General features: G+C 36.8%; 4 protein-coding genes across 4 annotated transcripts; all 4 read left to right on the forward strand.

Moving 5' to 3' along the window:
* Positions 1-24,321: 24,321 nt before the first annotated feature.
* On the forward strand, positions 24,322-25,053 carry LOC147475798 (uncharacterized). The gene has a single exon (XM_086585538.1). The coding sequence runs from the start codon at positions 24,322-24,324 to the stop codon at positions 25,051-25,053; it is 732 nt and encodes a 243-aa protein (XP_086441664.1).
* A 6,820-nt stretch (positions 25,054-31,873) lies between these two features.
* LOC147475799 (protein FAR1-RELATED SEQUENCE 5-like) lies at positions 31,874-33,268 on the forward strand. The gene is made up of 2 exons (XM_086585539.1): positions 31,874-32,738; positions 33,042-33,268. Exons 1-2 carry the CDS (start codon positions 31,874-31,876, stop codon positions 33,266-33,268), a joined length of 1,092 nt encoding a protein of 363 aa, XP_086441665.1.
* Positions 33,269-33,356: 88 nt separating this feature from the next.
* On the forward strand, positions 33,357-33,869 carry LOC147475800 (protein FAR1-RELATED SEQUENCE 7-like). Its single transcript, XM_086585540.1, has one exon. The coding sequence runs from the start codon at positions 33,357-33,359 to the stop codon at positions 33,867-33,869; it is 513 nt and encodes a 170-aa protein (XP_086441666.1).
* Positions 33,870-42,433: 8,564 nt separating this feature from the next.
* On the forward strand, positions 42,434-43,212 carry LOC147475801 (uncharacterized). Its single transcript, XM_086585541.1, has 2 exons — positions 42,434-42,882; positions 43,029-43,212. The coding sequence occupies exons 1-2, from the start codon at positions 42,434-42,436 to the stop codon at positions 43,210-43,212; spliced, it is 633 nt and encodes a 210-aa protein (XP_086441667.1).
* Positions 43,213-72,089: the final 28,877 nt, after the last annotated feature.

Raw genomic sequence — 72,089 nt, forward strand, 5'->3', positions numbered from 1 at the left:
CTAATGGCTATCTCCCCTTTTAGTTGATGTCACTTAAGTGATTAACCAAATCAACAAATAATGAGACTATATTACAAACGACATAAAGAACTGAAAGATGTTGAGTCACTAAGACTTAGGTCCCTAATTTATTAAGGGTCGGATTTTTCGTAAGAACTCTCCAAAGAATGGGTATAAAGCTTAAGTCTCACGGGCTAAGTCTAAAATATCTACTTCCAGTTTACTAGGGATTAAATCTCTCTTCTAGCAAAAGTACACAAAACTGACCAAGTACTATGGTGGTGACTTGATAAAGAATTCTATCAATAAGAACTATGTCCGAGCATAATAAATAGTCTAAGTGGTAATGAAATCAATAATATCAACTATCTATCAAACTCAACACTAAGCAGTATAGAATATATATCCCAGACTCATCATTAAAATTCATTTTTCTCATCTTTCTACATTGCTGCAAAGACTCATAGAAACAAAAATATTTTTGTTTGTGAAAACTAATTTTCAAAATTCATTTCTCCAAGTACACCCTCCCCCAACTTAACATATGCATTGTCCTCAATGTATAGAAATTAAGTAAATGAAATGAATGAGAAAAAAAATCACAAGATGTTACCATTGATGCGAATTTTTAGGTCTTTTTACGCCGATCCTTGTGGGTCATCAAATACTCCTTCATATCTTTGGAAAGATTGTTGGTGAAGTTGCTTCTCTACCTTGAACTATTTCAGGTCTGATGATTATGTGATAGGCCTTGTGGTTCCTCTGTGTAGAAGATTGATGAAAATCTTTCTTTCTAACAGGATAATAATAGTATCCGATGTGTCCTTTACCACCACAACAAATAATGGTAATGATAATGGATGTCCGGGATTTTTGTAAGAACTCCAAGGGTGGGGTGGTGGACCTGTTTACATACTTCTCTTGTTCGACAATGATGGTGTAGAAGAAGCTTCAAATAATGGTAATTCTCCTTATCAATATGGTTCACTTTTGCTTTAGAAGACTCATTTCAGGTTTCTAGATTCTATTGTTTTTCCAAAATTTCTTTAAAAAAAGAAGATGTTACCATTGATTTTCTAGTAACCCCATTTTTTCAAGGCGATTGTTGGTGAAGTCCTATTTTCAGTTGTTCATCCTGAAATGTAGAGTTCATCTTCTCAAGATATGATACTCTCTCTGTCAATTTTCCATTCTGCTCACTTAAATTCTGAATTTTCTGCAGAGATTCCAAGAACATGGCTAGCAATGCCTCTGTGGTGGGGTTCTCAGGTTCATCACAGTTTTCTATAGATTGAGCACTCTCAATTGTATCTTCGAATGGGACAAATTCTTGTATCATGTTATCAAGGAAGTACACCTCTCCACCTTCAGTGTCATCATAATCTTTATGCAACAGGTGAAAGATATTTATGTCCATGGACATCTTACCAAAGTTTATCTTCATTTCACCGTTGTGACAATTTATCAAAGCTTTTGCGGTAGCGAGGAAAGGTCGGCCTAGAATAATTGGAATTTTATCAAAGGTTTCCTGGGTGTCTATCACAATGAAATCCACTGGATAGTAGAAATCGGTTACTTGAACAAGAACATCCTCAACTATGCCTCTGGGAATCTTGGTAGAGCGGTCAGCTAACTTCAATTTGACTTGTGTAGGCTTTAGGTTCTCCAGGCCCAATGCTTGGTACACATGATATGGAAAGAGATTAACACTAGCACCAAGGTCTAAGAGAGAATTACCCGTGAATTTTTCTCCTATCCTGCATGATATTGTAGGACTTCCTAGATCTTTGATCTTGACTGGAGCTTGCTGATGGATAATAGATGTTGTTTGTCCAGCTAGAAATGCTCACTTTGGAACATGAGTACTTCTCTTTATGTTGCATGCATCCTTCAAGAATTTGGCATATGATGGCAACTGCTTGATCGCTTTGAGAAAGGGTCTAAAAATTGCTTGTCCTTTTTGCTTTGAGCAAAAAACATAGGAAAAGGTGCCTTCGGTACAAACACATCAGCATGTGTTTGCTCTTTTTTCTCTTTGCCATTCTTGCATATCTTGTCTTGGTCATCTTAACAAATGGGAGTGGAAAGGATTTCCCCCACTTCCTTTTGAACTTTATTTGAAATCTTGACCGATTGCTCTGTAGCAATGTCATCATGAGAAGGTAAGTCAACCTTGTTGTCTATCTTCAATCCTGATCTGAGAGTAGTAACTAAGCTAACATGATCATGGAGGTGATCAATACTAGAAGTTGTCCCAATATGGCATACATCTTCACTCTTCGATATTGGTTCCAATAAGCTAGGTTGAGTGGCTTGTGTCTTTACGCATGAAAAGCAAAGAGTGAGTTAATTCGACCTTAGCCTCTAGAGACTCCATTCTAGACCATTGACTTGCCTGAGATTGCTGGAGATTGAGCTGAGACTGTGCAATAAGCTCTAGAACACTTTCAAACTTCTAATTTTTCTGTGATAGCAAAGTAATTGCATTCTCCAGGTTGGCAAGTGCGGCATAATTTCTCCTAGGATCAGGCAATAACTCTCCACTTGTATTGGAATTTTGTTGAGAGTATAATTGTTGTTGAGGGACCAACCGTGAAACTTGACTTGTCTGTGGAATATAACTTTGATCTTGAGAACCTGGGGTCCAACATTCTGTCTCCAATAATTACCTTGAAAGTTATTACCACCTTGGTTGGGCCTCTGAAATGAGTTAATATTGTACTCTCCAACTGATGCATGTTGATAGTAACCAGGACATTCTAGAGTTGCATGGGAAGTGTCCGAACAGACTTTGCAGTATTGGCTAGCTTGCATGACTGGGAGAGATTTAGCTTGAGACTTGTTGAACTTGGAGGGATTCATAGAGAACTGATTAAATTTCTTACTCAGAGTTTCAATGCTGGTGGCCAGGCTGGCCAATGTAGACTTCAGTTCTTGATCTGATTGTTCATGTGCTTGGTAACCAAATTGCTTTGGCTCCCCCTCCATGCTAGCGACATCCTCGTTTCTAGTAGTCCACTTTGTGTTTCTTCTTGACTAAATTCTCGAAAGTTGTAAGCTTCCTCTCCATCCATCGATGTAAACTTGCCTTTGTGCATTGATCAGATCATCATCGCTTGTTCATCATCGAGAGTCCTCGATAGAAAAAATGAGCAAGTGTGCTCTTATCGTATTCATGATGTGGACATGAGACTAGCATATTATTGAATTTCTCCCAGCTTTGATGATATTCTTCAATCACCTTCCCTTTGAAATTGTTGATGGCTTGTTGCATGGCATCTGTCTTCTGGGGTGGGTAGAACTTGTTCATAAACTTTGTTCTCAACTTCTCCCAGTTGTTTATTGAATTGATCGGCTGTGCAGTTAACCATTCAGATGCTTTACCTTCTAGTGAGAGCGGAAAAAGAATCAACTTGATACTCTCATCTTTGATATTCTGGTTCTTGAAAGTTCTGAGGACTGATAGAAATTTGTTCATGTGAACATATGGCTGAACATTGTCTGAACCATTGAACTTTGGAAGCATAGAGATTACTGATGCTCTAAGTTCAAACTGGTTAGCTTCTGTATCTGGAAAAACAATACTGCTGGGTGGGTCTCTAATGATTGGCGAATAGAAATCGCTCAACTTCTTCCTCTGTTGTGCTTGCATGGGTGGGATAGCTTCAGGATTATTGGTGTCTACAACACCTCCATCATTGCGTGCGGCCATTGTATCAATCTTGTCTAGTATTCTTGCTATGCGAAGATGATGAAAACTATCCTACTATGCTTGAATGCAATTAAACTAATATGCAACTATTCTAAATTATATTAATATGCAAAACTACTTTCCTTCAACTGGGTTGGGCTTTGCAGCTAGTATATCGCCCGTTGTCTAAAGCTGTCTCTTCTAGGGTTATGGTGAATCACTTGGATTGCTTAAGTACCACTTCCCACAGACGATAGTCTGTTTGTCAAGATTCAGACAAGAAACACTAGAGTTTGATTTTTCGCTGTGTTGGCTTACAACTTCAATTGTTGAAAAGATCCTAAATGCAATTATACTAGAAAACAATAAAACTAAACTATGATGCAACTAAACTAAGAAAGCAATAAAAAGAATGAAGATTCAACTAACCTGGATGGTAGATCTTGTCTTCAAGATGTCCTTCAAGCTTCTTTCTTTCTTAAAAGGATGGATGATGCAGCTAAAATTACCTCAAGATCCAAAATTCTAATCTTGAAAGAAAATGTTAAACATAAACAACTTAAAACGGCAGCGGCGCCATTTGGCACTGCCTCTTTTTGTGTGTGTAGATGAGATGATGATCGTTGAACAAATAGAAGCGTATCAAAACCTAATTATCCCTCAATAAGTAAAGGGTGAGTAGGATATCGTTCCACTTTTAAGTGTATGTTTATATGAAGGACAGGACTGGAAAGGGGGTTTGAAGGATTAAAAACTATAATTGTAAAGATTTTAGATTCTAATGCTAAACTAAACTAAACTAACTAAACTTATACTAAAGCTAAGAATTGGAAATAGGGAGAGAATATGAGAGAGATAGATTCAAGAGATTCAAATCCACTAATGCTTTTGATTCAATGACCTTCTGCTTCATGTTGTTCTCCAAGTAGACTACAATCGGGCAATCGAGCGAGTGCCGATGCCTTTTTGGGTGAAACATCATTAACAAATTAACTCTACTTAAGATTGTTCCTATGTTCATGTTACTAGTATCTTCTTTCCTTTTATGTGAGCTTGGGCTGCTATTCAATGAATCACCATCTAAGGCAAACACAAGGAATACTTCCCTTACTCTAAAACAAAGATTACAAATTAGAAAAAAAGTAGAAAATAATAGTATAATATTCAATTACAATAAATAAAACTCTATTCTAGCATTATATTCAATTGCAATAAATAAAAGCATGTTACTAGCAAATATTCAATTGCAATAAATAAAACCCTAAACTAGCATGATATTCAATTGTAATAAATAAAAACCTTAATCTATACTTCCATCCCCTGGTGTGGGCAATGGAACTAATAACTAAAAACATAAAGAACTAACCTGATTGAAGAACATCATAAACCAGAAGAATCATTAAACCTTAAGCACCGGCTTCATCTCCTCCCTTGAAGGAGAAGATTAGCCTTCCATATAGAAGGAAGAACACGAAGAACGAGAAGAAGAAGAGTCGAAGAACATAAGACTAGAAAGACTAATTTATTAAGACTCAGCTAGTTAAAACCGATATTTTATTATTAATCTCTCTCTGCCTCAAGTTCTGGAGACAAGAATATAAGTGAATTGGCAAATTACATGAGGCACTTAGGTCCTCTATTTATAGGGGTTACAATGAGCTCTAGAAGCATTCCAAACCGTCATTTGTTTCCTAATACAAATAGACTTCTTCCAGAGTCCGACTTCGTCTTCAAAACTGAGAAGAAATTGGCTACAGTGTCGATTCATGCGTCTGGACGCATTATTCATGCGTCCCAGACTTAATCAATGCGTCTGGATGCTGGTATGCATCTCTATCTCAATTTCTTTAAACCTATTACTGCTTCAATTCTTTTTTCGAGTTGATTGGGGTGCCATCTTGTATTTTGATCTGGTGTTCTCATTATTTGATGTCATTGATCAGATGATTATTTTTATGACATTCTTGACTGAATCAAATAAAGAAACGAGAATATAGCCTCCTCTAATCCTTCTGGTTTATATCTACTTGCACAAACTTCGCTTGCCTCTCCTTCAGAAGCGATTAAAGGTGCCCCATTTTCCCCAAATATATAGTTTAACTACTCTTGTCGTTGAATTTACACTGATTTTTGTAATTCAGTTCAATGATTTTTAGGTAGTTTTAATTTGGGGGTGAAAGAGAGGAATAGTTTTGTTCAGTAACAAATTTCATTGTTTCTATGAGAGTATGGCATTTGTCAAGATTTTTGGAAAAATGAAATTATTGTATCTATTTATTAATTATTTGATTATTTTTCAGTTTACTTGTTGATGCTTTTGCAATTCTAGTATACTATTTTGTTTCTTATGTATACGACGAACCAGTTTGTGACACCAACTCTAATCTCTGATTTGTTTCTATCGATGGTATCGGATTTTTCGGGGTTTCTTTTGTGTATGTGTTGTTGAATTTCAATTGTATGATAGTTATCAATTGAAGCCGGTATGTTATCAACTTAGGTTAGATATTCATGGGGAAGTGTTAACCTTGTGAATGACTTGGGAAAAGCTAAAACATGGGAAGGGTAATTGCCTAACTGGGGAGGGATAGGGAAGCTTTGTACTAAGGTGTTCATAAATCATTTGGATATAGTTATCTATTTTGCAGATATTTCGCTTTACAAATTTTAGGAACTAGTCCAAATCATGGGACTAGAGGACCAATTATAGTAAACATTTATTCAATTATCCCTGATATTAGGCCATTTGTATCTATGGGTGGTGTAAAAACTTTGGAGCAAATTCAATATTTTTATGCCACAGTTTCTGAGTGATGTGTGGGAAAGCCCAGGATAGACTCTTGATCTGGTGCGTTATATATACGTATTACTTTAATGAGTTGAACTAGATTCACTATTGAAAGTTTGTTTGATGTTCGTTTTTATTGTTTGTTTTTCAGAATGAGAAATGGTGGTGACTTCAGGAAAATTACATTATAGTACGTGTTATCATCAATGTTCAAGATGTGAAGGCCTTGCCAGTTGTACAGCCGGTCTTTGAGCAAGACATGTTCATTTTGAATATCATCATATTATGAGGATGTATGTTGCTCCTTTAGATCTATTGCTTGAATTTGATGTAGAATCATAAAGGTTGCTTATGAAATGATGAAAATAGCTTGGCGGCGGGTTTAATTTGTTGGTGTTGATGTGATTGAAGGGTTGATAAATTATTGTTGTAGGTGGTTTTGGCACTGGTCTTATGGCGATTATGTAGTAGGCATGTGCTGATTCCTTGGTGAGCGTTTGTTAGATGTTAACAAATCTTTATATGTTTTTTGAATGTATATTTTTCTTCTAGAAAAAAATTCTAGTACTTACTATTATATTAATTGGCATATGTTCTCATGTTGGTAGATTTTTTTTCTCTAGCACTTGCTTATTAGCAGGGATTCATTTCTGGGTACCTCTTGCTATTTTTCATATTTTCTCTTGGCACTCTATTCTTTTCTTTTTCATTCCGACGTGTCATTCATTGAAGCAGAACATGCATGAAGAAAAATATTTCACTAGATAGAGTTGATCGGAGAAATAAACGTCATGTTACTGACTCCAACATTTATGTCAAGACATGATCAAGGTGATTTTATACTTTTTCAGTATAAATTTATATGTTGGTAGTAATAGTGGTGTTTTCTTGTAGCCGCTGCAACTCATTTGAAGACTTCCATATTACTAGAGGAACTATGATTATTTAATAATCAGGTGTATGCATGGTGTTGTTCATAGACTTCTAATGGGGAGTAGGGCAAATATATGGATTCAAGCTCAAACTTTCTTTGATGAAGCGAAATGCATGGGTGCTTCAACATCATCTGCATTTTACAATGCGGTAACTAACGTGCTATGGTATTTTGGTTAGGTAAGCTACCTCTCTTGCATGTTCAAGCGATTGACTTAAAATTGCACAAAATACCATATCACTTGGTCTCCAACTCGTTACAAAGTGTCCGACATAAAGGTCCTTGTCTTATGACCAGTAGCTAGGTTTATACATTTGAGTGGATTTATTAGTTAGTTGCCTACTTGTTGCCCCATAAGGTGATCCAGGTAATGGTTGGAAATACTTTTTAGCACCCTAGTCTTATTGTTGCAATTGTTTAGCAATTCCATTGAGTTAGTGTTACCGTCTTGTCAAAAGTAACATTTTTTTTTCCTTTCGTTGTTTTATTCGAATGATAGACTCTTATTATTTTCTTTTTGGATTTCGATCTTTTGTAGGTGAAGTTTAGACAAAGTTCAATGAATGAAACTCAAACCACGCAAACCGTGTCTTTTTTTTAGACATTTTGTGGATATTTTTTATTAAATGTATGTAAAATTTTGAAATGGTGGAATGTAATGGATTCTATTTTGTGAATAGATCACGAATTGGCTAGTTCATTACATTCATGACTATGTTAAGTTGTTTGCAGTGGAGTTTGATTGTATGCTATATGATTTAATTTATTCAATTTTTTGAGTATAAAATATTTTTTAATAAATTTTTTTTTTCCAAAAAATGTATATTTTTATGACGTCTTTGCCAAAACCATCACAAATTGAACAAGTTTTTTGACATTTTTTGCTAAAATTTATGACAGTTGTACTAAAATTAATGACGGTTACTGTGGAACACTCTATTTCATTGCCTATTATGACAGTTTTAGCCCTATTTTTTACATAAAATCTTTGAAGTACATAACGATTTTTGTAAAACCGTCATAAATTTAATGACAGTTTTGGTAAACTTTTATGACGGGCCTTATAATGACGGCTGTTTTTTTAATGAAAATACGTTATTATAAGTCTTTTTTTTAGTAGTGATTACAGTTTTGGGTGCTTATCAGTGATGACACAAAGGAGAAGTATAATTTGAACAAAGAAATCACACATCTACTTGCTTGATCACCATACCATATCATAAGCGAGAATTTAGGCCCTCTTTAATCGATATAGCTAAAAATTCATACATATAAGTAATTATCCGCTAGTCACCCCACTTAACCTTTTTCATTAGCCTTTTCACAACCAAAAATTATTTACTCATTTTTAAAACCAATAAAAAAAAATAAATAAGCCTACCCATCTTGAATGAGTATCAGAAATAGGATGAGTAAGGAAAATAAGGAGAAAGATCTGTGGAAAACCAAAATTAGTTAGTGCTTCAAAAAAGAAAAAGACAATAAGTTTCCATCCAAAGAAAAGAAAAATAAAATAAAAAGTTAGAACTCCAAAAAAATAGAATAAATGGAGTCAAAAAGCCAAAATAAAAAGGCTACGGATGGAAGCTAAGTATAAAAACAAAGTAAGAACACGGTTTTCTCTAGTAAAATGTAATTGAAGATACTATTATCTCAGACTTGTTTATTTGAATATCCATTCCGTTTCTTCTTAAACCATCACCTCAGCCCCGTATCACCTAATAAAGACATCTAGCTCAATTAGGATTAATTTGGTGTGATAGTAAGTGGCAAATGTGATTGATCGACCTTGGTGCCTTTGGACATCATTGAGATTGTGAGGAAACGTGCGCCCACTGCACACTGTAGTGAGCAAAACTTGAGTGGAAAAATTAGAGTATTTTTGTCTTGACAAATTTTGAGGACCTACTTAATGACGCTATTCCAAAAGTTTCAGAAACAGATCTGCCATTGCATTTTATAACATAGTTCATAGCATGCATGTCTATCTTTAGATGATTTTGATTATTATGCGTGTATTAGCTTAGGTTTCAAAAGAATTGTTCTTATGATATTGTATAGAGATGTATAGATATCTGAGATTACTTAGGAAATATTACCTTTATCTCTTAGTTGTTGTAGTATAAATGAAGTTTGTGAGTACCTTCTCTGGAAAACTCTCACGAGACTATAACTAGTCCACTAGGAAATTCATAATGGTTTAAGGCCTTATTGCATATGGTCACTGCAATCCCACTCTACGAAATGAGATTAGTTAGGACCACATTTTTGTCACTTATCTGTTTTTATTTCTCATCTTTGCTTGATGACAAACAAAATGTTATTTGGGGGTGGTGTGATAAGCACTCAAAAGTATAGTTTAAACCCCTTAATAGTACTCTACTTATGCCAATTATGTTTATAATAAATAAGAGTTAGTACTGTTTACGTGTTTAAGGTTAGAATAGTTTCATAATTGTAACCTCCATTAAACCTTCTTCAATAAAAGCTTTAGTATTAATTTCAATTCTTGTTTTTATTATTATGTCTCTATTTCAATGTTAAACCTCCACTAGAGGAGGTTTATGAAGCCACTTAAGGATGATTAGCCATTAGTTTATTTATTGTTATGCATAAAGAACTTCAAGTTCTTCATTGTGAGTATCTAGAGATAGAGCTCATAACGGAGAACTAGAGTTTAGAGCCACCACCAAAGAGATTTGTGGGGGAGCTAAACTCTCAAACTAGTGAAGCCTTGATCTGAGACGACTTGGTGTTCACTAGGGATCAAACAAGCGATTCAATAACTAACTAATAGTCAATCAAATCGCGTGGCAGATTAACCTTCTCTATATCTTCTCTCATCATATAAAACATTGTTTAGCATCTCAAATTTACTGTTTTTACTCTCACTAGTAAAACATTTATCTAATCTAGACTTGCATTCAAGTAACATACGACTAGAGTGGACCGAACACGACTACTCCTCATTTTTTCTATGATATTGAGAGTATTTTAATTACTATTTTTCCATCATAAATTCACTGTTCACGCATCTATAATCTATTGTTCATCAACTATCACTAACCATAACCAATTCTCCATATATTTTATTAGTTACTATAAAAGGAAACATATAAATATCTTTTTGTTCCACGCCAATCTTTCCACAACAGTAATAATATAACAAAAGTATAAACACTGATCATATAATGCCATTATGCCAACACCCAAATTAAACACCTAACCATATCCATTATAAATTTTAGGTAATACTAACAACCTTGTTAATATGTGCCTCGACTGATAACCTACCATTGAATTTCTCTGAAACTCTAACATGTCAGACTTCCTAGTGTAATAAAGTTACAGATAAAAGTTTAGGTCAATCCAATAGGTCAACCTCCATCTAATCATATGTAAAAGACTACACACTGCAGTTTTCTGGTGTAATTTCTACTACGACCAATCCCACAAATGGAAGCCTCAACAAAAACTTAACCGTTGGATAGATCTAAACATCGAATATGTCATACTACAATATTTCAGGAAACTATGGAGTTAATTTGAGAGACATCCGAGTACGTGAGGATTGCCATTTAAGCAGAAACAAAAAACTCCGCAAAAATAGTTTTATGAGTAGTATTTTCTGTCTAATATACGTCTTATTCACATACAACACCTATAGTTCATTAATGTCTTCCTACATCCAATCTACATTCAAAATTCTACTATCATCGTCAATTTCTCATTTTGACAATATACTTCAATAGTAATTTGTACCAAGATAAACTATACATAAATCCATACTATCTGATTCATTATGACAATAGAACTTTCATGAGAATATTAATTTAGTATATTATATCATGCATGTTCCATAATAGTAAAATCAATGCTAAGGGGTGTATAACACGATAAACATTCAATTCATCCCAAAAATCAACTATAAAGCTCATACAATAAATTCTCATAATCAATACCACAATACAATACACTATTATGCAAAAATTAATATAACTTTCTAATCATATATCCAAACATAACAAAATATATACCAAAACGATTGTATTGAAAATACCTACGTTCGGTCATAAGGAACTTTTTTGATATTTCTGACGGGTTTTGTAGAAAACCTCAACAACTGACCCTACACTAATTAATTACAACATTAGCCGATAAATTTTATAAGCACACAAGTGAACAACCTTCTGAAACGGACTCCAAAAATTATGAAATTAATACTATAGTCAGTAGAAACTTCCAAGAACATACGTACTCACAAAAATCTAGAATTTTCTGACGACATATATAATTCCTAAAAATTGTACAAAACAGATATTTAGCAAAAATCATCTAAAAACAGTGAATCATATGCCTAAACACATCTACTCAAAAAGATTATCTACAGAAATTGGAATCAATTGATTATAACTTGTAATACAACGGGAAAACGCGTTTTAAGAAAACAATTTATATAATTATAGGAATTTACCTAGAATTATCAAAATGTGAAATTTAATGACCAATGAACAATTTATAGAGCACAACCATTCAAATATGAAAATTACTATATAGAGAACTTTTAACAACAATATATAATTCTTTACAACTCTACAAAAATTAAATTCTTACTCACTTTATTCAAGTCCACCTAGTAGCTTTTTCTTTTCAAGAAATTGGTCCCAAAGCCCAATTTTGGGGAAAATGAAGTCTAGAGGACACGGTTTTTTGTGAGTAACTCACAAGGATAAATTTTGGGGAAAAGTAACTCACGAACCCACTATTTCAAAATTAGTAACCCTCAAGGACAAAATAAGTTGACCCCACCTTTTTATATTTTTTAAAATGCCAGTTATACCCTTCTGTGAAAATAACCCTCAAGGACAAATGACCCGGATTTAAAATAAATATTTTCCGATTTTACCTTTTCTATCATTTTACTATGAACAATGAGTGTTCATACCTTTTGCTGGTGTATGAACAATGATTGTTCATATCCAAATAGGTGAATGTACCTTATACAATATATTGATGTATGAACATTGAATGTTCATACCTATGAACATTCAATGTTCATACCCAAAGACTATGAACATTGAATGTTCATACCCAAATGACCAAGGACTATGAACATCAAATGTTCATACCCAAAGGACTATAAACATTGAATGTTCACTATGAACATTGAATGTTCATACCCAATCAATGTTCATACCCAAGGACTATGAACATTCAATGTTCATACTAAATACACGGGTCATTTCATCTAGGCCGGGACGTTAATTATTTTGCGTCAGGGGTATACTTGACATTTCATCTACTCGATCCATTTTTTATTTCGCGTCAAGGGTATACTTGACCTTTCATCTACCCGGTCCTTATGAGTTACAAAAATAAAAAGGTGTCCTTGAGAGTTACTTTTTCAGCATTTTTGTCCTTGAGAGTCACTCCCTGTTTTCCTTTATTCTCCTTTTTGGGGGCTAGGGTTTCAACTTTTTGAAAAAATAATAATAATAACTATTAAAATCCTAAAATACAAAAACACTTTTTAAGTTGAGATGGGCTTCTAATGTATTCCAAAAGATCCTAGGTCCATACACAAATACACGGGCCGGTTTTCTCTTCTATAATGAACCTTAATATGGACTGTAAAACCCAAGAATCAAAAACAAAAAAAATAACCAAATTTGAAAATGAAATAAATATAAAATAAAATAAAAAAAAGGTCGGGTGTTACAATTTCTATCACCGTTATCCTTTTCAGGGCAAACACTTACATCACCAAGAAAAACCAACCACTTATCAGGAGTACCAATTGGCCCAACATAGGCTCAGATTGGCCTTATATATATATATATATATATCTACAGATGCATTTGGATTGGGTGAACAATTACACCGAAGCAAGCCTTGGCTTTGCTTTATAGAACTTTGATGGTGTATGAATTTTTGGTGCAGGGCATGATAGAGTTAGATCTAGGGACACAGAAGAGGCTAAAGCCAGAGCTATCCTTGAAGGATTGAAGTTAGCACTACAATTGCAAATCAATAAAGTGACAATATTATCAGACTGTACCCTTGTTGTTGTTTTGGAGCGGAGATGAACAATGCTTTCTTGGGGAGCAGCGTCTATAACTTATGATATATACTATTTATTTTCTAAATTAGTTGAGTGTAAACTTTATTATGTTAGTAGGACCATAAACTTTGTCGCCCATAGTTTAGCTTTCAGAGGTAGATGGGCCCCTTCGTACTTTTGTCTAGAGTACTCTGTTTCAGCACGGTCCTTAGTTGAGTTGTCATCAAGTCTATAATCTTATAATATTAGGGAGTCTAGAGTCAGCCCTAGGGGGCTAACTCTCTTTCGCTAAAAAAAAACCTGAAATTTCAAGGGTTCCAAATTGAAATTTAGGACGAAATTTTGATATGGTCTAAAATTTGAAATTTACATTATTTTACTCTACAAATTTAACGTATTTATATCCAATACAAATTAATTTCCAGTGGAACCCTTTATACATAGTGCATTGAATCGGGTCGGGTATTTGAATTTCGAATTGGGATTTCGGGTTCAGTTTAATTAATTTTACAAACAGGATTGGGTTCGGGTTCAAATAGATAATTTAAACCTACGGACTCGAATATATTGCATAATTACCTTTTTGTCCATTTATTATTATTTTTTATATTTTTTTGTAGAAATTAAAAAATACTGGTATACACGTAAACTTTGTGAGTATGAACGCTCACAGTCCAATTCACGCTCATCGTGCACAGATGGTTAGTCATAGATAAGGGTGTGTGCAAGGGTGTAACTTATGTGGGCTAAATCCGTGTCTTGGGTGTCGTTTGGTATTTTATTTTCATGTCTTGGGATCTGTGTGTGTGTGTGTTTTTTTCCATAACTAGGGGTTAAGGAGACCCCAACCTTTTATTACTGGCAAACTCTCAAGTACAACTTTCCTTCTTTATCCCCCTTGATCAAAGCACTAAGTTTTTGATCCATGGGGGGGGGGAGGAAGTACATGCATTGATTACTACATTCTATACTATGAGTACTACAATTACTACTAACTCTTGACAGGTAATCCGCAACTTGATGTCCTTCTCTGAACACATGTTGGAATTTAACCTCTGCAAATCTTGCTTTTACACACCCAATCTGACCCACCAGGTTCTTACAATACCAAGGTGGAGCTTCCCTCTTCTCGATATCTCATCACTCTCGGTGAGTCGGTGCACTACCACCTCTCTTATGTTCAGTTTTTCCACTCCTTCAATGCCTTTTTGGACCCCAAGCAGCTCGATATAAGGTCGACTGTTTTGTGGAGTTTCCGCGAAAAGCCATGAGAACCTCTCCATATCGATCCCTTAAAACCCCTCCATAGCCTGCTTTTTCCCTCTGTGTAAAGATCCATCCGTGTTAAGGACAAGAATGTCGAGTCGGGTTTCGTCCATTTGACCCATCGTCCTCCCTTCGGCGTGTCATGCGCAACACCAATCCCGAGCCTAGTCAAAACGGTTAAGCCTGCGACATCATCCTTCACGCTTCCGGCGATTTCCCTAGATACAATTTCATACTATTCCACGGCCTTCATGCTCACTGAATCGAAGATCGAGAAACCGCTACCTCTTGAGCCTCCAATTCCTCTCATTCCATATAGCTTGCACGCTGCGGCACATGTTAGCGCTCTCAACACTTCGGAGGCTATGGATTGCGGTTTACAAATCGCATGATGTAATACCATTCTACATGGGAATTCGAACTCGCTTGGTAACCCCATCGCCTCCTTAAAACTGCTCCACACCAGTTTTGAATAGGATCAATCAAACAACAAGTCGCCCGAACTTTCCTCATATAAATCCGCCGAGGCGGCCCGGCCGAATGCCCAATCACCTTTTTCGCCATGAGTCTATTCTGGTAGGTAGCGATCCGAGAGAACAAATTGCCATCGGTGAATGAATGCTTTGGCACCGGCGGCTTTCCCCATACAATCTTGTACCATTTTAATTTACTTCTAACGTTCTTCAAGACCGCGATAGGCGGAGGACCGCGAAAACAGCCCACGAACTTCGATGGTGTCCAAACTACTTGGTCCTCCAAGGTGTACGAGTTAATCTCGGTGTTCATGATCGACCTCTTCACCTCACATTCAGGTTGGTCGATGATAGTCCTTGCCCACTCTCCATTAAGAATCACCCGATCGACCGGCCGGACATCCATTGGAACGACTTCACCCGGAAGGGCCCTTGCATCGGGGGTCCAAGATGAGTGGGCCTGCACACTAAGGGTCATGCCAAAAGCTCGTCCCATTACCATTCGCTATGTTGTATCTAACAAACTTCCAGGCAGTCTCTCTGTTCTTTAGGATCCCTCGCCACACCCATGAGCAGTCCTGCGAAACTTTCATGGTCCAAAAATGCTTCTTCTTTATGTGGTTCTCCCAAGCCCACTTAACCCATACACAATCAATTTTTTGAGCTAATTTCACCACTAATCCACAATATGCAGTTTGATTCCAAACCCGTGGATCCACCAAACCAAGTCCGCCTTGCTCCTTGTCAAGTCTGAGGGTAGCGTGGCTCGCATGGTGCATTTTTTTTGCCATACTCGGTCCTACCCAGATGAATCTGCATTTACCGCTTTTAGCTACTTTATCCAAAGATAGCTTTTCGGAGAACAAAATTTGTGGCCCAATAATTACGGAAGGATGAAAGCACCGACTTCACAAGTCGCACTCTGCCGCCTGTTCAACTCCTTGTTTTTCCAGTTTGAGATTCTTCCGGCAATCTTCTCTATGAGCGGCAAACATTCTTTTACCCCTAATCTTGTAGCCGTGGAGTGGCAGCCCCAAATAAGTGGCCGGGTGGGGTTACAAGAGAGATGTTCATGGCTTACGCTAATGCTAGCCCTTCCGCTTCAGTCATACTTCCAGTTAGAAGAGTTGTCTTTGCATTACTGAGCTTTAGTCTTGTAGCTTCAGAGAAAGAATGTAAGATACCCTTAACAGCCATAATTGAGTCCATATTACCTTTGCAAAACAGGAGCACATCATCAGCAAAACATAAATGAGATATCTCAAGTTTTTTGCACTTTGAATGGGCTGAAATTTTCCGAGACTGCAGCCCTTGACGGAGTAGCGAACTCAGAATCTCCATGACTAGCATGAACAGATAAGGAGACACAGGGTCTCCCTGTCTTAAGCCTCGCTTCCCTTGAAAATAACCTTCAGGAGACCCATTTACCATCACCGAGAAATACGGCAAAGTATAGCACATCTGGAGCCATTCTATGAACAAAGGTGGGAACTTGAACTTGTGTAGAATTGCTTCAATTGCTACCCAAGAGACAGAGTCATAAGCTTTCTGAATGTCCAGCTTTATTGCACATCTCTTCTGCCCATTCTTCCTTGAATACCCACGCAACAGTTCATGGTCCATCAAAAGATTATCCTGAATCGATCGTCCCGGAATAAAAGCAGATTGGGGACTTGATATCAAAGATGACATGCAATCTTTCATTCTGTTAGTTAACACTTTTGATACACATTTTTACACGATGTTGCAACATGCTATAAGTCAAAAAGAAGCAATATGCGAGGCATTTTTCATCTTCGGGATAAGACACAGAAAAGTAGAGTTTATACCACCTGGTATCTGCTTGTGGCTGAAAATATGCTGAATAGCTCTAATGAAATCATCTCCAATAATATCCCAGCTGTTTTTGAAAAAACAAGCGTTGAAGCCATCCGGGCCTGGTGCCTTGTTGTCTCCCATCGCAAACAGTGCATCTTTAATCTCCATGTCACTAATTGGGGAAACTAACATCTAGTGAGTGCCAAGTTCTACCTCAGTAATATGCACCCCATTCAGAAAATCGGTGTCACAACAAGCTGCTGACGACACCCCAAGTAGCTCTTTATAGTACTACAGAAATGCTTCAGCCACTGGTTCTTTACCTTCCCTTATAGTTCCTTGTGCATCTGTAATACTCCACACCCTATTTATGATTTGTTTCTCCTTCAAACCATTGAAGAAAACCACATTGCATTTATCCCCGAAGCTCAGCTAATCTATATCAGTTTTATAGTACCACTCAGCTTCCTCCAGCTTGAGAAGGTGGCATAGCTTCTCCCTCACAGCAAACTCTTGTGCACTAAGAGTAAGGTCAAGCGGCTTACCGTTCAGTTTTTCTTGAATCGCTTCCAGTTCACTTCTTGTTTTAGCCACCCTTTTCTAAGTATCATTCCTGACCGATCGTGCCCACCCTTTCAACACACCTTTTAAACTTTTGAGTTTCCTTGTTAGCATGAATGGCGGACTCCCATGGTCCTCGATTTCCCAACAAGCTCTAACAGTAGGCATAAAATCCTGGCTCATTGTCCACACATTGCTGAATTGAAAAGGAGTGTTACTTCGAAAAGATTCCAAAAAACTCAGAATCAATGGGCAATGATTAGAGAGTCCTTGGGTTAAAATCTCCACCTTTGTTGCTACTGGAATTGACGTCCAAGGCGCATTGATGAGATACCGATCAATCTTCGACCACTTCCTTATTTTATCCCCACCGCTGTTCCATGTGTAAAAGCATCTAGATTCTACGTGATCAAATAGCCCTGCCGTATTTAGACAATTCGCAAAAGGGAGAGTCTCTCTGGGATGAACAGCCCTATCTCCCACTCTTTTAGATGCGAAAACAAAGACATTATGTTAAAGTCTCCCATCACACACCACGCACCTTGGGTTCTGGCACTTATCATTTTCAGCTCATCCCACAAGATGAGCCTCTCATGACTCCTATTACTAGCATAAACAATGGTAAGGAAAAAGGAGAACCCATCTTTGTAGGCTCACGAACCTTGCGATTAAGAACCGGCCCCTTCCACCTCTCTATGTACATCCAAACTGCTCGTATCCCATGCAATCCATATGCTTCCATGTTCATCACTCGCATAATTATGTATACATTCCCACGAGGGGCAAACGAAATCGGCAATAGAGAGGTGTTTTTCCCTCTTCACTTTTGTTTCCAACAAGCCCATGCAACTAATCTTCCTCTCTACAATAAACTTATTTAAATTTTTCGCTTTCATGTGGTCGTTCAATCCTCTTATATTCCAACTACACACCCTAATCATTGATGAGGAATAGGTTTAGTGACCCCGCCTCTTCCCACGCCCTTTCGGCCGTCCTTTTCCACGCTTCTCCCGCATCTGCTCTGATACGAGTTGCGTTTTTTGGGCTCTTGTTTGGGCCGGACTATTCTCTCGTTCTACTCACGGGACGAGTGGATTATGAGTCAACGAACAAACGGCTCGGGTTCTCGCATCCGAGGTCGTCCTCCTCCAAGTCCGCAAGTTCCTCAAAGATGTTTCGCTCAGCAGCAAACACTCCAGACTCAGGATGTATAAGTCTGCCTTGTTGAAGGGGGGGTTGCACAACCGTCAACATAAACTCATCAGCGCCATCCCCTTGCCCTTGAAAAGTACATTCAACTCGACCTGGCGATACTAGTTGAATGCTGTTCTGAGTACCTTGTTGGCCTTCTGCACTAGGGCTCTGATAGCTTAACCCACACTGTTCCTGTTCGCCACTGCTCAAACTCCGCGCATCCGATCCCCTCTCAACATTTCCAACAACCACAAGGGCATGAGAAGATTCTCCTTCTACCAGCTGCTCACCCCGACATAAACTCTCTTGTTCCCTATAAGCATCCCTCTCTGTTGCCATCTAACGACTTTCTTCTCTGTGTTCATTCTGCCTCGTACCCACACTCTACTTGTCCCTCCACCAACATACGGCTGCCCATCTCGTCGTGACCCCGACCTCGTTGCCCGACTTCCACATAGCTGAGTAGTGTGCCCAAAGCGACAACACTTCTCACAGGACTGAGGCTTCCATGGATACTCCAAAGGAATATCAATTTCGCGATCCCCAACTTTTATCTTTATGTTATCCTTATACTCGTGGTTTACCAGAAATTTAATACAAAATCGAGCAAACGTCAACCGTTTCCGCTTGGCAGTAGCATCGTCCATAAACTTTGGTGTTCCACCAACCAAACTTGCCAAAAAGGACAATCCATCCAAAGTCCACATCTCCTTTGGTACGTCCATCAGCTTCACCCATAACGGTATTGTATTCTTCCTTATTTATGTAGCTGTTGACGTCAATTGTCCAAGGCTTTATCACAAACACTCTCCCCGCAATAAATACTGGTCCTTCATCTAAAATCATTTGCCGATCTTCTGAACAGGTAAAGTTCATATAGAACAACTCCTTATCAGTCGTAATATCAAACTCTCCCTTGAGCTTCCACTTCTTTCCCAGGAAGTCTTTGACCATAGGGAACGACAACCGCTTATCCAAAAAGTATCCAACCAAGTACTCATCCCATTGTTTTATCCCCTGCTCAACCAGTTCCTCTGGTACTTGAGCAACGCCATCTATAATACTAGGAGAATACGATGTGAATGCTACTGTAGATTCCTCGGTTTCCATTCCGTCCAAACAGAGCACTCCACCTAGAGCCACCACCGTTATTTTGTACCGTATCTGTGTTTTAGTTGGGCTTAAGTTGGAGAAATTAAACAACCAAAATTTGACTTAGCAAATCTCCCCCCTTGTTTTTTTTTGGTAAAGAAAAATAAATCAAAAAAAAAAAAAAATCCCTCCTCCTCCTCCTGCTAGATCAGTAGATCATAGGCTTAAATTGTAAAAATGTTTGGGCTTCATCAATAAAGTTTAACTTATAAAAAAAAAAAATTGTAAAAATGTTAACGAAACGCAACCTTGACACAAATTTTATCTAGTAGTTTAGTAGCAAGCTATAAAAATGTTAATGATCGATCCAGACTCTTGAATTTGGACTACTTCTTAATGGTGAAGTGTTTGAGGGATCTCTGTCTTTGCATTCAAAGTGTTGTATTATTATTCCACAACAATTTCTTGGTCCAATGTTACAGATGGGGCCATGGGGGGATGTTTGACAATTGATCCAATCCACTCCACGAGTTCATTGGTCAGTGAAGAACAAAATCATGACTTAACAAATTTGATTTCACACCGTTATCGTTAGAAGTAATTTGTTCGTGGTAGATTACTCCATCATTTCGCATGAGTAGTACGCAGTATGCACACTATTAGTCCCCGCCTTTTCCAAAGTGTGTCCAAAAGGAGTACGTACATACATGTATCATCTTCATTTCGTTTTGGTTAAATTAGAGGTGACCAACGCACCAAACTAGCCACTTTTTGTTTGACTTAACAAGATCGTCCTTATACTTATTGGTGTGGATGAATTTGTCATGAATACTTGAGATACATGAGGAAATTGAAAATTAAAGTGTAATTTGGACTTGTTATCAAAATTGGGTGAGGAATAAAAACTGGGTCGAAATCAACCAGTGGGTTATGATGACAAATGTTAAGTGTCAAGAATCCGATTATAATCGACAAACATTATTGCCCCCACAACAAGGGTTGCCCCAGACAGGTATCTACTATTACAATAATTAGTATCCTTAACATTACACATTACATATATGCACAAATGGGTGACTAACGATTCTGACATTGTCCCCTCCCTTAATGTAGATTTATGGAGGTAAAATTAGTCTAGTTACAAACAACGTTCGAGAAACATTGGCTACACAAATTATTTTTGAGCCGGCTGGGATATCTCATAGCGACGCGCAAGTAGTACAGAATTACAGATTGTCTCAAATCTAAACTGATCCAGCACAATAAATAAATAGGAGAAGAAAAGTGGAAATTTTCACAAGGAAAAGCCGCTCTGATGGTCTTAGTTCTATTCCAAGTAACAAGAAAGGCCACATAATTAGGGTGTGTTTGTTATGATGGAAACGCTATGGAAAGGAAAGGAAAATAAGAGTGGTCCACCTTTTCTATAGTTTTTAAGGCGGTTGTTTACCCATGGAAAGGAAATGGGCTTTTCCATATGGAAACAAAATCATAGAAATGGAAAAGGTTTTGTGTCCTTAGCTAACCCCTAAAAATTTTGTGGAAAGGAAAGGAAAGGAAATAGATAGATAGGGCTTACTACTAATACACCCATGACCCAACAATACAATTATTCCTTTCCATAGCTTTTGCAAACAAACATGATTATTCTTTTCCCCAGTTTTTACTTTCATTTCCCCAGTTTACCAAACACATACTATTTAAAATTATTTCCTTTCCATTCCATTCCATAGTGGACCACCCATTTTATTTCCTTTCCTTTCCATGAGTTAAAATTTAACAAACACACACTTAAGCAACAATAAAAATCCTTACCCTCAAAATGTTTCACATAGAGCCTCTACGCCTGGTTCACTCTTTTCAAGCATAAGGGCTTTACCCGCTAAACCATCTTCGCTTTTCCCATCATGCCATGGAGTAAGTAACTAGCTCGGCTAACCACTAAGTCACTCATGCACAAATTCTCACTAAAAGGAGAGCCGCAAAGGGTGGAGATGAATCTATATCTGTCAATCACAAAGCCAAGACATCCCCAAACGTAGATTGTAACTGTGTTAACCCAATACACACATTTCAGTCTTCCGTGCCTCCACTCCATTGTTTCATCTCGAAGAAGAACTGAATCTCCTCCTTTCCATCACCAACCCATCTAGGTTTCATCTCCGGGGAATCCAAATTGTCCGTAGTTCTCCCCACTTTGTCTCCTCTCTCTCCTCTCCTCTTCACTACCGCCTCTCTCCTTCATGTAGGTCAAAGTCCTTGGGCCTTTTATATATGGGCCCATCTCTTGGGCCCAATACTATATGAAGCCCACTTGTAATTTTTGGGCCTGTCTCTTGAGCCCAATACTATCCGAGACCTACTTGTTTCTTTGGGCCCATCTCTTGGGCCCAATACCATCCGAGGCCCACTTGTCTCTCTATCGCTTCTCTTACATGTGATGTCCGTAGTCATGAATCTGGCCTACACTGTAACAACCAATGAATTTCTTTTCTATTCCAATCTGGTCTAACCAATTATCGAGGTTTAATTGCCATAGGATTTGCAGCTGTTAAGATATCTACACGTGTTTACTCCAAGAATCAAGGAACTACTTGATAAGATTTGGAGTTTATCCTTCTATTAGTTACACCAATGTAATCTTTGTTTAGTGATAAGAGCCCAAAACTGTAGTTTTAACCCCTAATAATCATCTTGTTAGATTATGTGAATAATAAGTAAGGTTAATCATGCATTTTGGGGCTTCAAAGTCCATTATGTCTTGGGCCCAGAACTTCCGAATGGCATATCTTTGGACTCGGACCTCCGATTGGGCCTACCTTATGTCAAAACGACCGGCTCGGAAAGAGCTTTGCAATGGTCCAAGCCTTGACCCAATCAGAGGAGCAGAAGTGGACGAAAAGTCTGTGGAAGCCAACTGCAGCTGAAGAGGCCTTTTTGATTTGAAAAGAATTGGGTTTTGGGCACGATTCTGCATCCAAACCATGGCCCAAGCCCATGCACGAATTTTGGATCTGGATGTATAAAACAAAAGCTTAGCTCTTTGTTAATGGTAGATAGTTAGGTTAGAAAATAAATTAGGTTAGAATAAGAAAAGTAGCCATTAAACCTTATAGATCTAGTTTTAGATTAATTAATTAGTTTTTATTCTTGCCTTAAATTCAGTATTAAATTATTGTTATTGATTTCATTAGATAAATAAATTAGTGTTCTTGATAATCTTGTTCAATTTCTTTACTTATTAGCTTAAATCCTTAGATTCATTTACTTGTCATTATTAGTTTAATTCAATTATCGCATGAGTAGTTTAATTGAGTTTAAACAAGTAAAGTTCAAATCTTTATATTATGTCTTGTTTAGATTTCATGAGAAATGATAGTTTAATGACTCTAGGCTAACCCTCCATTAGAGGGGTTGAGGAAGCCTGATGAAGACTTGATTTTGTTAGCGTTAGAATTATTCCTCATAATCTATTCAATTCTAGAAGTAATTAGTTCACCATGAGAATGGGTTTAATACTTCACATGCTAGTTATTACTTGGTAGAGATTGCCATGAATAGTTAGGGATTAGATTTACCAATTGTTATCGCGATAACATTTCAATTTGGAGTCGCGGCAGTTCTTTGTTAGTAGATTAAGTAGAGTTAAAGGATTCAATCCCCTTTATCATAGAGTCTAGTTAGTATTTCTGTAGTTTAATTATTATATCTTGTTAGTATAAATTGAATCCGTAGTATAATCATAGAATAGATATTTCATATAACTCTCCTCTCACCATTGTTCCTTGTGTTTGATAAATTGAATTCTATTTAAGTCTTGAAGGTTTAAGAGTGGAACTAATTCCTTACTCATTATATTGCATGATGATGTTTTGAGAGTAAGAGAAATTGATTTAAACGTAAGAACGGTAGGATTACGTATTAGTGTTCTTGTAGCATTAATATTTAGGATTCTACTGTTTTTTCGGGTTATCATTTAGTTAGATAGGCAGAGTGAATCTCTCCATACTGTTGTAATCTCTCCTTTAAATACAGGTTAATCAATAGAACAAAACATTTATGCAAATCAATATAGAGTGTTTCTTTTCTCATGGTATCGGAGTAACACTTCTAATCAAGTCAAAACACTCAATTTATTTTTCAATCTTTCTCTTTATTTTCTCTATTCAATGGTTGTACCACCAGAGTCTACTGAAACTCAAACCTTTTTCTTTGTTCATCACTCAAACAATCCATCCACTGTGTTGGTTGCTCCTTCTTTATCAGGTGACAACTATAGCACATGGATTCGTGCCATGACTATGGCCTTTCGAGCGAAGAACAAATTTGGTTTTGTTAATGGCATGATTAAGAAACCAATTGATGCTGCTAAAATTCTTCAATGGTAGATATGTAATGATCTTGTTTCATGTTGGCTCCTCAATTCTGTGAATCCTGAAATTCATGGAAGCATTACGTACTCTGGATCTGCAAGGGAAATATGGAAGGAAGGACCTTGCGGAATGCTTCTCTCAACCAAATGCTCCATTAGGTTTTCAACTCAAGGAATCCATTAAAGATACAAAGCAGGGCGACATGTCTATCTCTGCTTATTTTACCAAGCTCAAGTCCTTGTGGAATGAACTTGATTCTCCCACTATCACTCAGCCACGGACTTGTGGATATGGTAAGCTTCTTGCTGATCAAATTCTTGACGATCAAGCAATGAAATTTCTTCAAGGTCTCCATGATAGGTATAAACCAATACGCAGTCAAATACTTCCCATTACCAAGATTTACTCACTTGTCCATCAAGAAGAAAAGCAACAAGAGATCCATTCATTCTTATCTCCTGTTCTAGAAGCAGCAGCATTTGCTGCGAAGTTCGAGCCTCGTGGAAACATTCTCAACCGTGGCAATCAAAAACCATGTTTTCATTGCGATCATTGTGGTAGAGACAATCATACCATAGATCGTTGTTTTAAACTCCATGGCTTCCCTCCTAAGAAATATGTTGAACCACAAAAAGCAACAAAGAACAAAGAACATGAAATGTTCGCACCTCCTAACGTCACTAAGGAACAATACAACAAATTACTTGGCATGCTTTCTTCAGGTAGTGCAGATTATAGTGCAAACCTAGCAGGTATTGCTCTCACTGTTCCCACAAATTCGGTATGGATTATTGATACATGAGCATCCAATCATATGTGTTATAGCTTATCTTTGTTTTCTTCATATAAACCATGTCCCAATCCTTTTAGTGTTGGTCTTCCTGATGGTTCAAATGCTTTTGTAACTCATATTGGTACTGTTCAGTTGTCTCCCAATATTAAACTTGAAAATGTTTTCTTCATTTCCTCTTTCAAGTTTAACCTTTTATCTGTTAGTCAACTTACCAATTCAAATGATTGTGCTATAACAATTTTTCCTTGTGAATGTGTTTTTCAGGACCAATCAACGAAGAGGACGATTGGGAAGGGTAACATTCATGAAGGGTTATACTATTTTCAAACGGCTTCAACCATGGCCGTTATCAAACCACCTTCTATCGACTTATGGCATTGGCGCCTTGGTCACATTTCTTATCGCTCTTTAACTCATCTAGTTAAAGACGTTTCAATTATTTCTTGTTCAAAAAAATAAAGCTTGCAATAATTGCCCTCAAGCAAAACAACCTCGTTTATCATTTCCTTCAAGTTCTATTAATACTATTAGACATTTTCATTTAATTCATTGAGATATATGGGGGTCCTTTTTCTCAACCATCATTAAATGGTTCTCGTTATTTTTTAACTATTGTAGATGATTTTAGTCATTGCACTTGACTCTATCTCATGCATTTTAAATTAGAAACAAAAAAATTTTGCAATCCTTTTTTGCCATGGTTCACACACAATTTCAATATCACATACATCGTGTTTACTCTAACAATGGTACTGAGATTTTCCCATCTATTCAACTTGTTCATTCCGATAATGGAACTGAGTTTTTATCTAAAGATATGCAAAAGTTTTTTTTTTTTTTTTTTTTTTTTTTTTTTTCCTGACAATGGTGTTATTCACCAACAAAGTTGTGTTGGAACTCCCCAGCAAAACGGGGTTGTAGAGCGTAAACACCGCCATCTTCTTGAAGTAGCTCGTGCTTTTCGATTCCAGGCACATCTCTCTTTAAAATTTTGGGGTGAATGCGTTCTCACAGCTACTTACCTAATTAACAAAATGCCAACTCCTATTTTGTCACATAGAAGTCCGCATGAAATTTTGTTTGGCTCAAAACCTGATTATTCTCGCTTACGAATTTTTGAAAGTTTATGCTTTGTTCATAACAGCAACATTCAACATAAATTTGATCAACGGTCTAAACCTAGGGTGTTTATTGGCTATCCTCATGCACAAAAAAGTTACCGTGTTTTTTATATTGCAACTAAAACTATAATGACTTCTCGTAATATTACATTTTCTGAAGGTATCTTTCCTTTTCATGACATATCCTCACTACCATTATCACCACCAACACACTCTCTTGATCTAGTTCTACCATTGTCCTTGAGTGAAAATTCAATCTTGTTATGACAATACACTTACTACTGCATCTTCACTTCCTAATACCTCCACTACCGTACCTCCTTCATCCAATGCCCATATTACTGAAAATTCAAACACAACATGTCCATCTTTGACTGCCCAACCAACCACTAGTACACCTACTACTACTACATCTATTTCTAAATCTATAGGTGCATCTCCTCCTGCTACATTAGAACCAACAGAACGCAATCGATGACCTCCACCTTATTTGGATGCCTATGTATGTTTCGCATCTGTTCATGAATGTTTACCTTCTTTATCTATCTCCAAGTTGAAAGGTACCATATCTTCTTCACCATTATACTTCTATATCTAACTTTTCCGCTGCACACAAGTCTTTTGTTTCCACCATTTGTTCTATAGATGACCCCAAAACCTTCTCCCAAGCTGTTAAATTACCTCAATGGAGGATTGCAATGCAGAAGGAAATAGAAGCACTAGAAAGAAATAATACATGGACTCTGACATATCTGCCTTCAAACAAAAAATCCATTGCTTACAAATGGGTATTCAAAACTAAGTACCGATCTGACGGTGCTATCGAGCGTCTCAAAGCTCGATTAGTTGCCAAAGGTTTTACTCAAATTGAAGGGCTAGATTACCATGATACTTTCACACTGGTTGATAAATTGGTCACTGTACGTGTTTTACTACCTATGGCAACTGTTAAACATTGGTTTTTGCACCAACCTGATGCTAACAATGCCTTCTTACAAGGTGATCTTAACGAAGAGGTTTACATGGCACTTCCACCCGGTTTTACTCGACAGGGGGGCATGTTTCAACTCCCACCTACGTGGCAAACATTCATTGGTAAGGGTCTCCACTCTATTCGTTTAATCGACAAGACTAAGGCCCAATTTGTAATACCATGGATTGATGTATAGTCCCATTAACTCATGTGTCTAGGGTTGAACCCTAGCCACATGGCTTGCCACTTACGTATATTAATTTATGTCCAGATTCATTTATTATCAAAAAGATAATTATCAATTAAGAGCTATATTCAATTACAATTACTTGAGCTATAAAAAGTCTCTACTCTACAAATATAAATACCAAACTATTTTTCATACAAAACTACGTTCTTGAGACTTGATCCTATTCATAATTTAGGTACGTAGGTAACCAAAAGGTACAGTCTCATCATTCTCTCGATCACCATAACTTTTCTCACTACTTTTCTATAGATTTCATCTCTTTTGTCACCACTTAGTGTTTTGATTATATTTGGTCGAAACAGGATACTCGGGTTTGTAAGCTTAACAAATCCATTATGGGTTGAAACAAGCATCTCGCCAATGGTTTACAAAGCTCTCTTCTACACTCCTTGGTGCAAGTTTTTCCCAATCTAAGGCTGATTACTCTTAATTCATTTATCATAAAGGTAATTCTTCGATATTTGTTCTCATTTATGTGGACGATATTATTATTACCGGCAATGATGAACATGCTATTCAGTGCTTCAAGCGGTTTCTTGAAGCCAAATTTTTCATCAAAGACTTGGGAAAATTGAAATATTTCCTTGCTATTGAGGTTGTTCACTCACATAAGGGCATTTTTATCTCCCAAAGGAAACACGCTCTGGTCATTCTCAAGGATACCGGTTTTATTGGTGGACATATTACTGATTTTCCTATGGAGCAGAAACTTTGATTATCTAGTGGGTCGCTTAATTTATATGATGGTGACACGACCATATATTACTTATTCTGTTAACATTCTAAGCCATTTTATGCAATCTCCTCGCACTACGCATCTTGATGCAACTCATTAAGTGGTTCACTATTTGAAAGGCTCTCTTGATACAAGGATCTTTTTCTCATCTTCTAGCAGTCTTCATTTACAAGGTTACTATGACTCTGATTGGGCAGGATGCCCAGATACTCGATGCTCAACAACTGGTTATTGCACTTTTTTGGGATCTAATCTTGTTTCATGGAAAACTAAGAAACAAGTGACAATTTCCCGTTCTTCTGCCGAAGCCGAGTATAGGGCTATGGCTACGCTCACTTGTGAATTACAGTGGTTAAAATACCTACTCAGTGATTTTGGATTGTCTCATCCATCTCCTATCTCCATGTTCTGTGATAACAAAGCTACTCTACATATTGCTAACAACCCTGTATTTCACGAGCGCACTAAACACATAGAACTTGATTGTCACTTCATTAGAGAGAAGATTCAATCCAAGCTTTCAGCCCCACGGTATATCTCTTCTAGTGCTCAGCTTGCAGACATTTTCACTAAACCATTGGGCAAAGATCAGTTTTCCAATTTGCTTGGCAAGCTAGGCGTTCACTCCTTGCACACTCCAATTTGAGGGGGACTATTAAGATATCTACACGTGTTTATTCCAAGAATCAAGGAACTACACCAATGTAATCTTTGTTTAGTTAGATAGATAGAGTGAATCTCTCCATACGGTTGTAATCTCTCCTTTAAATACATGTTAATCAATAGAACAAAACACTTGTGAAATCAATATAGAGTGTTTCTTTTCTCAGCAGCTTAAATTAAAGCCATGAAACAATCTTTTACTTGGAAAACGAGTGTAACTAGTAGGAAATATAGCAACGAATAAACTTCAATATTTAGTGACATGGGAGAGGGGCATACGTAAGATTGAAAATGCTCTTGCTTCAATCACGTGCTCGTTTTAAGCCTCATGAATGATCTACAAGTCAGTGACTTGTGCCCTCCTGGCACCGCGTCTATTATGAGTATTAGCGGACGTAGTTGATTCATCCGGATGCGTCTGCACTATGAAATAGCCGGTTATCAATGTAGTTCACCACTTATAGTCTGCCAGTAGGTTCTTTTTTTTCATCTGGCCTAAGAACTTAGATCGCCGAAAGAATCGTCCTTAGGGATAGCAACATGAGAATCGGTTTCAGTGGGTGACAATCTAATCTATCCGACTACGCTATTAGGAAGTGGCTGATAATTGACAATCGAAGCTAATGAGCCTCCGACCCTTACTATCTATGTCTATTAGTATTTCTGGAATAACAAGGGAATAAGACACGATTTATGATTACATAAATATGCATAAATTCAGATGTTGCTTGGTCAACTGAATAAAAACTCAGTTTTGGTAGACAGGTAGTGTAACTTCAACAAATTCAGATTCAACTTGGAATCTAATCCCCCCCCCCCCCTTTTCTCCTTTTTTCCTGGTCAGTTTTTCACTTATTTGTTGTATGTTGGATCTGTTTAGATTTGGAACAATCTAACGGTCCTAATTGTGAGGATATCCCTGGATAGTAGGGCTCATTATTTTAAAGATTTATTATGGTACCAAGAGACAAGATAGTGGATCATAAGAGTTTATAACTATTTATTACCGCGAACTTAATTATTTTTTTTCTAAATGGTACCTCTATTTTTTTTCTCCTATTAGTATCACATACTCTCAATTTTTCAATTTAGTACTTCAGTCTATTTGTCATCTCAATCCGTCTAATTTCCATAACGGTGAGCTCATCACGTGATTAAGAGTTTTTAACTATTTTGTACCACGAACTTTTCCATTTTTTCCTAAATGGTATACAAACTTTTTTTCCCACCTATTAGTACCACACTACCACGTACTCTTAATTTGCTTATGATTTGGTACCTTAGTACATTTATATGACCAAAATATCCTTAAGTCTTTAATTTCTAAATTGAAACTCCCTCACTTAAGTTATTAAATCATCTAACACGGCCCAATTCAATACAATAAATCTGAAGGTGATTATATATCTTTGACTTTTTTTTAGATAAAAAAAGTTTTGTTTAGTGGCGGCGAGAGTAGAGGTGGCGAGGTGAATGAAGAATATACACTTAATTGCATATTAGAGAAAATAAAATGAAATATGGGGGGACATTTTGGTCAGATAAATATCTAAATGTATCAAATTGTAAATAATTGAAAGTTCATGGTACCGATAAGCGAGAAAAAAAGTTCGTGATACTAAATAGTTAAAAACTCTAGCTACTCGCCGTTATGGAAATCATACGGATTGAGATGGCAAACAAACTGAGGTACTAAATATAATGAGTGGGTGTGGTTTATAATATATTTGGTATAATACTTTTTATAATAGATCAGGACCGAACACAACTAAAAATCTAGTAGTTTTAAATTTGTGTGAGCTGACACTCATTTAGCGTGAAAGAAGTGTGTAGGAACGGCTCCAGCCAAGCCGAGAAGAAAAAAAAACCCACGTAGTTTTTTTACTCTTCTTGTTGGGGTTAATACCAATACCAATTGATTCCCACTACACAGATAACTTGTAATATGAAACACTTCTACTCTAGACAAATTCTAAATATCCAATACAACCTAGCTAGCATGCCCAACTCTCTAAACAACTATCAACAACAAATAATAATGTAAAGAGAAGAACAAGCATACCACAACACAAAGATGTACTGTGGTTCAGCCAATGATGTCTACTTCCACAAGAGCTAGTCTTTTTATAAAGTGGGAAAGAAGATTACAATCACTCCTTTCAGTCTCTCACCTTACTAGATCACTTCTCTCTCTTTACAGGTTTTTCTCTCTGCAAAGGTTTTATCTCAACCTTGATTGCTCTCAAAATTGGGTTTCAATTGTGTTACTTTCTTGCCTTAGGTTTTCCAAAACCTTGTTTTTGGTTTATATACCAAAAAACAAAATTCGCGGTTACTGTAGCGAATTAGAAACCATAATTATAGGTATGGGCGCGGGCGCGCTCTCGGCAAGACCAATGTCGAGCGCGCACCCTCAACAACCTGTTCGTGACTTCTAGTACCAAGGGCGCGGGCGTGCCTTGGGTTTAGCCCAATCTGAGCGCGCGCGCGCTCAGACCTTTTCACGCAGAACTGATTTCTCTTCTTCCTCATTCTCATGTGAGGGATAACTCCAACACTTCTTCCTTTCTATTTTTGGCCTTTAGAAACCTTACACTTCACTTTCCTGAGAAATAATATTACCATTGCAACTCTCTCTTTATCTCTTTCTCCATATATTGACACCACTGTCGGGGTAAAGCGCCTGTTATGACCATCAATAACGCTACTCGACATTGACGACAAAAAGAAATTAAACGAGTAACATATAAAAGGTATACTTCTCTCAACCCAATTCTATTATACTAAGAAAAAACATTACTTTGGGTGATGTTATTGTTCAACTAGTTATAAAGTTAAATTTTCTGCGTTTTTTTGTCTAGTTCTTGGGTGATGTCGGTGTTCATGTTTTTGGGATGAAAACAAGATATTTAGTTTCTATGGGAAACTAATTGATGTCAACGTTATTTGACAATGTCGCTCATGCATTACAAACAATAATATGATAACATATGAATTGAAGTCTTACATTTTTTTTTAGAAATCATTTTTTTTTTCTTTGTATTAATTTTTTGTTGATCTTTTTTTTTTCATAGCTGCTACAAAAAATGGAAGAGTCTCATGACCAAGAATCTGAGCTTATGGGGAACTTCAGTGGAGTCCCAGACTGTGGAACATCTTATGTCCAAGTGGAAAAGAACAGAGTTGGATCTCCTACAAAGGATTTCGACGATGCCATAAAGACACCCTATGTAGGGATGACTTTTAAATCAATTGAAGAAGCAAAAAAATATTATGAACGATATGGTGTAAGCAAAGGATTCTCAATTGTTACAAGATCTTCTAACAAATCTTGGCTGCATTGTGACATGGTGACAAATATCGGTTTTGCGTACTCACATTTTGGTTCTCACAAGAAGAAGTTAAATGAAAATGTTGAGAGACCACGTTTGAATACATCAACAGAAAAAGGGGATTGCAAAGCGTATATGTACGTTAAGCTTAGGCAAACCACACTGAAGTGGGAGATTAGACAATTTTGTGAACATAATCACACATTTGTCTCACCGTCTAAAAAGATATTCCTTAAACAAAACCGAATGATGCCAACTGCGGCGAAAGGCATGGTGGAACTTTTTCAGAGGCAAAATATGCAAATAAACAAAGTTACAGTGATCTTTGGAGGTGATGTCATTGGTTTCACAAATCATAATTGTTGGAATCATCTTCGTGACGTAAGGCAAAAACTTGATGTTGGGGATGCTCGGTGGGTATTTAACCATTTCCAAAGAAGGCAAATTGAGAATCCACAATTTTTCTATGCTATTCAGTATGATGGAGAAAAGAGAGCAGTTAATATCTTTTGGGTTGATGCTAAGCCTCACATGTCGTATGAACGGTTTGGAGATGTAGTGTCATTTGATACTACATACAAGACTAATAAGTACAAGCTGCCGTTTGGACCATTCACCGGTGTGAATCATCACTTTCAAACTATCCAGTTTAGATGTGGGTTACTACAAGCCTAGACAGAGGAAAGTTTCATATGACTATTTACAACTTGGAAAGAAGCAATGGGGGGAAAAGCACCTATTTCCATTATTACTAACTCGGACCTGACCATGAAAGCTGATGTACCTAAAGTGTTCCCTAGCACACGTCATAGGCTATGCTATTTGCATATTAAAAAATGTTTGGTGAGAAGTTGGGACATTTGTACCATAAAGGCTTAGATTTTAAAGTAGATGTTAATAAATGCTTAAAATGGACATTTAGGATTGAAGATTTTGAGAGATGACATCATTGGAATATTTGAAGATCATGAGGCATGGGTTCCTATGTACAATCAAACTACTTTCTTTGCTGGTATGAACACTACTGGTCGTAGTGAGGGAATCAACTGGTTTTTCAAAAATCATATCAAAGGCACCACTAATTTAATGGAATTTGTTCAAAAATATGAACAAGCTTTGAAGACTATGGAATTGAATGAGAGAACATAATATTATGAGTCAGAACAAAAGAATCGTATTGTCACTGGGAGATCAAAGTTATATTTTGAAGCATGCGGCCAAGATATATACACGAAGGATGTTCGAAAAGTTTAGGACCCAATTTCTGAATGCTGAGTTATACAAAGCTGACATTGTTACTACTGAACCACTTACATATGTTGTGAAGTACATTAAAAGCAAGACTAATAGTGAGAGTGAGCATTGGGTTGTGCGATGGAATCCCCAAACATGTGAAGGTATTTGTGAATGTAATCATTATGAGTTTGTTGGAATACCATGTGCCCACATACTAAAGGTGTTATCAAAACTTGATGTCTACGAAATTCCTAAAAGTCTCATTAATAAAATATGGTTGAAAGGGGCTAATAGATTTTGGAGAGGTGGGAAGGAAGGGTCTCTTTGTCAAGAACAAGTTGATGCCATGAACCTTGGTTATTTGTGTCAAGAAGCAACTAAGTTTGCGTGTATTGCATCTCGAACTCCAGCAAACTATAAAATATTTTTGGACGGTCTAAGAGAACTCGGTAAACAAATGTTGAAAATTATACCCGATAAAGATGTTGATGAAGAAGATGTTCCAGAAGAATAAGATGTTCCATGTTCTTCAAGGGAGGACCCTTGTCTAGTTTAACCTCTAGTACTTTTAGATCCCAATGTTTCACAAACGAAAGGTAGGGGCAAACAAAAAGATGATGGGCAAACAGGAAAACATGGCAAAAATTTGCATCCTATTGAAGTAGCAGCAAACAAAAACAAAAGGAAGTGTCGTTCTTGCAATACTTATGCTAACCATGACAGTCGTAGTTGTCCTCAAAATGCAACATCAAAAAGAGCAAAGTCGGTTCCTCAGAATGATCCTGGAGCTGCTACAAAATGATTTTTATGACTAGTTGCTAGTGGTGGCATAACTTAGTATCGAGAAGCTTTTGTTTTTTGGAATTTGCATGCCATTTTATTTGCTAGATTTTGAGTAAGTGATTGTAATTGATACTGTCAAGTAATTGGATTTTTCTCAGGCAATTGCTTGTAATTGCTACTGTTAAGTAATTTGAATTTTCCTCAAGTAATTTCTTGTAATTTCTACTATCAAGTAAATGGTTTTTTTATTTTAGTATAGTAGCCGTGTATTTGGAGCAATCTCCTTCATGGTATCATAGCAAAATATAGGTAGTGACGAAGTGTGCAAGTTCTTGGTTCTTGAAATTTCTCAAGTTGACTATTTGTATAAAGAAAGTGTGCCTTTATAACAAAGCCACAAAGGTGTGTATAATGAACAAGCAGGAAATCATATCCATTTAATTAGATGCGTGAAAGCAACATCTAATCAACATTCCCATGGCTACTGAAAGTGTACTCCAATCAACATTCCCATGGCTACTAAAAGTGTATTCCAATCCTTTATGTTCATTACTTTGTAAAATCGACTGTTGGAAATTAAAGCTAAATATAATTCCACAATGATTCAGCTGGAAAAAATCACACACCCATTTACCATATTAATCCTTAATGAAATTTCGTCAAATACTTTGTGCACGGACAAAAGAAATCTTCATAATAAAAAATTATACATAATAGTAGCCCCAAACTACAGAACTTGAAGATAAAAAAATGATTAACAACATTGGAACCCATTATTCCAAAGAAATAGTCGGAACTTAAAAATGATAAATCCTTCAACCCATCGTCCACCTTAATATTTCAATCGATATTTAAGCCCATTCCTTGATTCCTGCTGCGATGGTATTTAAACCCATCTTGCGCAATAAGCAGTTTCACATAATCACATCCTTCATTCCTGTTGCAATGGTAGTTTTCAATGAAAAGAAAAGGACAAAGCTAAAAGATAAACGAAAAACGAATGAGAGAGAGAAAGTGAATTGGGTTGAGAGAAGTATACCTTTTATACGTTACTCGTTTAATCTCTTTTTGTCTTCAATGTCGAGTAACGTTGTTGCTGGTCATAACAGGTGCTTTACCTCGACAGTGGTGTCAATATATAAAGAGAGAGAGCTGTGATGATGATATTATTTCTCAAGAAGGTGAAGTGTAAGGTTTCTAAAGGCCAAAAACAGAAAGGAAGAAGAGTAAAAAACTACGTGGGGTTTTTTTTTTCTTCTCGGCTTGGCTAGAGCCGTTCCCACACACTTCTTTCACGCTAAATGAGTGCCAGCTCACACAAATTTAAAACGGCTAGATTTTTAGTTGTGTTCGGTCCTGATCTATTGTAAGAAGTATTGTACCAAATCTATTGTAAACCGAACCCTCTCGGTGAGAAGAGAGAATATGCACGAGCTATATATATATAGTATTGATCTTAGAAGTACATACTTATTTTAAGTTAAAAATAAGTACGTAAGTAACATTTTACCTAGACAATGAATTCAGACGTAATTTTTTGAGGATATGATATATTCACCATAAAGAACATTTCTACAAAATTTCAGCTCATTTGAAAACGTCTAACCTAGAAATCTAACTGAACCGTTAGATTTCTTCTTAAAGATGACATCAATTTTTATCTAGGTTAGAGGTTTTCAAATGTGCTAAAATTTTGTGGAGATGATCTTTATGGTGAATATATCATATCCACAAAATATTACGTTTGAATTCATTGTCTAAGTGCAGTTTTACTTAAGTACTTATTTTAACTTAAAATAAGTATGTACTTCTAAGATTGCCCCTATATATATATAGCTCATGCATATTCTCTCTCCTCACCATATGGCTCTATTTTTTCAAACCAAACAATATTATAGGCTCTTAAAAAAAAAGGAGGTGTTAATAATTAGAAACACCTCCCTACATTTGTTTAATTCTCCTTTGTCTATTCCCAAATTATAATCACTTCCCCATCACATGGAAATTTCGCCCAATTTTGAAACTATCATACCAAAAACACCGAAATTTTCAGGAAAAACAAAAAACCCTACTTTTCTTATTAGCTAAAAAACTTTGAAAACCCCAAACCACCAAAAAAGAAAAAGAAAAAGAAAAAACATAATAGCCCGTCTACGAGTAACAAGATCACAAGCAAACTCATAAGTAAAAAAAAATAGAAAACAATGAGGAGAGAAAAGAGAATTGTTGCACCACGAAAAACTGAAATTGTAGTAGCACCACCAAGGAGAAAGGGAAGAGGAGACTGTGGTGGCAATAGTGAGGACAATGATTACCAAGAGTCATCATCAGTGTCCTTAGGCGACTTGCTTAAAAAGAAGGGAGCTAAAAGAGAGAAGGCGTTGGAAACAATAGATGAGCTACTAACCAACAGTGTGCAAGAAACGTTCGTGAAGAAGTGGTCTTTAGTACTACTCTTGCGTTGCCTCGATTCAATCCAGTCGAAATATGTTAAAGAGATAAGTTTAGCTTATCGAGTTATTGGATTGGTCTATCAGCGTTGGTTCTGGGGATAGAACACGTGAAATACTAGAATACTTCATTCCCAGAATTTCCCAAGTTTTAAAACCAGATTTGGATTCGTCCAGTGTATCGTCTGTACTGGAATCATTAGCTATAGTTACGCTTCTTGGAGGAGATGGGCCAGAAGAGACTGAAAAGTCTATGAAGATTATATGGGATTTTCTTGAAGCAACAAGAAGTAAAGGTAATACTGAAATCTTAATTGCTGCGTTATCTGCATGGTCCTTTTTACTTGCTAGCATGAACAGTTGGAGTATTAGACCAAATATCTGGAAAGAGTCCATTCCATATCTATTTAGTTTTATCCCTCCCTACTTATGGTAGCTGGTGAATCACTAGCACTTATTCTTGAAATAGGTGTTATTGATAAGTTCACTAATTATGAAGGGCATACGTGCGTGGAAAGATTTAAGGAATTTTTTTTAAAGCAGGTGAAGAATATTATGTCAGAAACAGATTATCATAAAGGTTCAATGGACAAAAATCTTATTAAAAGCCCAAATTTTCTTATACTTCACGTATGGTCTTCTCCTTTTCATTTTTATGTTTTTGATTTTTGTGATTCTTTTACCAATTTCTTTTCAGTTTTATATCTTTTCTTTTCAACAGTCTGTGTATCTGATTTCAATGGGAATGAATTGAATAAAAAACTAAAGCTTTAAACCCCCAATCACAACGAAGAAGAAGACACCAATGTCGTTCCAGGGAGTTCAATCAAGTAAGCATTTTTTTAGTCTTCAATTTGGACAGGGTTATTTTCAATTTCCCCAACCCAAAAGCTCTATCTTCAATTAATTGGATTCAACTTTCTAAATCAAAGGTAACCATTCCAAAGTGTTGATATTTGTGACTTTCAATTTTTTGAAGTTGCCCTCGGTTCTTGGTGGTGCTGACGATTCTATTTTAATTGCTGGATGGAGTGGGTATTGGAATTATAGACATCAGGTAATGCCCATGTTTTTAATTACCTTGAATTTCCATGTTATATATATACTGTAACATTGTTGAGGACATTTTCAAATTTGCAACTGTGTAAATGTTGATATAATTTTTTTTAATTATTGGTAATGTTTGATAATAAAAGTATGAATTAGTATGTATCAAAAATCTTATTTTCAAAATATATTGAAACTCAGTAGCAACGCCAATAATTGATGAGGCTAAAATGCTCTATTTTTGTATTAATGGGCCTTAGAGTGTATTATTATTAAGATGTCTATTTTTTTTTATCATAGATATTAAACCCATCAGGCATAGCCATCTACTCCATCATACTACCACCAATCAGTTCATAACTACTATCATTGTAAGCGATAGTTTTCAATTGGATATAACCTGTACATGCAAGTATTTTTTCTCAACAATTTATGTGATATGGTGACACTTTAAATATTGATAAATATGTTATGCACACTGTTTGTTGAGTTTGTAGTAAAATTAATTGTAGATGGATGACTTAATTGAAATACAGTTTCGATTATGTGTGTATTGAATTGTATAGATGGACAAGGACCATTTTCGCTATGGGGTCTACCAATGGACACTTCACATGGTTTGTAGCTATTTTGTTACCTCTACCGTACTTTTAGAGGTCTAATAACTGTCAGGTAAGGTTCCTTCTATTTTTCTCCACATCTCAAGAGAACTTTGTACATTGCCATTTTTATGTAGGCTTATATAACTTTTGCAGTGGTTGACAATGGCCATGCATGGATTAATTGTCTATTTGCATGGAGTTGGAATTAGGAAAATGTGTTTCTTGAAGTTAATTATTTCGGCTTTTTTGAAGGAGCCGAAATAAAATAGCATACTCATTTTGTGACATTACGTAGTTACTTAATTATTATCAACTCCATGATGTACGTAGTCACTTAATTAGAACTACAATTTCTTAGTTTTTAAGTGACAATGATCAGAACCTCGGCCCTGACTATTTTCAGATGTATCTCAAAGTGTGAACAAGAATGAAAGTTAGGATTTATGTTGAAATATGGCCAAAGGAGGGTTTCGGGGATTCATGAAGAGCTCTAAGAGGGGAAATTGATTGTGCAGAAATAAAGAATTGGAAGTTGGAGAAATATTTTTCCAGACTTTTCAACATGATTTATTGGATTATGTAGGTATGTTTACTATTGTTTTAAAACTGAATAGTTTTGATTGGGTATGTTAATTCGATTGGATAATGCTCATAACTTAAATTTTTTATTTTTCTTTCATATTGTTAACAATAGTGCAACGAAAGTTTAGATATTCAGGGACACCAATAGTGTATCGATTATTGCTTGAGATGAGCTTGACACACCACTATACATAGAAAAGTAATAGATCACATCTTTCTATTGTGTTAAATTATCTCTCATTGTGACAATTAAAGTTTTACAATTGCTCCCTCCACCTCTTTTTTTACTAGATTTACATCATAAGAATAGAAATGATGCCTTAAAAGACAATATTTAGCTACAAGGCTAGATGTGTAAGCATGTTATTTACTTGGATAATCTAAGTTTTAACATGAAATGGGGTTTGAATCAGATTTTGTCATTCTATATGTATAGCCTATGGCATGGCACATGCTGATTTCTATTACATGTCAGAGATGAGCCAAAACACACAAAACACAGCCTCATGTTTGCTTCAGTTGGTTGAGGAAGTACAAAGAGTAGACTAACAAAAAAGAACCTAACAAAAGAGAATATAAAGCACTGCAAAAAGGTAAAACTTTGTGAATAAGAAAATTCAATCATTATTCACACCAGGCCACCGCATCTATGAGCAACCTAGGTACCATATACGTCCACCAGTCCATTACATCTAGCATTTGTCTTTGGGTTTTTTAGACTTTGGTCTTAACCATAGTTGGTTTATTAGGGTTTAGTCCAGAAAAGTTTGAATATTAGGGTTAGTCCTAGTTCTGGTTTTTGACCGCCAGTCAACTGAGTTGACTGTGGTCAATCAGCTTGTATTTTCAAAATTGCAATAATACCCCTCACGTGCAATATCACGTGCTTCTATTTTATCAAAAGTTTTTTGACACATGTCGACATTTGACTTCGACTTTCGATGTGGCCGTCAGATCTTAAATTTGTGCATCTCGAGAATACAGGTGATTATTTTTTTTTGATAATAAAATACATGTGAAAATGTGAAATAAGGAGCTCGAGAATATAGGTGAAATAAGGAAGGAAATGATCACTCACTCTCTCTCTCAACTTCTCTCACAAAAACCCTAGCTCTCATTTGTGAAAACACTAAGTTTAACACTCACATACAAACCCAAACACCGAAACCAGCCCCTCTTCTTCTCTAACCACGAAATATGAAGAACTTCCATTGGAGCTAGTGATCGTGTTTTTTTTATATGATTTTCATGAAGTGTACCTGTTGTTCGTCGGTTTTCTGGTTTTGAAGTTGTTGTGAGGCCATAATCGTTGATTTGAGGTCATCATCATCTGTTGTCGTCATAAAATTGAAGGTTGTTGCATACATGTTAGTTTTTTATGTTCATCTTAGTAAAAATATAATTTTTATATAAAGTTGTATGATAAACATGAAAGTGTTAGCTTGATCTGTTGGAAAAATGGTGGCTCTCTCGTATGCTTCTTATACCGTTATTGTTATTTTTCAGTGAAGCGTGAATTAAAATGGTGGTTTGTTGTATTGCATGGTGCATGGCTTAGTCTGTTGCTGTACACTTTAGAAAACATGGACTAAAAACTAATTTTTAACTATTCAGTGGGACTATGATTATATTTGGAAGTAATAACATGCACGTAACTCTATATGTGGACATGTGCAATTTGGGGTCTTTTCTTTTGTTGTCTGAGACTCTGATCCTTTGCTAGGAAGTAATAACATTTGGGATATGTTGTAAATGTTTGAAATTATATGCATTTGAATGATCTATGACTTATATTTGTCTTGCATTAAATTGATTGAATGTAATTGTGAGAAGGGTCCCCTTATTTGAATTGTTTCTTATTAACTGATTTATCCTATATGTTGTTTGTTTGTATGTTTGTGGACAGAGGAAGAATGGCCAATCCTTTGCTAGGTGTAAAGGAATTTGTGATACATTATGGTGGTAAATGGGAGAGAACTATTCCTGGGAAGATAAAAGCTAGTCAATACAAGGGTGGTAAGAGAAAGTGTGTGAAACATGATGGGGATGAGATATTTCTGCTAGATTTGCAAAAGGATTTGCAGAAACTGGTTGGTGAAGGAGTTAAGTTTGAGATTGCAAGTTTGATTGAAAGGAAGTTATGTAGCATAACAGAAAACAAATATCTAATGGATATATGGGGTAAGCTTACACTTAAACAATACCACCTATTTGTCCTCCCACCTCCACCAACTACTCATAACTCTCCCCCACCACTTGACTCCAACATCACTACTCATAACTCTCCCCTACCACTTGACTCCACCCCAACACAACTGCCCACAATACCCAAGAAACCTTTACAAGTCACTAAAAGTGCTAGAAGATCACCTACATTTAGTATTATTAATCCAGTTCCCATTGAAGTTCCGACTCAAAAACCTAAACCAGTTCCCACTCAAAAACCTAATACAGTTCCCACTCAAAAACCTAAACCAATGACACCTATAAGAAAGTACAGCAGGCTTAACATACTGAAAACTAAACCACTTGTAGGTCCCAATGGAGAGCCATTGGTCTTTGACATTTCTGATGATGAAGAAACTGATGAGCCACAAATAAGAGAGGAGGTGACTAAGAATGTGGTTAAGGGGCACAATGGTGTTCAGACATCTGGGAATGATGTGCACTTGTTTCAATTAGATCCTGTTGATGATGGTTTCTGTACTCATAATATTAATGAGTTTCTGGATGAATTGAATGAACCTGATGGTACTCATGTTGAAGTTATTGATGTGTTAGAGGATTTGAATCCTAATGGTAGTCATGGTGAAGTTGTTGATATGTTAAAGGATTTGAATCATAATGGTACTCATGTTGAAAGTGTTGATGTGTTAGAGGATTTGAATCATGATAAAAGGGATACTGAAGAGCCTTTGTATCAGTATAGTCAAACTTTTAGGCCAGTTTTTGGTACTTGGCTGGATGCAGGGTATTATAGCACTGAAGAAGATAGTGATGAAGAGTATTGTACTACGTGTAGTGATTACTCTGAGAATGAGTTAGATAATGATATTGATCCAATGATGGTTGATGAAGAAGTCCACAATTTAGAAGAAGAATTACAAGGCACTGTTTTGGGAAATTGGTCCATGGGAACAACAAATGTTTTCGAGATTAAGGAGATGGCTAAGGTTTTTGACCCTGTTGAAGCTTCTAAAAAGTTTGGCACATGTGAGTTGAAGCCTAAAATGACATGGGCAACTGTAGAGCATTGTAGAGAGTTCTTCTAGACAATGGCAATTAAGCATAAGTTTAGTACACAACAAGTGAGAAATGATAGAGAGAGATACATTTTGGCATGCAAAGATCCTAGCTGTGAGTGGACTATAACTGCTACTCTTACCAGAAAAGACATGCACACTTTTGTTCTTATAAACTATAATGATGAACATACATGTGAAGCTAGTGTGAAGAACAAGTTTACATAGGCTAGAGCACCATGGGTGGCTCAACCACTTGAAAATAAGATGAGAGATCATCTAGATTACAGACCTAGGGATATACAAGCAAAGATGTTTTTTTAGTTTGGAGTTAGCATATCCTATTGGATTGGTTGGAATGCTAGGACATTGATGCTTGAAGTGATCAATGGCAATTATGAGGAGGGTTATAGACTAGTCCCAAAGATGTATAGGCAGATTATAAAGTCTAACCTAGGTAGCTTTGCCAAGCATTTTGTGAATGAAAAGAATCAAAGTTTCATTGGTGTTGTTGTTGCATTCAAGTCATCACTTGATGGATGGTTGAATGGGTGTAGACCAATTGTTGGTCTGGATGGTTGTTTTCTCAAAGGCAAGTATGGTGGGTGTTGTTTAAAGGCTATTGGACTGGATGCCATGAATGGGATAGTCCCTCTTGGTTTTTACATATGCAAAGGGGAGAATAGGGATACATGGAGGCAGTTCTTATGTGAGATGAAGCCATTTCTTGACATGCATAAAGACAAGCTTACCTTCATCAGTGACAAACAAAAAGGACTAATAAGTGCTGTTGATGAGTACTTTCCAGATTCACATCACAGGTAATGCCTAATAAGTGATGTTGTTTTTTGTATATGTATATGTTGTTTTTGTATATGTATATGTTGTATATGCCTAATAAGCCATTTTTTTTTATATGTTGTTTATTTAAGTCATAATGATAATATGTATATGTTTTTTGTTCCAGGTATTGCTTCAGACATATGTATAAAAACTTCAAAAAGAATTTTGGTGGTGAATTATGGGAGAATCTAGCTTGGGGTTCAGCTAAGGCATACAAGCAACAAGAACTGATAAAGATATTATGTGTTATCAACAAAATAGATAGTAAAGCTTTGGATTGGTTAGACACTGAGCCAAGGAGTTGTTGAGCTAAGGCACACTTTGATTGGACATCAAAGTGTGATGAGTAAACCAATAATTTCAGTAAAAGCTAAAATTCCTGGATATTGCGCATCAAAGATAAACCATTGGTCCATTTTATGGATAAGTACAACCTAAATTTGCTGCAAATGGTTTATGATAGAAGGGAATTATCATTGTCATTGATGCCTGGTGAAGTTGTACCAAATGTGTTGTTCATGATAAAAAAGAGGGAGTTAAGATACAATTGGTATGAGATAAAGGGTGTATCAGATGTTGAATACTTAGCAATCAATACTAAGACTGGGACTAAGTACAATGTTGATATTGGCAAACTTCAATGCTCTTGCATTGAGTGGTAAATGTCAGGAGTGCCTTGTGTACATGTTGTTGCAGTCCTTAGACCAAGGAGGTCCCATGGGCAAGGTAATTAAGTAATTTACTTCATTGCATATTGTTTTAATTTGTTTTGTTTTTGTTATTAATTAAGTCCATTTTTTTATAGGTATTGCAGTCCATATTTTAGTGTGGAAGCATTCAGAACAACTTATGCAAATTATCTTTATCCACTTGATAATATTGAGGATTGGCTAGAAATAGTAAGTCCATACTAGTAAGGAACTTTAATAATTTTCTAATTTGTTCCTAACTTGTTTCTTAAGCCCTAACTTAATAACTTATTGGGGACCCTAACTTATTTCTTACTCTATACATGAAAGCCCATCAGAGTTGGTTCTGCCTCCTGAACACACTAGAAAGGCTAGAAGGCCAAAAAAACAGAGAATTAAGAGTGAAGATGAACCACTTAAGACTTACAGAAAATGCGCAAAGTGTGGAACACCTGGTCACAATACCTTGACTTGTGATGCAAGAAAGAAAGGGGTTCATGGCAAGAGAGGGAAGGGTAAAGCCCAAGGTAACTTTTCATAGTTAACAAATGAGTAATTAAAGTTAGTAATGGTAGTTAACTAATGAATAATGATTTAGTTAAAGGTGGACAAGACCATAATGAAGCAGCATCTCGACAACAACCATTTGAACAACAACCACCAGAGCAACATGCTCCACCTGAAGAAGCCAATAGGAGAGGGAGGAAAAGAAAGAGTGTTCCACTGCAACAAGAACAACAAGTGGAACATGAAGCACCACAAGTAGCTAAAAGAGGAGGTGGAAGAAGGCCAAGAGGAGGAAGAGCACCAAAAGTAGAAGTTGAACATGAAGCAGCAGCACCACCACCACCAGAAAGAGGAGTTAGAGGAAGGAGCACAAGGCCAAGAGGAGGAAGAGCACCAGTAGCAGAAGTTAAACATGAAGCAGCAGCACCACCAGAAGGAAGAGTAAGAGCAAGGAGCACAAGGTCAAGAGGAGGAAGAGCAGCAGCAGTAGAAGTTGAACATGAAGCAGCAGCACCACCAGAAGGAGGAGTTAGAGCAAGGAGCACAAGGCCAAGAGGAGGAAGAGCAGCAGCAGCAGAAGTTTAACATGAAGCAACAATAGCAGCAACACCACCACAAAATGAAGAATCCAGAGGAGGAAGTAGAAGGCCAAGAGGACCAACACCAGGCATAAGAGTGCGGACAAGGGGTTTATATAGGCTGATGTTTGGAGATGTCAATGTACCAACACCTTCAACACCTCCAATGAATTTAAGTCAGAGAGCTGTAGAGACACTTAGTCAGACACAGTGAAATCAAATCCAAGACTAAATGTTGTTGTGAAAACAAACTCTTTATCATTTCAGTTTTTAGTTTTAGTTACATTTTGGTACTTAAGCTATTGGTCTGGTGTACTTTTGGATTTGTAATGCTATATTAAGGTATGAAATTTGTCAGTTTAATGTGCTCTGCTATGTTTTGTTTGAAATTTGTCAATGTTATGCTATTTGGAGTACCAACAACAATAATAGATTAGATAAGTAGATTAACAAACATGAAGCAACAACAACAAGACTGGGACATGGACTTGAAATTAAAAACACTGGAAGAACATCAACATTAACATACTAAACATTAACACCATCATCATTATATCTCAAGAACTCCCAACACTGTCAGAAACAACTTCCTCACTTCATCATCTGCCTGAGCTAATATCTTTTTCATGTGCTCTAAAAAATTCATTTGGTCAACTTCATCATTCCCAGTAATCATGATAGTGAACTCATGAATTGTTGCTGCTTTTTTCGATGAATTTTCCTAATTTTCTTTCTTAATTGCATTGTTTGCACTGTGTTTTCTTGGTTTATCTTCTTTTTCCTTCTTCTTCTCTGCATGACCAACTGCTTTTGATGTCTTCCCTTTGCCTTTTGCCTTTTGCCCTATCCATGATTATATTTCCTTCAGAAGCTGCTTGACGCATTTTAATGAACTATGTTTCTTTTTATAGAACTCTGTTGGTAAGGTATGAAAGGTCACATTATTGGATTGCTTCTGTGACTTTGGAAACATGTGAAACCACAGTGCAATGCAATCAATAAATTAAAGGGGACCCTAAATTTAAATTAAATTAAACAAAATAAAGGAACATGTGACACCACAGTGCAATGCAAACATCTGTAACAAAATGTAGACAAACTGACATAGTATCCTACTGCCAGACATGCTTCCTTCAAAATACAAAATGACAAAGACACAACAAACCCTATGGGTACCCCACAACTCAACAACATTCATACCCACAAACATCACAATTAATGACAAGTGTGACCTCCTTCTCAATGGGCATTAGAAGCTGGTTGTCAGCAATAGTTAGTTGAACCTTATTGAAACATCCAACCCAATCACAATAGAGCCATAACTCATGTACTTTGCCAGATTTATCTTCAGACTTGTGCAAATCTATAATGCCTCTACAGTTTTCCATATTGCATCTCTTTTTCAGGTATGGACACTTACGAGCTGTGTGGTCTTCTTGGTAACATAGCTAACATATTTGTGAAAACCAAGATTATACAAGTTAGACTTTGATACAATAAATAAGGCCATATATCTTTTAGGACTTGGTCCCTACTGTTACTTGACAAATTAGAGTTTAGTCCTACTTGTCAGCCATTAGAATTTTGAAGTAAGGTGGAAAGGTAGAAAATGTGTACTTGTGGCGCAACAAAAGTGCTGACAAAGGTTCCTCCCATATTTTCTTCTGAGTGAGATTTGCAAAGGATGAAATGGTTTGTTTGATTTCTTGTTTGCTGATAAGAGCCCAAAACTGTAGTTTTAACCCTGTAACAGTCATACTATTAGACCAATATTGTGAGTAATAATTAAGAGTTAACACTGATTACGTGTTTTTATGCATTTCAGGCTTCAAAGTCCATTATGTGTAGAAATGTGCCACTTTAGTGAGATAAAGGAGCAAAGGTCGGTTACTAAGGAGTTCCATGATTAAAGGTCAAGTTTCAAGAAGACAAAGCCTTTCTAAAGCCCGGTCAAAAGCTGAAAAGTCGACGCAGGCAGAAATAGCACACAAGTCAGTAGAACTTCCGAAGGCCGTATCTTTGGACTCAGACCTCGGAATGGGGCCTATCTTATGTCAAAACGACCGGCTCGAAAAGAGCTTTCTAATGGTCTAAGCCGTGATCCAATCAGAGGAGAAAAGTGGACAAAACGTCTGTTGAAGCCAACTACAGCTGAAGAGGCCTTTTTGGACTGAAAGAATTGGGTTTTGGGCCTGATTCTCTGGCCCAAACCATGGCTCCAAGCCCATGCACGATTTTTGGATCTGAAAGTATAAAAACCAAAGCTTAGCTCTTTGTTAATGGTAGATTTTTTTAGTAGAGAATGGTAGATAGAAGTAGCTTAAAATAGAAAGTAGCCATTAGAATAGCTTCTAGATCTAGATTTGATTGTTTTAATTAAGTTTAGTTTCAAATCCAATTCTTGTTTTAGATTAAACTCTTAGAATCAGTATTCTTAATTAGATTGATTAATAAAATAGCTAGTTTGTTAATTTCGATTCTTGTCATTTACATTTGTGTTAGATCTGATTTCATTTATTACTTGTTATTCAATTCTTAGTTATTAATTAGATTTTAATTATTGTTTAATTTAGATTAGTAAAATTTCAATTCTTTATATTATGTTTAGTTTTATTTTAATCGGAAATGATTGCGTAATGATTCTCGGCTAAACCTCCATTAGAGGGGGTTGAGAAGCCTTGATGAAAGCTTGATTCCGATTATCGTAGAGTCGTCGTAATTTCCTTTCCACTCTAGAAACGATTAGTTCACCATGAGAATGGGTTTAATCGCTCACATGCTAGTTATGAATTGGTAGGAATGCCATGTGTAATTAGGGATTAGGAAGAACCAATTGTTCTAATGCGCTTCAATTCTGACATTTAATGACGATTAAATCGTTAATAGGATTAAGTTGAGTTAAGGTGGAATCAATCCCCCTCTAACTCCTTATAATCGAATCAACGTAGCATTCCCATAGTTATTTTGATAACCGACTAGTTGCATCTTGTGGGTAGTTGCATCGTAGTCTAGTTGCCACTTCGTAAATCTCTCATTAGACTTTTTAGTTAAGATTACTTATACATAGAGAACATAGCATGCGGAAGGACTAGGAGTGGAACGAATCATCTACTCCATTATATCTCATAGGATTGAGAGTAGAATCTTTGATAAAAAATTAGGCACGTAAACTATTGTTTAGTTTTACTTACGTTTAGAGTTTCATCGCTTTATTCATTCGTAAAATTATTCTTTTTACGTTTATCAAATGGCGCCGCTGCCATCTTAGTTTCACTTTCGCATTGTTTTCGTAGTGTAAGTACTTTTCTTAAAGTCCCATTTTCACCCACCCACCCTGGTTTGATTCATACTGTGGTTTTCCGATTCATCGTTGAAAAGTTTCGACAAAAATACACCGAACGCCGCATCACGCCTATAAAGGATGCGCACTGCGCTCTATAGCTGAACACGAAGCGACCCTCTAAAAAACACTGTAATTTGAAAATTACACAGAGCGCAACAGCTTCTATGAGAGAGCGCACATTCGAACTTTGCTAATTTTTCCGAATTCAACAGTTTGATACTTTAACTTTGATTTTTCAAGTTTTTAGTGTTCTAACTTGTTATATATACAACAACACGCCAAACAAGACGCTATTCATAAGCCGAAAGCAAGGACGAATCAAGTATTCCTTTCTTCCACACCTCGCGATCTCCCCGTTAGAGGTTTATACTAGTATATCGAATTGTTTGGAGTGTTGATGTGTTTAGCTAAGTTTGGTTTTAGCCTTGTATGAGATTAAGGTCCGGCCGAACAAAACACCGAACATAATTACACAACAACGCCAACAAACAAGTCTATCTAGTATACCACCCACTACACCTCTAGCTACTAATTCACACACATCACTTGACACAATGCCCGGGCGAAGAAGAGACTCCTCTCTCGACTTCTACAAAGCCTTGAGCGATAGCCCCAAATCTTGCATCGCTCTAGCAGACCCCAAAGGGGATTTCCGAATCCCCCAAATATTTTAATTTGTTACCCGCTTTTCATGGATTAGACCATGAAAAACCTTATCAAGACACGCGTAGGATTGAACAAGTCCTAACAACATTCCACCATCCTACGGTTGGTGCGAACAAATTAAACTCATGGTATTCCATTTCACCTTAGCCGATAAAGGCGGCGTCTTGGTTAACTGCCCAAATGCCTAATTACAGGACTCGTGGGCTAAACTTGTTCAGCTGTTTATGGAACATTTTTACCCACCCCTAAAGACGGATGAGATGCTTTCCAAGATTCATTTCTTTCGACAAAATCCTCATGAAACATTTTCAGAGGTTTGGAATCGTTTCACCGATCTCCTTATAGAGTGTCCACATCATAATTTAGCGAAAGACACGTTAGTTCGTTGCCTTTTTTTTAAGGACTTCTACACCACCATAAAGAAGTCCTAGACATAATGAATGGGGTAGTTTCTTAAGCAAAGGAGCCTCGGAGGCTTATAAATTTTTAGAGGATCAAACTAAGCGAAATAACAACTGGGTGGGTAGTGATGATATCCACCGCTCCGCTAGTTCTTCTAATACAGTTAAGGCCGCCGGTATGTTTGAAATTAAACACGACCCCGAGCTTAAAACTCTAATCGAATCACTCACTAAAAAGGTAGAGGCCATTTCTGTTCAACAAAAGCCTATCCCCATCATGAACGTAAATTCAAATCCATGTAGTTTCTGTTGGAGCCCTGAGCATCCCGACTCCCACTGTCCTATTGCCTTGGAGACAAAATCCCAACTTCAGTTGGAGAAATAACCAACACGTCACACCTCCAGGGTACAATAATCAATATGTTAGGCCAACACAAAGTTTTAACCAAGCTCCACCATGACAAGGACGGGGTCAGGGTAATTTTAATAATTATAACAACCAAATGCAACCTTGACAAGGTCAAGCACAAAGTCAAGGTATTTATAATAATTATAATGCTAATAGAGGTATCGTTCCGGTAAATAATAACTATCAAAATCCACCCATAAATAATTCACGCGAAATAGTTCCAGTCACACCACCCGTGACTACTACACCCACACAACCGGATCATCTTGACACCTTCATACAAGTGAGCCAAAAACTTTTCCAAACCATGGCTCAATCTAACCAACAAAATTTCTACAATCCGCTAATAATTTAACCCAACAGGTTGGCTCAAGATAAAGCCCAACCCAAAGGTGTGTTTCCAGTCACGAAATACCTAATCCTAAAACAACAAATACAGCCTTTTGAGGTAACCGATAATACTAGTAATGAATATGAAAATGTAGGTGAGCTAAAGGCCATCACCACTCTCCGCTCGCAGAGTGGTTGATAACAAAGTAACTATGCCTATAGTTACCCCCACCAAGAGCCCCTACACCTCGCTATTTTACTAGATAATCAAATAGAAACTCAAGAGCCTACCACCGTAGAGGGTATCGCCACAACACAACCTAAGAAATAGGAAGCCACGGTTAAACATCCAGGTGATACCATCGCTAAATATAAACAGAAACTACCGTTTCCACAAAAATTAGCCATGTTAACTAGGGATACTAATTATGAGGAGATTAGGGACGTTTTCAAGAATCTAACTATAAACATTCCCTTCCTCGAAGCTATTAAAAAGCTACCACACCATACTAAGTTTCTTAAGGAATTGTGTACTACTAGGCGTAAGACCAATATACCAAAAAACGCCTTTTTAACAGAACAATTCCCAACTTTATCTGAACATAATGGAATTGTTAAGTACAAGGACCCGGTCGCCCCATCGCATAATGCACCTTAGGAGATTCTTATACGACGACCCGCTATTAGACTTGGGGGCTAGTGTTAACTTACTCCCCGCTTTATTTGTATAGACAAATAGGTCTAGACGAGATGCAACCCACTAAAATGACGCTGCAATTAGCGATCGGTCTATTAAGTATCCTAAGGAGTCGCCGAAAATGTTCTCGTAAAAGTTCAGATTTTACTATCCGGCTGATTTTGTCATCCTCAACACGTAGTCGCTAACGACTCGGTCCCGATCATCTTAGGGCGCCCTTTCCTCGGCAACCGCCAATGCGTTCATTAATTCCCAGCGATGGTTCAATGTCCATGTCTTTTGGCCATCTTGTTGTTGAAGTCAATGTTTTTAAAACAAAGACACAGTTACCCGATTCGTCTATGGATGGAGAGGTTAGCATGATCGAGAGCTTTGCTCGAGATTATTTCAACAACACGGTCCCTGATAATCATATGCCCAAATTTCTTTCCTTTGGAAGTTCAGACTCCAACATTTCCATTCCTACACTAGTCGATACACATATTACGGATGAGGATGAGATAGATGACTTTCTCAAAGATGTAGAGGACTATCATAGTAACGAGGATATGACCAATCTAGATGAGCAATTCGATGAGTTTCTTAGAGCAGGTGATAATTCACCCTATCAAGAACTACTTTCCACAACATCCACCTCGACTTCCCTCCTTCCACCCTTTCAAAGGAATCTCGAGTTTGCACTCGATCCTTTTGTTTCTTCCGTGCTTCATAAGTTTTTAAATCCACCTAGTAAACAAATACTTCAGAAGACAAAAGCGCTTGACACCTTCATTTTAGACCGAGACAAATCCTACCTACACTATGAATGAGTTTTGTACTAAACCCACATCCTCATTTTTTCCATGCTTTCCTTCTACAACTTACCCATATCCACCATATTCTCCACAACCATTTACTCTTCCACACTTATTCACTAGGACACCCTCTCGTTCAAAAATGAAAAAGAAGGTGCATGCTAGGTTAAGTAATAGGGTTATCCGACTTCGCTTTCATTTTACTAGGTTGCGTCATAGGAAATCTTGGTGCTTGATTGTGTTTGGATATGTTTTCTGTGATATTTATTTATGGAATGATCCACAACTATTTCGGTTGTTGATATATGATAAACTGCATGTTCATACATATGTTTAGATAAAGTCTCGAGTATCTGACTATAAACGACTCAACTTTTGTGTTTGGTGCATTTTCTTTCATTTCCATATATTGGTGAGTGCACCATTAAGGTAATCGGGCCCTCCCTACGGAGTGTGTGGCTGTAAGTACCGGATCATAAGTCCACGTTTAACATAATTCATGTTTTCCACTTTTACATGTTTTTCTCAGATTTTTGAGTCATGTTTCTCTACGGGGTGAATTATGTCTTTCTTGCTCATTGTTTTTCCTTATAAAAGTAAAAAATATTAAATAATAAACATAGTAAACTAGGAAGTCTCGGGAATCTAACTTTAAAAGACTCACTGCTAAAAACAAATTTTCTAAGCTTCGTTGTAAAAAATTTGTTTGGGGGTGGGGTGTTCGTGTTTCCGTCCTAAAATATTTTATGTCCCATTATAATTGCTTAGGCCGTTTAATTTTATTCTGATTCGGGTTGACATAATCTATGAATTTAGAGTTCAATCGTTCGCATAACGTACGTCATGCACGCACTTCGAGGCATTTTCCACTATCTTATATGTCATCCACGGTCGGAATAGATTGTTTTATGGATCATTGGATTGGAAATTCTCTCCTGATCATTTTCATATCTCATTCGCAAAAATCGGACCGTAACGGCTTCAATTTTGATTTGAAGTTTCGCAAAAAATCGAAAAATTCACAAATTTCGACTGGGCTTGGGCCCAACCCACCTTCATCGACAGCCGCAGACCCGCCTTTACCTTCAACACAGTCGCTTCATCTTCTCCAAACCGCCATTAACGCCACCAAAGCTCCAAAACCTAAAACAAAATAAAATTAAAAAGAAAACTAAATTTACCCACGCCCACAATCAAGACCCAACCCAAATCGACTCCAACCGCACCGCCCCACACCCTACACCGATTTACATCAACAAAAACCACCGGAAAATCAAATTAAATTAAAAATTTTGGTGCTGTCGCGCCACCGTCGCGCCACCACCACTGTTTGCTTCAGTTGGTCGATACAAATTCCACCACCACATCCCATTTAAACCCCCACTACATTCCAAACACTAAAATGGCTCAACAACGTCGAATTTTGCCGGAGCAAGCTTTTAATGGCGACCACTTCGCGACCGTTTTACGGTGACGAAAATGATCAAGAGAGATCGAATAGCTTGTGGTACTTTCGACCAAGCCTATTACCACGAGGACTTAGTCCGACGATTCTACAATACGAGGGAGTTGGAAGGGACCGGATTTTGTTGTGGTGGCGAAGAGGAGAAAGGAACCGACGACGGGTTGTTGGTCGAGATTCTAGGCATTCCGCCTAGAATCCATCCGATGTCACGCTGCAGGAGTCCCAATATAATGGGGTAGAGCCATTGATGAACGGACGGTTACTGTAGTGGAACTACAATGAGAGATCGCGATTGTGTTCGCCAGCATCCCTTAGGACCAACCAAATGGCTGCAGCTCGCTGGATTGGTCGGAACATCCCGGGAAAGAGAAGGTCACGACATCGGCCCTGAATCGCTTCCACATCTTATGGATACTCCAGAGCGTAAGTACCAGCTTCAGATCTTGGAGTTTTTACTTAGCATGATTAGGGGAGTAGGGAAGTCCGTTGCACCTCTCCCTCGTGGTTGATAACCAAGATCATGCCGGTTGAGAGCAGCCAAAGGCCCGATAGGACATACATCACCCTACAATCCAAACCCTCGTGATCTATAAGGAGTGTGTCCAACGAAGTTTGGAGGTTGGGCGAGGATAGAGAAGAAGACGAGGAGGATGGGGAAACGAGAATGCCGAGGAGGATGGGGAAATGAGAATGCCTCGAGGATGAGGAGGATTTGACTTGTTTTGATACGGATGCCCCGGAGAGGTGTTGGTCGACGCGAAACGCATGGCCGTAATTCATCGCGGGTATGCGCTCGCCAACACCATCTCGCGAAGACCTCCGGACTTGACAGCAACTATCCATCATAACTTCGAGATCCGTACCCAGAGAGAGGATGAAAGGTGGGAACAGATGAGGGCCGAGCTAGAAGCTCAGCGCCAGTTCCGGACCGACATGCTCGCACGATTCCCACCTCACGGGGGTTCTCCGTCTTAGGACACACCATCGAGGCACGAGTGTCGTCGCCAAAGGACGAATGGTGCTGGCCCATCGGGAGCTCATCTCCGGACCGTGTGCCCTCCGCTACCAGTACAGGAGTGATTAGGGATAGTATAGTTTGATGCTCTATTTTTATTTGTAGTTTCATTATTGTCATTTATTTTCATGTAAGTTTTATTTCCGTAATTTGAATTTTGTAGTGAAATGTACTTCAATGAAAATTTTAATATAATGTGGTTATTTTCATTATGCGTGGTTGTTTAATATTGATCCCACCTTCCCAAATTGTTTGGGGGTGGTTTTATCTATTCCAGCATGATTTTTATATGACCCTCGTCTTAGAATTTATTGCAGAGTCAAGGTGAAAATATGGCCGTTTAGGCATATCTATGAATAAGTATCATGGTAGGATGAAATATCGATTAAATAGGTAGATTCTATCATTAATTCAACCTAAAATATACTAGGTTTGTTTTAGAATCAAGAAAATGAGTTGTTTTCGCTTTTTGGGTTTGGAAATTTTGGTATTTCCTAAACTGGCCAGAAAACCTTTTGGCAACTTCCGATCCGTTTTAGCAACTTAAAACCTATATAAACTTCATACATTCTACACTCACAACTCACAATACACCTAACCTCCATAACTCACCGCTCACTCCCCACGAATCCCACGCTTTCGCCTCATTTTCCGAAGTTTCAAAGACTCTCGAAAGCACTCAAGGCTCGCAATTTTTTTCAGTTTTTGTCGAGAGCGACTCAAGCTTAAGGTGAATTGACCAGCCAAACATTGAATTTCCATTCTTCAGAGCGCACTCGCGCCTTGACTTTCGTGGACCTGAAAAATTCCAGTTTTCTGCGGGTAGTTTCCGGATCATTCGTAGCTATTCCAGAGCGTAATTTTGAGATGACATCTCCAACATTGATACCGGAACAGTCTTTCGATGATTTTTTCCAAAGCACTACTTATGGTGCTTGGTTTCGCGAAGCAATCACATACGTTGGTTGGGAGCCGCTTATGGTAAGACCTGATGCACTTTATTCTCCAACACTAGCATCTTATTTTTACGATAATTGCATTTTCTTTGAAAGACCAGATGGAGAACAAGTGTTCTCCATCAACATTGATAATGAACTAATGGAAATTACCGGGTTCTTGCTAGCATTTGTTCTTGGACTTGCTATGCCCGCTGAAATACAAGACCCATGGTGTTATTGGGTAGATAATATGTATGTCTACACTTATGAGTTTTTGCATGAGTCGTCGTATGGGGCAAGGGCATTTTCCGATCGAGGACCAAGGGGACTATAACTTCGCTTTTGGTAGCCTGTCTATGAACATAGGAACTGTTATGTTTTGGATCATGCTAAACATTTTAGGGGAATGGCGTTTTTCTTCTGTGAATGATGCCACTTGCAGCGTTTTCCTTGCTTTAGCCACGGACGTATGTGTCATGACCTTCCCTCGAACCTTGATGTCTAGTTTAGCTCGATCCCATAGCATGAGGCATAAGTTCCTTCTTATGCCCTTTCTAGTTTCCGTATTATGCTATGTTTCTTTCCTGTTTTTGTACACGCTTCACGGATTGGATTACGGCCCATTAATCGCATTTCGAACCACCAATAGTATTATTCGATCCTTCCGCGTAATGACTTGGCAGGGTGGAGGATACAACCTCATCAGTTGCACCCTACACCCCGGTCGCACTAAGTGGCTCTTAATAGGTTAGCAATAATAGATGATAAATGGCGGAAGCCCGGCAAATTATCATGGCATGGCAGATCGCCGAAGGAACCTCACTTCTTTATAGAAGAAGAGGATGAGAAAGATGATGAGTAAAGCGGGAGATAAGGTAAGTTTAAATTCTAGTTAGTGTCTGCTTATGTCCCAAGCAATTTCATTCTTGTTAACCCCATAATGGGTAGAACTTCAGATAGAGTTGAGTCGGTTTTATTTCCTATATTAGCACGTTCTAACCTTGTTTTTATAGATGTTCCTAAATTTCCACGATTCAATGGTATTTTTCCTACCCTCTTTATTTAAAATGCTTTGAGGACAAAGCATGTTTCTTGTTTGGGGCATAGAAACACGGTAATTAAGGCATCTGTTAGGATATAGATAGAGATAATATGCATTTGTTTTCTAGTTAAAAATTCAAAAATATAAATAAATAAGTTCATGCTATACACTTAGGAATATTGGTATTGTTTTCCTTCTCTATACTCATAATAATCTAGAAGTCTCACGTAGATTTTGCATTAGAATAATTTTTAGAAACTTAGGTTAATATATAGGTAATAATCTTTGCATCTATCTATAAATATATTATATGAGTATCGATGATTGTTAGCAGTGAGTTTCTGAAACCTAGGCTAGAGTACTTATTCTACAAATCCTGTGAGAATATAGCCTAAAGCCTTATATGAAATAAAACATTTGAGAAATGACACAAGGGAGAAGTAAAATCTGGATAGAGAAATCACACGTCCACTTGGTTGATCACTATGCCATATCCTAAGCGAGAATTTAGGCCTTCTTTGGATCGATATAGCTAGAAATTCAAACCTATGAATTATTTTCCGCTAGTCGCCCCTCTGAGCCTTTCTTTAGCCTTTCATAAACCACAAATCCTTTACCCTGTTACAAAACAAAACAAAATAAAAAATTCAACCTACCCAATTTAGATAAGTCTGAAAATAGAATGAGGAAGAAAGAAGAAGAGAAAAACTTGTGTAAGAGTACTTATTCTACAAATCCTATGAGAATATAGCCTAAAGCCTTATATGAGCGAAACATTTGAGAAATGACACAAGAGAGAAGTAAAATCCGGATAGAGAAATCACACGTCCACTTGGTTGATCACTATGCCATATCCTAAGCGAGAATTTAGGCCCTCTTTTGATCGATCGATATAGCCGTAAATTCAAACCTATGAATTATTTTCCGCTAGTCGCCCCTCTGAGCCTTTCTTTAGCCTTTCATAAACCACAAATCCTTTACCATGTTACAAAACAAAACAAAATAAAAAATTCAACCTACCCAATTTAGATAAGTATGAAAATAGAATGAGGAAGAAAGAAGAAGAGAAAAACTTGTGTAAACAAAGTTAGTTAATGGCTTCAAAATAAAGAAAAGAAGTTTCCATCCAAAGAAAAGAAAAATAAAAATAGAAATAAAATAAAAACTCCAAAAATAGAATAAAAGGAGTCAAAAGCCAAAGAAAAAAAAAAAAATATGGCTAAGGATGGAAACAAAGTGTAGAAGCAAAAAGTAAATAACAAGGTTTTCTAGTTACATAATCAAAGACTCTATTATCTCGACTTGTCCTTTTTTTGAATATCCATTTCCTTCCTTCTTAAACCATCTCCTAATCCCCGCAACACCTAATAAAGACCTCTAGCTCAATTAGGAATAGGTTAGTGTGATAGTATGTGGCAGATGTGTTTGATCGACTCCGCTTCCTTTGTTGTCATTGAGATTGTAAGGTAAAGTGTGCCCATCGCATTAATCGCATTAATCGGAGTAAATGAACTTGAGTGGAAAAATCAGAGTGTTGTATCTTGACTATTATTGTGAGAACCTACTTAAGGACGCTTATTCCGAAGTTTTTAAACGGATCTGCTAGGGCATTTCATAGTATTACTCATTGTATATATGTTTATTGTAGATGATTGATTATTATGCATATATTAGCTTAGGTTTTGACTTGATTACTCTATATGCATTGCTAAGTAGTGAGAGGTATAGTTAATTTAGAGCATGGATAAGGAAACAAATAGTTTTATTTCTTAGTCGCTAGTATAGATGAAGTTTGTGAGTACCTTCACTGGAAAACTCTCACGAGGCTATAACTCCTCCCACTAGGGAATTCTAGTGGTTTAAGGCCTTGTTGCATATGGTCAATGCAATCGCGACTCAAATAAACGGAGTAGTTAGAACTCCATTCATTTTGGTCACTTAGGGTTTATGATGGAAAGGAAAGGAAACACTATGGAAAGGAAAGGAAAATAAGAGTGGTCCACCTTTTCCATAGTTTTAAGCGCTTGTTTACCCATGGAAAGGAAATGGGCTTTTCCATATGGAAACAAATGGAAAAGGTTTTGTGTCTTTAGCTAACTCCTGAAATTTTTGTGGAAAGGAAAGGAAAGGAAATAGATAAATAGAAACTTACTACTAATACACTCCACTCAACAATATAATTATTCCTTTCCATAGCTTTTGCAAACAAACATGATTATTTCTTTCCCTAGTTTTTACTTTCCTTTCCCCAGTTTTACCAAACACATACCATTTAAAATTATTTCTTTCCATTCCATTCCATAGTGGACCACCCATTTTATTTCCTTTCCTTTCCATGAGTTAAAATTTAACAAACACACACTTATTCTAATTTCTCATCTTTGCTTGAGGACAAGCAAAATGCTGTTTGGGGGTGGTTTGATAAGAGCCCAAAACTGTAGTTTTAACCCCAGAATACCATACTATTAGACCAATATTGTGAGTAATAATTAAGAGTTAACACCGACATTACGTGTTTTATGCATTTCGTGCTTCAAAGTCTATTATGTGCAGAAATGTGCCACTTTAGCGAGATAAAGGAGCAAAGGTCGGTTACTAAGGAGTTCCGTGATTAAAGGCCAAGTTTCAAGAAGACAAAGCCTTTCTAAAGCCCGGTCAAAAGCTGAAAAGTCGACGCGGGCAGAAACAGCACACAAGTCAGTAGAACTTCCGATGGCCGTATCTTTGGACTCAGACCTCGAATGGGGCCTATCTTATGTCAAAATGACCGGCTCGGAAAGAGCTTTCCAATGGTCTAAGCCGTGATCCAATCAGAGGAGCAAAAGTAGACGAAAAGTCTATTGAAGCCAACTGCAGCTGAAAAGGCCTTTTTGGACTGAAAGAATTGGGTTTTGGGCCTGATTCTCTGGCCCAAACCATGGCTCCAAGCCCATGCACGATTTTTGGATCTGAAAGTATAAAAACCAAAGCTTAGCTCTTTGTTAATGGTAGATTTTTTAGGTAGAGAATGGTAGATAGAAATAGCTTAAAATAGAAAGTAGCCATTAGAATAGCTTCTAGATCTAGATTTGATTGTTTTAATTAAGTTTAGTTTCAAATCCAATTCTTGTTTTAGATTAAACTCTTAGAATCATTATTCTTAATTAGATTGATTAATAAAATAGCTAGTTTGTTAATTTCGATTCTTGTCATTTACATTTATGTTAGATCTGATTTCATTTATTACTTGTTATTCAATTCTTAGTTATTAATTAGATTTTAATTATTGTTTAATTTAGATTAGTAAAATTTCAATTCTTTATATTATGTTTAGTTTTATTTTAATCGGAAATGATTGCGTAATGATTCTCGGCTAAACCTCCATTAGAGGGGGTTGAGAAGCCTTGATGAAAGCTTGATTCCGATTATCGTAGAGTCGTCGTAATTTCCTTTCCACTCTAGAAACGATTAGTTCACCATGAGAATGGGTTTAATCGTTCACATGCTAGTTATGAATTGGTAGGAATGTCATGCGTAATTAGGGATTAGGAAGAACCAATTGTTTCTCGCGGGCGCTTCAATTCGATTCTTACGATTAAGTGTTAATAGGATTAAGTTGAGTTAAGGTGGAATCAATCCCCCTCTAACTCCTTATAATCGAATCAACGTAGCATTCCCATAGTTATTTTGATAACCGACTAGTTGCATCTTGTGGGTAGTTGCATCGTAGTCTAGTTGCCACTTCGTAAATCTCTCATTAGACTTTTTAGTTAAGATTACTTATACGTAGAGAACACAGCATGCGGACGGACTAGGAGTGGAACGAATCATCTACTCCACTATATCTCATAGAATTGAGAGTAGAATCTTTGATAAAAAATTAGGCACGTAAACTATCGTTTAGTTTTACTTACGTTTAGAGTTTCATCGCTTTATTCATTAGTAAAATTATTCTTTTTACATTTATCATTTGCCCTTCCCGAATTGCAAATGATGATTGGTTTCTCTTATAAAGAGGATCATCAACGGATCTATTGTTTTGGCCGTTAATTTATTTGTCAGTTCGATTTGTGACTTGGCAAGTTAATTTCAGCGAGATTCCAACGGCAACTTTAGTTATTCACGTGATATTGCAAGCGAGGGTATTATTACCATTTCAAAAATACAAGCTGATTGACCACAGTCAACTCAGTTGACTGGTGGTCAAAAACCAAAACTAGGACTAAACTCTAATATTCAACCTTTTCTGGACCAAACCCTAATAAACCAACTATGGTTAGGACCAAAGTCTAAATACCCCTTTGTCTTTTCAAGAAGTACAATATTACAAGTTAATGATGCACTATGCTTCTTATATACATTGCTCATATATTTGGTACGGTGTAATATTAACCCCCATTTGTTACTATAGGTTAAAAGGATAGCAACAATTTGCTTGACTAGGCATTAAGCTACTGTGCAGTGAGCCAACCAAAATATCAAAGCAATAAGGTAAGCAGAATTTCGAACTCCCAAGATTTGTTACTATGTATCTACATCCAAGTAACATGGACACTTAATATTCTTAAAAACATTTGTGTCAGACACACAAACACATGGATGCACATGTCAGACACATTGTGCATACAATTTTAAACTAAAGATTGAGAAAATAATCTATTAACATAGTTAAAACTTTATTATATGTCACTTTCATAGTTATTTATTTGTAAGGAGGTGCTTTGTAAGTTCTTGAGCTCGATTATTAGTTGTGTAACTAAAGATTAGTAATAGAATAGTTGTGTAACTAAAGTTTAGGAGCAATTCCGTTTTTAATTAGCCATGTCCCCATGTCCTAATCATATAAGTCGCCGTGTCAAATACTCCATATCCGTGTCGGACACCGACAGACATATCCATGTCAATATAGCTTAGATCTACATCTATAGGATTTTTGGACAATTTGCTTGAATGTTCGGTTCCATGGTTTGTGTTACATTGTTCCTTTTTTTTTTCTAAGAAATGACATTTTAGTTGAAATTAAACTAAACGTCTCTAGCATGCTACACAATGCTAATTTTTTTTTGATACTTTAGTGCATAAATAGTATTTGCATTCCCTTATTATATGAGAGCTCAATATCCTACTTTGTTATCCCAATATCCTTTTCAGCTTCTAAAATCTCAAGTCCTTGACCGATGACAGTATTAGAAAGGATACTTGATCTTGGGGTTTTTCCTTCATAAAAGGTAGAGATGCAATAGCAACACTTAAATTCAGGTATTATCTTCTTTCAATTGTTTCTATATATTCTCTGATTTGTTGAATGTATTCTTCGGATATAAAGTTAATAGTATGTATTCATATTTGGATGGGAGATACAACTGCCATAGGTAAACGGTGGAGAGAGTGATGTACACTTTTAAGGGTGTATAATTTATGTTTGAAACAATTCCCAATTCATTAATTACATATTAATTCCCTAATATTAAGCTTAGTGAAGTCTGTTTGAATGTTATATGGTGTGTGAGTGTGTGTTGGGGGTGTATGACATGGTATCTGGCACATTTAATATGATGGTTACCATATTGTGTACCGGATCTTGAAAGACTTGGATAAGTGACCAACTTAAGTGTTATTTTTTTAGCTTCCAAGAGTACCCGAATCCATGTGTACTATGGTGCTTCATAAGATGACTTGGTATTCTTGGCCTTTGGAATGTTTTTCCATTTTAAACTGCATACATTCACTCCCTATTACAGTTGAGATGGTGTCAAGTTGATCCTAATTTGAGCATCTGTTTGAGGAATTCAACAATCACCTATTCTATAGTGGGGTACCCAATTTATGCCTGTCCAAGTTCATTAGTATTTGCTTCTTCAGTCTTCCTAATAACACCCAGATGTCCTCATTTACCAGAGATAATAATATCTATCCTTTCTAAGTTCATCTATTTTCTAGCATTGCTTCTTCAATCTTCTTGATAACAGCACTAAGACTGTCTCCACTTCCTAGATCTTTAAAAGCACCCAAATGAACATGTTTATGCCACTTGAGAAGGTAATATGACTGTAGTATTGCCCACCTTGCTTGATATGACATTTGTATGTATATCAACTTATCAAAGTCTATAACTTTGATTTCAAACCATGTTATAGAAGGTTCTTTTTCCCTAAAACCAAAGATAAGAAAAAGGAAAATGTCTCCCTGGTGGGGAGAACTCCTTATCTTTTGCCATACATCTAATATATGAAAACGTTCTATACATCTTAACAAATGCAAACTTTGCTATGTGTTTTGTAATGTTGTCTTCTTTTTAAGATTTTTTGGTATAACTGTATGCTCATCTTACTTCATTGTTTTTAGTAGATTGTACGCTTTATTGTTGAATATCTATGTGTACATATGTTTAAGTTATAAATTTTGCACAACATAACTTGAAAATTTGCCCTGTAAATATATACAATTGGTGTGGGAATCCATAGACCGTAGTAATTCAAAATTATTGATATCATATAGATACCTTCCAAATATCAAATTAATATTCCATGCATGCATAATTTATTGATATTAATACTAATTTTTAGTATCAGTTTCACGGAGGTAGTGTTTAACTTATGTCAATCACTACACATTAATCTTATGCGTCAAGATTCCCAACATTTTACAAATAGTGGAATTGAATTTAGTTTTCTAGCAGCTTTGCAAGACCATTTAGATATCTAAGTCAAACCTTAGCATTCATATGTCTCCAAAGTAACATTCCATAGAAAGGGAATGCCACATGCTTTCTTTATCCACTAATTTCTCATTTTGGTATATATTGTGACTTTGGCGCAGTCAAATGGAAATGCCGACACTCAAACCTCATTAAAGCTCTGAATGCCAATACCATCAAAATGGTATGAAGATTATGCCATCAACAAACTCACATTTTGAATCTTTGTTACCCCGGCATCTTGCATTAACTGGCTTCTGCTTAGATCTATGCTCAAACAACCAGTACTTTACAACCCAATTAACTAACGTTTTCAATACATTCCAGGGTTCTTGGTTACAAAATAAGTTGCACAAAAGATCAAGATATATAGTTAGAATTCAAAGGAGCTTAGATTTTAGTAACATATTGCGAGTGAGTTTAGAATGTGTTTTCCATGAGGTTTATTACCTTTGTATAAGGAAGAAGTACCACCTTGGTATCGTGTCAGTTCCTCCATACCAATTTTCTATGATTAGAGAAGTCGGGTTGTTGCTTAATATTGCTATTTTGTTTTATGCAATATGACAATTATTGCTTTGGGCGTTGTACCTAGGTACACATTCCCTTATTCAAGATTCACAAAAGAAGTAGTTATGCTCAAAGACTTACATATAGAAGCATTCTTTCGGGATATATGAGGTAAGTAATGCTTCCACATCATTTATGTATCTTGGATATACAACAGTATCAAGGGATGATTGGACACTTGCTTTTGTTATTAATTAGCATCTAAACAAAGGTGTGGGTTATGTCATTATGTTTGAACTACTTATTATCTTGCTTGGTTAGTTTGTAACCACACTTTCCCAATCCATCTTCCATTTTTACAGTGATTGGCCTGATCATCTTTTGTCATCTCTAAGGTTTTATGATGTGAAGCTTTCACAACTTGGAGATCTAGATGCCAATTTTGGGCTCATGCGTGATCCTCTAAATCTATTCAATAGGCTCCGGAGTTTGCCAAGGTTAGTCCAAACCCACCCAGATGATGGAACACCCTGCTGCCGGCTTTATGTAGTGAAGGCCACATGCAACCCGAACCAAACAATCACATAAAATATCAACATGAATACCCACATACCTTACATGTTGGTTGCTTTTCAGATATGGTTGCAGCTTGAGACATTATCATAATTGTTCACCAAGAAATATGATAAGAGCCTAAAACTATAGTTTTAACCTCTTAATAATATTATATTTAGACCAATTATGTTTATATTAAATAAGAGTTAGTACTATTTGTGTATTTTTGTCTATTACAGGTTTCGGAGTCAAATAAGTGAAAAAATATATCACTTTTGCAAGAGAAAGGAGCAAAGGTTGGTTGCTAAGAAGTTCTATGGTTAAAGCCCAAGTTTCAAGGAGAAAAAATATTTTTAAAGTCCAGTCAAAGTGGGCAAAATAGAGTATAAAAATCAACAGAACGTCCGTAGACCGTATCTTTAGACTCAGACCACGAAATTGGGCCTATTATATGTCAAAACGACCAGATCGGAAAGAAGGTTCTAATGGTCTAGGTCTTCATCCAATCAGAGTAGTAAAAGTGGATGAAAATGCTGTTGCAGTAATTTCTAGCAGAGAAACCCTTTTTGGACTTAAGTAATTAGGTTTTAGGCTTGATTTAGTTGCCCAAAACATAGCTCCAAAGCCCATGCACGAAATTATAAACCTAGCCCTCCTATATAAAGAGGACTAAGGTAAAACTCTAACTCTCTCCTCTCCTTAGTTTTTCTTTTTAGTAAACCTAGTTTATGTTTTATTAGCCTAGCCACCATTAATTCAATTCAAGTTATTTTTAATAAAGTAGTTCTTTTTTTATGTCTTCTTCTTTCTATTATTTATTCCATAATAGTCCTATGATTCATAGCGAAACCTCCATTAGAGGGGTTTGATTGAAGCTTTGATATGTTAATATAGAATCATTGTATTTAAGAGTTTCAATTCTAGAGGGTAGTTCATTCACCATGAAAATGGGTTTAAACTTTCTCTCATGCTAATTATTAGTTGGTTAAAGATGCCATGAATAATTAGGGATAAAAAACCTAACCTTTATGTTGAATCTTGTGTGAACACATAAAGATTAGGGTTGCAATAAAAATATATACTACCATATTAGGGATTAATCAAGGTGGATATCAAATCTCCCTAATTCTTTCTTTATATTCACATCTTAGTATTAAATTGTCATAGTTAATTTAGAATATCTTTAATATTAGTTCTCACCATATTAGTTCTATTAGAATTATTACTCTCATCATATTGTTGAATTGTTTAAATTAATGATATTGTTACGTTCTAAGCAACTAGGAGTTGAACGAATTCTTACTCAAGTTATTGCATGATAATCGAGAGTAGAACTTTGATATAAAATAGTACAAATAATAGCTTTACTTCTTCCTAGCATAATTAGTTAAGATTAGGTAAAAGGGATATTTTACGTTTATCAAATGGCGCCGCTGCCATCTTAGTTGTCTTTAGATTTAAATTTTATTAGCTTTTCCAATTCTACAATTAGCCCAATTCACCCACCCACCCTTTTGTTTGTGTTCTAATTGTGTTTGCTATTTTTGAAAAAAAAAAAAAAAAAAGGATTTTGCTTTTGGAAATCTACTGGAAATTTTTGAACTTGTTACTTGAGCGCGTCTCCGCACTCGCTTTACATCAAGTTTTAAGCACCGCTACCATTTCTTTCTAGTAAGCTAATTTTGAGTTTTATTTCTAAATTGTAAGCCCAACCCATTAAGAAACCATGTGAAAGCTTGTTTCTAAAAAATCACAGAGCACGCTCGCGCCCTTGTTGCTTTATATTTGAGCGTGCCCATGCGACTCTGAAGAAAGCTCGATTTAAACAGGTTAGCCACAAGTCCTATTTTCATTGGAATTTATTGTTTCTTCAGTATTCCAAACAACCACAGGACAAGTAAATTCATATTAAAGACATTATTCATAAGCGTAGCAAGGAGGCACTCAGGTTCTCCTTCTTTCACTCCTCGTTTCTTCCATCATAGGAGTTTAAATTCTAGTATATCAGGTTGTTGTTTGACTGCTGTTGTGTTTCTTTCATATTGAACTTAGCCTTGCATGAGATTAAGGTATGGTAAAAGAAAACCATCTAACGTTATTTATCGTAAACGTCAGCACACACACCTATCTAGAATATCACACACTACACCTGCATCAATTGCTGAAGAAGCAGAGACTCCTCTCTAATTTTTACAAAGCCCTAAACGATGACCCTAAGTCTTGCATCGTTCTTGCAGACCCAATGGGGGATTTTTTAATTCCCCCGAATATTTTAAATTTGTTACTTGTTTTTCATGGTTTAGACCACGAAAAGCCTTATCGGCATATGCGTAGGATATAACAAGTTCCCACTACATTCCATCATCCTAGCGTAGGTTCTGAATAAATTAAACTGAGGGTGTTTCCTTTCACTCTAGCCGATAAGGCAGCGTCTTAGTTAACTACCCAAACGCCTAATTCTGTGGACTCATGGGCCAAACTTGTTCAATTGTTTATAGAACAGTTTTACCCACCGCTGAAGAGAAATGAGATGATTCAAAAGATTCATTTCTTCTTCCAGAACCCTCATGAATCCTTTTCAGAGGCCTAGAACCGATACACTGATCTTCTTATAGAGTGTCCACATCATAACTTTGCAAAAGACACGCTTGTTCGTGCCTTTTTCAAGGGGCTTTCACATCATCATAAGGAGGTTCTTGATATAATGAATGGGGGTAGTTTCCTTAGTAAAGGAGCCTCAGAGGCTTATAGGTTTTTAGAAGATCAATCTAAGCATAATAATAACTGGGGGGGGGTAACGACATCCCCCGCTCTACTTCTTCTTCTTCCACAGCCAAGGTTGCCAGTATGTTTGAGGTTAAACCTGATCCCGAGTTTAGAACTCTAATCGAATCCCTAACAAAAAAGGTATAAGCCATTTCTGTTCAAAATAAGCCTACTCCTGTCATGAACATCAATTCTCTTCCATGTAATTTCTATTTTAGTCTTGAGCATACTAACTACTATTGTCCTTTCGTCTATGAACAACCACCCGCACAGCTGGATAATGTTTGCTCGTTAAATAGCCTACCTATTCCTAATGCACCTTAGAGACAAAACCCCAACTTCAATTATTGAAATAATCAACCAGTTACACCTCCGGGGTTTAATAATCAAAATGTTAAGCCAGCAAACAACTATAACCCAGCTCCATCACGACAAGGACAAGGACCAGGTAATTATAATAATTATAATAATAATAATAGAGGTATCATTCCGGTTAATAATAACTATCACAACCTACCCGTTAATAATCAACGTGAGATAGTTCCTGTCACACCACCTGTGGCCACTACACCTTCATAACCAGATCGTTTCAATGCCTACATGCAAGCTCAACAACAAATTATACAGTCCATTCAACAATCCATACAGCAGTTAACCCAAGAGAAAGTCCAACCAAAAGGTGTGTTTCCAGGTTAAGTTATACCTAATCCTAAAACGCCAAACATAGCCTTTATTGAAGTAACCGATAATACTAGTAATAGAAATTTAAACGTAGGTGAGTTAAATGCCATCACCACTCTCCATTTCGGCAGAGTGGTTGATAACACCGTAACTATGTCTATTGATACACCACCAGTGGTCATTGAAAATGAAAATTTACTAGATACCGAAATAGAAACCGAAGATCCTACTCCTGTAGAGGTACCAGTTAAACCACAACCCAAGAAAAAAATGGCCAAGGTTAAAACTCCCATTGACCCATATGGTAAATATAGAGAGAAACCACCATTTCCCTAGAAACTAGCCATGTTAAACAAGGATACAAATTTTGATGAGATTAGAGAAATTTTTAAGAATCTAATGATAAACCTACATTTTCTTGAAGCTATTAAAAAATTACTACAACATGCTAAGTTTCTAAAAGAGTTGTGCACTACAAGGCAGAAAACAAACATTCCAAAAGACGACTTTTTAACATAACATTTTCCCACTCTATCTGAATATAATAGAATCGTTAAGTACAAGGACCATGGTCATCCTACTGTACAATGCACCTTAGGGGATACCCACACGACAACTGCTCTATTAGACCTGGGGACGAGTGTTAACTTACTCCCTTGTTCTCTATATAAACAAATAGGTCTACAAGAGATGCAACCAACTAAAATGACGTTGCAATTGGCTGGCCGTTCTATTAAGTATCCTAAGGGTGTTGTTAAAAACGTGCTTGTTAAAGTTCAAGATTTTTTCTACCCAGATGATTTCGTTATCCTTGACACAGAAGTCGCTAACGACTCTGTTCCTATCATCTTAGGGCATCCCTTCTTGGCAACTGCTAACGCGCTCATAAACTGCCGCAATGGTTCGATGTCCATGTCCTTTGGACACATTTATATTGAGGTGAATGTTTTCAAAATGATGCAACAGTTACCCGATACGACTATTGATGGAGAAGTTAGCATGATCGAGAGCTTAGCTCAAGATTATTTCAACAACACATTTCTAGAAAATTAGATGCATCAATTCTTTTCCTTCGGAAGTTCTGACTTTGATGATGACTCCTACGTAGAGGAAGTCAACGCCCTTTTCAAGTCTACTCCTATCTTAGATCTTTTTGTAGCTCCATCTTCCGAGTTTGAAGACCTCTTACCTAAACAAGTCTTTACTACTCAAGACGAAGACCCTCCGGAAGCCCTTCTACCCATTCCTCCCACCCCTATACTTAAACCTCTTCCTTGCTGAGTTGAAATATATTCAGCTTGATCCGGATAGTAGTCATCCGGTGATCATATCTTCTCAGTTGTCTGTTGATGAAGAGGCACATTTGATTAGGGTGATTAGGGAACATCGTTCTGCGATCGGTTGGTCCCTAGACGACATTAAGGGGATTGTATGCACACATCGCATACATTTGGAGGATAACGTGAAGACTTCACGTGAACCTCAATATTAATTGAACCCTGCCATGAAAGAGGTGGTCAGGGAAGAAGTCTTACGGTTGCTCGATGCGGGTATCATATATCCCATCTCCGATAGCGAATGGGTAAGTCCCATTCACGTAGTTCTTAAGAAATTGGGAGTTACCATTATGTGTAATGCTGCTGGTGAATATGTTTCCACACAAGTTCCTATGAAATGGAGGATTTGTATTGACTACAGACGCTTAAACGCCATGACACGAAATGATCACTTTCCTTTACCTTTTATAAATCAGATGCTCGAACGTCTAGCTGATCATGCTTATTACTATTTTTTAGATGGCTACTCTAGCTATTTTCAGATCATTATCAATCCCGACGACCAAGACAAGACTATATTCACATGTCTTTCTGGAACATATGCCTATAAACCAATGCCTTTCGGCCTTTGTAATGCTCCTGGTACCTTCCAGCGGTGTATGTTTCATATCTTTAATGACATGGTAGAGCGCTTCATGGAAGTTTTCATGGATGATTTTTCTATCTATGGAGACTTTTTCAGTGACTACCTGTCTAACTTTTCCAAGATGTTGACACGGTGTGAGGAAAAGAATATAGTTTTAAATTGGGAAAAATGTCATTTTATGGTTAAAAGAGAAATAATACTAGGTCATATTGTATCTAGTGACGAAATAGAAGTAGATAAGGCCAAATTAGATAAAATAGCGTCTCTACCTATACCATAGACTATCCGTGACATTATAGCCTTTTTAGGCCATGCAGATTTCTATAGGCATTTAACAAGGATTTTTCAAAATTAGCTAGGCCTTTAACTAATCTGCTTTTAAAAGATGTCATCTTTGATTTCAATTATGACTTCAAACAGGTTTTTGAAACATTTAAAGTCGCTTTAACATCGACACCGATTATACAGCCTCCCAATTGGTCTAAACCTTTCGAGCTTATGTGTGACGCTAGCGATTATAATGTTGATGATGTGTTAGGCCAGAAACAAGATGATAAGTCCAATATTATTTATTATGCTAGTAAGACTTTAAATGATGCTCAAAGAAATTATACTACTGTGGAAAAAGAATTTTTAGTTGTGGTTTATGCTTTACATAAGTTCCGTCCTTATTTGGTTAGTTCAAAAACCTTAGTATACACTGACCATACAACTCTTATGTACCTTCTAGCCAAGAAGGTTGCTAAACAGCGATTGATTCAATGGATCTTTCTCCTGCAAGAGTTTACTCTAGAAATTAAGGATAAATGAGGGGGTCAAAACTGCAGTTGTTAATCACTTATCTAGACTAACTAATGACAGTGATAGTGATTCTGAGTCCATGCCTGATTCTTTTCCTAATGAGCATCTTTATTCTATTTTTTCTGCACCTTGGTATGTCGACATCGTGAATTTTTTAGCTTATGATATTATTCCTGATGTTTGGTCAAAAAACGAATGTAAGAATTTTTTTGCTAGAGTTAAGCTATACTACTGGGATAAGCCCTATCTTTTTAAGTATTGTGTGGATCAAATTATTCGTCGTTGTATTCCCCAATAGGAATATAATGAGGTTCTATCCTTCTGCCATGACAAAGAGTGTGGTGGCCATTTTAGTGGTATGAAAATGGCAACTCAAGTTCTGTAATGTGGTTTTTATTGGCCTACCATTTTTAAAGATGCCCAAGTTCATTGCAAGACGTGTGTTTATTGCCAACAACTTGGGCATATCACTAAACGTAATATGATGCCTTTAAATCCCATTATGGTAGTGGAAATTTTTTATGTGTGGGGCATTGATTTCATAGGTCATTTTCTTGTTTCCCATGGTTTTATTTATATTCTTGTTGCCGTGGACTACGTTTCCAAATGGATAGAGGCCATGGCTTGCCATAGCAATGACCATAAGACAATTATGTTATTTGTTAAGGAATACATTTTCTGTCATTTTGGCATCCCTAAGGCCATCATCAGTGATGGCAGAACGCATTTTTGAAATAGTGTTGTTGCTTATTTAGTTAAGAAGTACGAAGTTACCCATAAGGTGGCAACTCCTTATCATCCACAAACTAGTGGCCAAGTAGAAGTCTATAATAAGGAAATTAAAAAAATATTAGAAACGACAGTAAATCATGATCGAAAATATTGGTCTAAGCGTCTAATAGATGTCTTATGGGCATATCGGACAGCTTTTAAAACTCCTATAGGAATGTCTCCCTTTAGACTTATGTTTGGAAAATCTTGTCACTTGCCCGTTGAATTAGAGCACCGTGCTATGTGGGCTATAAAAAGCCTGAACTTCAATATTTATGAGGCGGGTGTCAAAAGTAAATTCCAATTAAATGAGCTTAAAGAAATCCGTAACGATTTTTATGATCTCACGAAGGATTACAAAGCTAACATAAAATGTATTCATGATATACAGATTTTGTGTAAAGAGTTTGTAGTTGGTCAAAAGGTTTTGCCTTACAACTCACGTTTGCATATTTTCCCAAGGAAATTAAAAATTCGTTGGTCTGGTCCTTTTCTGGTTATTGAAGTCACCCCTTATAGGGCAATCACCTTGGTAAATCCCAAGGGCAACAGTATCTTTCAAGTCAATGGCCAATGGTTAAAACATTTTCACGAGTTCATGTCCCAAGATGTGGAGATTGTCCTTTTATAGGACCCTGTCTATGAGGACTAACCTTTGATGTTTGGTGTACTTCCTTTCATTTCCATATATTAGTAAGTGCACCATTAAAACCCTATCAATAGTAATCTAGTAAGTCTCAAGAATCTGACTTTAAAAGACCCATGTTTTTAATCAAATTTTCTAAACCCTGTTTTTAAAAATTTGTTTGGGGGTGGGGTGTTTGGTCTTTCCATTCTTGATCGCTCAACTTCTTATTCTTGTTGTTTATGCCATTTAGTCGTATTTTGATTCGGGTTGACACTATCTATGAATTTAGATTTCTTTTGATCATATAACTTATGTCATTCATGTTTTTCAAGGCGTTTTCCATCTTCTTATATGTCAACCACGGTTAGATTTGAGTTTTTTTTTTATAGATCATTGGATTGTAATTTCTCTACTGATCATTTTCATAGCTCATTCTCAAAAATCGGACCGTTAACGAATCGGAAATTTTAGTTTTAAGTTATACGAGGTATAGGACAGGATGGGTATTACAGATTTGTTTTGGGCTTGGGCCCGAAATTTTAAAACCCTACGCAGTCATGTGCCCCGCACGTGACTTCCTATTTAAAAGACCCCACGTGTTTTCTTCTTTTCTTCTTCGCCTCCATACTCAAGAACACCACTTGAACCCAGAAAGCCTTGAGAGTGATGCCCTCGTTTTCAGATCAACCTAAGCACGCCCGTGCCCTAACCTCCACACAACCCCACTTCCAATTTAAATTGAGTGATTGGTTCACTATCCCACACCTTACCTTCACCACAAATTCCAAATCCTGATCTCAATGGCTCTTAAAACCCCAACAATTCTTCCTGAACAAGTTTTTTCCAGTGCAAAGTTTGCACCCTTCTTCGATACCGAGATGCGTATTAAGAAGTGGGATGGGTTGTGGTATTCTACTGAGGATTTTTATCACATTGATTTGGTGTTGGATTTTTACAAGAAGAGGGAGATTAATGGTCGTAGGATTTTTCTGGATGTGAA

This window comes from Coptis chinensis, chromosome 9 (genome assembly GCF_015680905.1).
Source record: "Coptis chinensis isolate HL-2020 chromosome 9, ASM1568090v1, whole genome shotgun sequence".
Classification (NCBI taxonomy): Eukaryota; Viridiplantae; Streptophyta; class Magnoliopsida; order Ranunculales; family Ranunculaceae; genus Coptis; species Coptis chinensis.

Coding starts and splice junctions, on each gene's coding strand:
- LOC147475798 (XM_086585538.1), top strand. CDS start 24,322: ATGGAAGCATTACGTACTCTGGATCTGCAAGGGAAATATGGAAGGAAG.
- LOC147475799 (XM_086585539.1), top strand. CDS start 31,874: ATGGAAGAGTCTCATGACCAAGAATCTGAGCTTATGGGGAACTTCAGT. Junction 32,739..33,041: donor GCCGTTTGGACCATTCACCG/GTGTGAATCATC, acceptor ATGGACATTTAG/GATTGAAGATTTTGAGAGAT.
- LOC147475800 (XM_086585540.1), top strand. CDS start 33,357: ATGTTCGAAAAGTTTAGGACCCAATTTCTGAATGCTGAGTTATACAAA.
- LOC147475801 (XM_086585541.1), top strand. CDS start 42,434: ATGCTTGAAGTGATCAATGGCAATTATGAGGAGGGTTATAGACTAGTC. Junction 42,883..43,028: donor TTTCCAGATTCACATCACAG/GTAATGCCTAAT, acceptor TTTTTGTTCCAG/GTATTGCTTCAGACATATGT.